The sequence below is a fragment of the Lytechinus variegatus genome, chromosome 3 (genome assembly GCF_018143015.1).
Source record: "Lytechinus variegatus isolate NC3 chromosome 3, Lvar_3.0, whole genome shotgun sequence".
Classification (NCBI taxonomy): domain Eukaryota; kingdom Metazoa; phylum Echinodermata; class Echinoidea; order Temnopleuroida; family Toxopneustidae; genus Lytechinus; species Lytechinus variegatus.
In genome coordinates this window covers 13084570-13141271 of record NC_054742.1, presented here as the reverse complement: position 1 = coordinate 13141271, position 56702 = coordinate 13084570, and the positions used below count along the sequence as shown (strand labels likewise).

The 56702-nt window shown below is 35.1% G+C and overlaps 1 long non-coding RNA gene across 1 annotated transcript; it reads left to right on the top strand.

Annotated features, from left to right (window-relative positions):
• Positions 1 to 29038: 29038 nt before the first annotated feature.
• On the top strand, positions 29039 to 56445 carry LOC121410253. The gene is made up of 4 exons (XR_005969301.1): positions 29039 to 29518; positions 42560 to 42640; positions 50756 to 50843; positions 52120 to 56445. It is a non-coding gene; the product is annotated as an uncharacterized LOC121410253 (long non-coding RNA).
• Positions 56446 to 56702: the final 257 nt, after the last annotated feature.

Here is a 56702-nt window from a genome sequence, read left to right as displayed (position 1 = left end):
ATATAGAGCCTTTATTAAAAAGATACTAAAAGCGTATTAAAGAACAAAAGATGTTACTTGCGTAAAAGAAACCAATATTAAAGGTGAACTTTAGCAGGCGCGTAGCCAAAAAGAAAAAAAAAGAAGGGAAAGAAAAGAGGAGAAAAGGAAAAGGGTTGGGAGGAAAGGAAAGAAAGGAGGGTAGCTTTGTTTGTTTTTTTTCTTTTTATTCTTTATTTTTTTCTCAAAAGAGAATCTCCTTCACTCTTCTTGCTCTAAATTTATACATGAATTTTGCTTCCGCGCTGCGCACGGATAAATGACTATATTGAAGTTCTCCATTGTTTCCCCCCACCTTTTCTCTAACCCTGTTTTTCCACCTCAGCTATGTGCTTCTTGCCAGTTAAAGTTAAAATTGTATACATTAGGGCATGAATTTGAATAAGATTAGGCCGAAGTAAATATATGAAGTTATCTTTTTTTCAATTGATCCCGCAATTTCAGGTCTGGTCGGCTCCGAGTGGGTAAAATCTTTATATCAGTTTCTGCCGTCACCTCCATAAAGTCAACTTCTCCCGCTTTTCAGCTCATTACTCAACAACCGTAATTTTGGGGCAAACAGGTTCCTAATTTAAAAAGAGGAAGGTATGAAATTCGTGTCGTATTAAATAAAAAAATAAAATATTTTTTTATCAAATTGTATTAAACTTCATGTCATTTCCCCGTATACATTCATCTCCTGTCCTGTTTTGCGCCCTCAGTTTGAAATGTTGAATGACACTTAGGTTTCTTTATATTCAAAATGAAGCGTTTCAGGATAAGTCAAAAAAATTAGGCATTCTTTTTTTTATATAGATAGATAGTTTTGATAAATCACAGAAGTTTTTTGCGCACTATTTCCTTGTAATGAAGTTCAATAATCTTAGAAAATCAATTTAATTAGAGCCGAAAGGGTATTAGAGATATCTACATTTGATGAAACATCCGCCCTTTGAAATTTCAAAGTTTCATTGCTCTGCGCGGGGATGAATATCTTCCTCTACCAATCTTCTCCTCTGTTTTGCGAGTTAAAAATATGCACTATTGCTAAATTGTTTGTAATCAAATCTGATCTTTCCAAAGAAGGTGTTCAATATATCTTTGAGAAAACCCTTTTTTTTGGGACCCTTTTATGGCAAGAAAAATTGATAAAACGCTTTAGCTTCCGCGCTTCGCGCGGAGTTATTATCATTTTAATTTCCTCCATTGTATACAATGGATCACAATCACTTTTGAAAACAAGGTTCAAAATCGCAATATAGTCAACCGAATTGGAGGTACTAGAGACAAGAGAAACGGCTCCTTTTCAATTTAATTTATGAAACACTAAAAGCCTCGCGCGGGAGGGGGAAACTCCCCCTCCCTGCTTCCCCCTAGGGAACGCGCTTCGCGCGCTAAGTGTTGGCACGTTTCGCGTGCATTTACCGCCCCCTCCAAAATGAAATCCTGGCTACGCGGTTGCACTTTAGTAAACCATAATCCTTTAGTTTTAAATGAAAGGAAACAAATATTATCTACTGCTTAACGTTTATACAGATGGCGCTATATCATTAGAATTTAAAAAGTGCAAAAAGTCGATAGATCTGGGAAGTGTTTCATCAACATTTTCATCCGATAACTAAGGCGACAAGTTGTCAGATCTGACATCTTTCCTTGATTTTGATTGACTGAGAGGCTTTGTTCCTATGGTAACTGTCGGATAAAATGAGACTTGTCGGATAAAACGTCCGACAAGTCTTTTCATGAAACGCTTCCCAGAGCGCGATTAGATATGGATTAGCTATATTCATTCAAGAGGTCTTTACTATGGAAGCTTAAAAGTGCCACCGAGATGTTGAGATAATTATCTCGGGAAGTCGACATCTTGATAGCAAAAGTTAAGATGACGAGATCCTGGATCTCATCATGTCAACATCTTTTAGAAGAGATGATGAGATGACAAGATCCCGGATCTCATCATGTCAACATCTTTTAGAAGAGATGTTGAGATGACAAGATCCCGGATCTCATCATGTTGACATCTTTTAGAAGAGATGATGAGATGACAAGATCCTGGATCTCATCATGTTGACATCTTTTGGAAGAGATGATGAGATGACAAGATCCCGGATCTCATCATGTTGACATCTTGTAGAAGAGATGTTGAGATGACAAGATCCCGGATCTCATCATGTTGACATCTTTTAGAAGAGATGATGAGATGACAAGATCCTGGATCTCATCATGTTGACATCTTTTGGAAGAGATGATGAGATGACAAGATCCCGGATCTCATCATGTTGACATCTTGTAGAAGAGATGATGAGATGACAAGATCCTGGATCTCATCATGTTGACATCTTGTAGAAGAGATGATGAGATGACAAGATCCTGGATCTCATCATGTTGACATCTTTTAGAAGAGATGATGAGATGACAAGATCCCGGATCTCATCATGTCAACATCTTTAGAAGATATGTTGAGATGACAAGATCCCGGATCTCATCATGTTGACATCTTGTAGAAGAGATGATGAGATGACAAGGGCCTGGATCTCATCATGTTGACATCTTTTGGAAAAGATGATGAGATGACAAGATCCCGGATCTCATCATGTTGACATCTTGTAGAAGAGATGATGAGATGACAAGATCCTGGATCTCATCATGTTGACATCTTTTAGAAGAGATGATGAGATGACAAGATCCCGGATCTCATCATGTCAACATCTTTAGAAGATATGTTGAGATGACAAGATCCCGGATCTCATCATGTTGACATCTTGTAGAAGAGATGATGAGATGACAAGGGCCTGGATCTCATCATGTTGACATCTTTTGGAAAAGATGATGAGATGACAAGATCCCGGATCTCATCATGTTGACATCTTGTAGAAGAGATGATGAGATGACAAGATCCTGGATCTCATCATGTTGACATCTTGTAGAAGAGATGATGAGATGACAAGATCCCAGATCTCATCATGTTGACATCTTTTCGAAGAGATGATGAGATGACAAGATCCCGGATCTCATCATGTCGACATCTTTAGAAGAGATGATGAGATGACAAGATCCCGGATCTCGTCATGACGACATCTTTTAGAAGAGATGATGAGATGACAAGATCCCGGATCTCGTCATGTCGACATCTTTTAGATGAGATAATCTGACAAGATGCTTGCACCTGCACGCATTAACACCGACAGGAATTTGGTTGATATTCGATTTTCGATATTCAAACTGTGAAGTTGGTTCGATATTCAAACGCGTGTGAATTTGGTTAATTTTCGATATTAAAAATTAGGGGCTTTCAAAGCTATATAGGGGGTTTAACAGGTGCAGCACATCTCGGGCAACCATAAATACACTGGCTTGCCCTATTACGAGGACATTTAGGGGACAAGGTCAGTGAATAAAAGGGCATGAAATTTTTAATTTTTGATTTTTTTTTCGAGGGACCCCTAGAGATATCCCGACGGCTTAGCCAGGGTAACCACGTATCTGAACTTGTAGAACTCGACTCGGGCAACCAGATAAACACTACCTTGACCCGGTGCATGCACATTTAGGGGGCTCAAATTAACAAAATTAAAGGGAATAAAGGGCTATTTAGAGCATTTTTTAACTAAAAAAAGTATTTTTTCAAGAGGCCGGCCCCAGGGATATCCCGACGGCCTAGCCATGGTAGCCACGTATCCTAACTTGTAGAATTCGACTCGGGCAACCAGATAAACACTAGCTTGACTAGCTTGACCCGGTGCATGCACATTAAGGGGGCAACTCGGTAAAGCATCTCATGAGCAGATCTTAATCTATTATACTCAGTCCTCATTCCTCCGCCAATAAAATATTCCGAAAGCTGAGTGACACATGTATTTTTCTTTTATTTGCACAAAATATGTTTAGTGGTTGCCCATTCTTTGTTTTTAGAATCAGTCTAATCATTACACATACTCTTCATTGTAATCAGTTTACAAAATTAAAAAAAAATGAGAATTGGTTGGGTCGAATGAATATATTTAACCTTTTGTTGTAGATCGTCATATCTTGGAGAAAAGATGTCGACGTATATCGATAGAAAACGTATTGTCAAAATATAAAATATGAGTATAAAGCTCCTCTAATCTTTGAATGATTGTCATGAGACATTTTCTTTTGCATGTATCTTTCAATTCAATTAACCAGCAAGGAGTAATACCCCTCCAATAAAACTTTCATGAACGAAAATGTCTCTTTTAGACAATATCGCGTCACTAATTTCAAAGCTCTTGATTGATTGATCGACTAAATTTCCAAAGCGACTATCACATAATTAGAATTTAATTTCAAAATCATTTTAAAAGGCCAAAATTTTCTAGCTCGCTTCGCTCGCTTGCGACTTTTTCAAATTATTCCACATTTGCTATGTTGTCGTGCCTTAGCATATTTCGTTTATTATCCGCAACTGCGTTGAACTTAATATAAGTGTGGTGTATGTACCCGCGATATGATAAAAAAATTGGCCATCTGCAATATTTAAAAATATCACGAGGTTCCGGGGGCTCCGCCCCAGACTAGTGGCGCCACCGAATGGGGAGGCCCCAGTGAGTTCCCCCCCCCCCCGAAATTTGAAGAAAAAAGTGTGTTGTAAACGTCATAATTCTCCAAAAATGTTTTTTGTTCTTTAAATTTTTTTTTTTTCCTCCATTCAAAATGTTGCTCGCGCTACACGCTCGCAGTTATTAATGATTGAGATAAGTAAATTATCTGTTCACATGGGGCTTAAAAATCATACGTTATTAGAGTTTTCATTATTCGTTTTAGCGAGATACATATCCTGCGTATTGATAATTTTCATAAATGAAATATTTTCAGCTAATTAGATAGCCATTCAGTTCATGATTAGTATTACAAAAAGTGCTTAGAACGTCCAGGTATCATCCCGGATATCAAAAATTTTCAGCTCGCGCTTCGCGCTTGCATTATTTATTTGGTGAGATATCATCTTTATGACCCGATCAATGCAAACAGCTAATCCTTAACAGGTCCCTTTTCAATTCAGTATAGGGACTACATTTTCGAGCTCCTCACTCGATTTTTAAAAAATTGTGTGTCACCACCCCCGGCCCCAAAATGTTTGTTTTTCCTCCTCCTAGGTTAAAAAACTTGGTGCCATCATTGCCCCGGACCCGATCCGCATAGCACTCCCCCCTCCAAAAAAAATATGATGTCATTTTCTGCATACCATGTCAAAATCAATCTCAAAGTTAAAGGTGATTTTTTTGTCTCGCTCACTTCGCTCGCCTGAGATTTATTATGAAGCAAATTTTTGCTGCGTGCGCCATGGTGTGTCCTCTCTTTTTTGTCCTTATCACGCATTGAGCTTCGCCCTTATGCTCGGGGCATGATTATAAAATATCCTGTTCATACAATGATACGATCAACCCATCAGTTCTCCCTTTCCTTTCTCTCCCTCCCCCCCCCCCCCTTCTTTCCTATTTCCCCCTTTCGCTTCTTTCTCTTTTTTTCTATCTTTCCTTGTTTTTTTACTGTACCCATTGGCGGTACCAAGGGATGGGGAAAAAGTCAGGACCGTGGTTCCCCATGCTTGAAATAGCCCTATATTCCTTTAATTTTGTTAATTTGAGCCCCCAAAATTTGCATGCGTCAGATGAAGCTAGTGCAAATCTGGTTGCCCGGGTCAAGATCTTCAAGTTAGGATACCTGGTTGTCCCGGCTATAGGCCGTTTGTATATCTTGGGGGGCCACTTAAAAAAAATCACTTTATTAATATAAAAAATGCTTGATATAGCCCAATATTCCTTTATTTTAGTTAATTTTAGCCCTCAAAATGCGCATGCACCTGATCAAGCTAGTGTTTATCTGGTTGCACGGGTCACGTTCAACAAGTTAGGATGCCTGTTTGCCCCGGCTAGGCCGTTGGATATCTTTGGGGGCCCCTTGAAAAAAATATACTTTTTTAAATTAAAAAAGATGCTCTAAATAGCCCTTTATTCCCTTTAATTTTGTTAATTTGAGCCCCCTAAATGTGCATGCGCCGGGTAAAGCTAGTGTTTATCTGGTTGCCCGAGTCGAGTTCTACAAGTCAAGATACGTGGTTACCCTGGCTAAGCCGTCGGGATATCCCTAGGGGTCCCTCGAAAAAAAATTTAAAAATCTCATGCACTTTTCTTCACTGACCTTGTCCCCTTAATGTCCTCGTACTAGGGCAAGCCAGTGTATTTATGGTTGCCCGAGATGTGCTGCACCTGTTAAACTCCCCTATTTAGCTTTGAAAGCCCCTAATTTTGAATTTCGAAAATCAACCAAATTCACACGCGTTTGAATATCGACCCAACTTCACAGTTTGAATATCGAAAATCGAATATCAACCAACTTCCTGTCGGTGTTAATGCGTGCAGGTGCAAGCATCTTGTCAGATCATCTCATCTAAAAGATGTCGACATGACGAGATCATGGATCTTGTCATCTCATCATCTCTTCTAAAAGATGTCGTCATGACGAGATCCGGGATCTTGTCATCTCATCATCTCTTCTACAAGATGTCAACATGATGAGATCCGGGATCTTGTCATCTCATCATCTCTTCTACAAGATGTCGACATGATGAGATCCAAGATCTCGTCATCTTATCTTTTGCTATCAAGATGTCGACTTCCCGAGATAATTATCTCAACATCTCGGTGGCACTTTTAAGCTTCCATACTTTACCTTATTTCAAACAAGTCATTATTTAGAAAGCGTAATGAGAATGGCCTCTTTCATTATAACGCTATCAAGGAGAGATGGCGCTATGCATTTTGAGTTCATGCAGTCATTTACTATATCATGGAGAGACGGTGGTGATAATTATGGTATGATATTGAAGAAGAGAAGAGGGAGTGGATAGCATAGTACACGTTGTAATTTCATTATCAATATCACTTTAATCATAGTAAACAATAATGATAACAATATCAATAACGTCACCATTTTCATGAAGATCACCAAGAGTACAATCGATGAAAAGTAGAAAGAAAACGAATTTCATCAACATGAATTTGACTGTAAATTATTCTTCTATGATGTAATTGTCATACTTTATAATTCTATCATTTATTTTTGTTTTTGTTTATATCCATTATGATTACTGTGATTCATTTATTGAAATAGCAATAAATGCAGAAACACCTGCCAAAAAAAATCAATCATAAACTTTTCTTTGTAAAAATAAAAATAAAAACAAAGCTAAACTTTCAACGCGTTTATCTTAAATCATCCACTTTGTTATTGTCTGTTGATTTCCTGTTGGGACGGTTCTTTGACATAGGAAAGATAATGATTATTATTTTATAGCACAAACAATAATAACATAATTAAATAGACACAACTGAAATATGGGGTGAACCCAAGACTCATTAATCAGAGGTATTTCTTCAATTCATCCTCGTAGACAACGTCGTCAGATCCTGCACCCAGCACCCATGTTTGATGTGGTATAGCGCCATCTCTAGTTAGAAACATTATATTATCCACGGTACTTATTCTGATCAGTTGGTACTTCTAGAATTCGATTTTAAGACAATGCTTGGATCCAATAGATGCTAATGAACTTAATATTTTGAAATGAAGTGTTCTCATTTTTTTTTATTGAATGGCTGATATATTCCAGAATCATCCAAATGATAAGATTTCATTTTATTTAACAAGAGTAAATCCAAAGTGGTATAGCGCCAGCTGTCGTCACAATCATTATAAGGTGGTATTAAAATAACATTTTTTTAATCTGAAGTTTAATTAAAATTAGTTTGCTCTTCTAATATGACAAATTTATGAAGACTTATTTATCTACAATAAACAAACTCTTAAAATACTTTTACTATTTTTTGTTTTGAAAATAATGTTTGAAACTTGGGAGATGGATTCTTGGATAAAATCAAAACAACTTTCTTCCACTCTAATAAAGGAGAGAACTTTTTATTATAACGATATATCGTTTTGTGATATCCGAATGTTGTAACTGTTCTATATTCTACATGATCAGGTAAGTCATACAACGATATCAAAATCTAAAGCAAAATGCTTTTCTATGCTTCTTTTCTTTTCCTTTTGTTTTTTTTTTGTATGTAATTTTTATTTTTTATGTAATAGCAAATAGTAACTTATCCATACTGTACACTGTTACTTTATATTGTTATCAAATTTGTTTTGTGATATGTGTATGAGATGGTTATACTTAATAAAAACGTTTTAAAAAAAGATATAAAAATCTACACTATACTATTGAGCAGTTCTAACCTCTTATGATAAGACCTCTTTTCACCTCGGAGATTAATTGTATATGCGCCTGCTGTGTGGAGGAAACTCATTAAAGGACAAGTCTACCCCAACAAAAGTTGATTTGAATAAAAAGAGAAAAATCCAACAAGCATAACACTGAAAATTTCATCAAAATCGGATCTAAAATAAGAAATATATATAGCATTTATGAGGCGCCGATCTATCTAGTTGCCTATTTAGTGGCGCATTATATATTACCCCGGCTGTAGCTCCAGCTGCTAAAGGCGATTGGTGCATTCAAGGAATTAATCCTGCCTCACCTGGGTCGAGTGCAGCACAGTCTGGATACATTTCTTGCTGAAGGAAAACACGCCATGGCTAGGATTCGAACCCACGACCCTCTGTTTGAAAGGCTAGTGTCAGAACCACTAGACCACGACGCGCCCACACAAGTTATGACATTTTAAGTTTCGCTCAATTTCACAAAACAGTTACATGCACATCCTGGCTGGTATGCAAATGAACAGACTATAGCATCATCCACTCACTATTTATTTTGTATTTTGAAATGTTCTAATTTTCTCCTCAATGTCAAGTGATGCAACGATCAATTCCTCCCTAAACATGTGGAACTAGCATTGTTTAATACTATATGGTTCAGTCAAGTTGGTCCTTACTGTCTAATCTATAAAAAAATGAAAATGAAATATTGTATAATTCAAACAATAAAAACAAAAGAAATAGTGAGTGATGGACATCATCGACTGACTCACTGAGTTGTGCATATCAATGTTTTGTGAAAAATAAGCGAAACTTTAAACATGTCATAACTTTTTTTATTTTACATCCGATTTTTAAGACATTTTAAGCACAATGTTAATTTTATTTTTCTCTGTTTATTCAAGTCAGCATTTTTCTTGGGTGGACTTGACCTTTAATTCTTATCATAAATTGGCCTATAACTTTGCTACAATAAAGAAAATATAACATTACATGAGATAGTGTTGATTTGGCCTTAATTAATTTCCTTTTTTCTAAATCATCTACATTATGATCCTATTATCTAATGTGAAGAAATTTGTACAACGTTTGCTTTCTATGAATTTAAGTTTCTAAGTTTCCTATACAACATGTCCATTTTAAATGTACATGTTGTATAGGGTTAATGGAAACGAGAAAGTAGTCTGGGTTTATGGATATAAATACCTCGATTATTTTTTTTTCATTCTTGGAGAGGGGGTATTCGTAGACATAATTATACACGTATTTCACCCATCCCCTTCCCCCTTAAAGAATAATCATATACCATATTAGATTTTGTTGCAAAATATTATGGGAGTTTCTCTTTTCACACATGCCAACAACTAATTTATTTATTTAATTCATGAATGTTCACAATTTACAATGTAAAAGAATACATAGATAATATATAAATATATACGAAACACAAGTAAATAATGAACATACAAAGGTGTTGCAACATAAGCTGAAGCTAAATTTCTCTACTAAATTGTATCGCCTGGCTAATATTGAATTACTCGTATTACTAAGGTATTTTGTCCACATCAAATTTCTCAGGAAATTCAACAAAGGTTTCGGTCAATATTACGCAATTGGTTACACTTCGTAATTCCGAAGCTTCGTAATTTCGAAGGTTCTTTATTCCGAAGGTTCGTAATTCTGAAACACGTAAATTGCCTATACCTCGATGTTCGTTAATCCGAAAACGAAAAAGGGTTCGTTAATCCGAACATTTGTGGCGTTATTCCGACGGTTCGTTGTTCCGAAGGTTCGATAATCCGAAAACGAAATAGGGTTCGTTAATCCGAAAACAAAATAAGGTTCGTTAATCCGAAAACGAAATAAGGTTCGTTAATCCGAAAACTAAATAAGGTTCGTTAATCCGAAAACAAAATAAGGTTCGTTAATCAGAAAAATGGGGGGGGGGTAAAGCCAAACAATGAAAATCATACGTCAAAATGGGCACTTTGGTGATATTTTCACCTTTAGATTATCAAAAAAAAATTTTTTTGAAATGACTTCTTATTATGGCAAAATGTATATTTAGCCTTTATTTTTCGGGAGAGAGTATAATGAGCGAGCGGCTTGGTAAAAATAAAAATCAAATGTGAAGTTGTAAAACTCGTTTTGGGGGTCAATTATTCTTTAAATGGCATTATTGCGAGGTGTTGCGAGCGTGAATCACAAGCTAAAACTTAAGGGTATTTCAATAAAAATGGAAATGAGTTTTTAAAAATCCCAGCAGATTTCTGCTGTCACTAAAAATATCTACATCTAACTAAAGAATTAACACGAGCGCAATACGCGAGCTTAAACATACTGACCAGAAAAGGAATCTTAAAGAAAGAATTTAGTGACCTCTTTAGGATACATATTTCACCAATCGAATAACTGAGAGTGCGAAGCGAAAGCTGAATATTTGCAATATTCCAGCCTGAAAACTTTACTTTAAAAAGAGTATTTTATTTCGAAAACATGAAAAACAGCAAATTTATTTTTGAAAAAGGATCTTTCCCATTTTTTGAAAAATATGCATTTCCCTGCTTTTTATTTCATTTTTGGGGTGCAAGTGCCCCCTGCCTCCCTCCCGGCGGATCCAACTTTTGTCAAATGGGGGGGGCAATTTTTTTTGGCCATATTTTCCTCGATCGGCAACTTAAAGTTGATTTTTGTTTGTTTTTTGAAAGGGTAGTCCTAACAGTCAATAATTAGCTTTGTACTTATAAAATAAAGTAAATATGTAATAACATGATAAACCCTTTTTAAATAATGCGAGCGCGAGCTATATTTTTTTTAATATGATGGGCAATATGTTTTTGATCTTCAAAACGAGATGCCTATGTAACTAGATAATAACTGCGAGCAAGAAGCGCGAACAGAAGTTTTAAATATAAGCTCTGACCTGATCTAAAGGGGACATTTTAAGAACTTTTTGCAGTTAGCCATGAAGACGATGTGTGTTTCAACCAGTGGCGGCGGAACGTATATATTTTCCTTTTTGGGGGGAGCCAAAAAAGGGGCCAATAGGGGCATTTTGGTGCAAACGGATATTTTCGCCATAAGATTATCATCTGTGTAAAGAGGTTGTGTGTTTTGTAGTAATTAAGTTAAGCAAAAAAATCAAGTGATCTCTGATTGGTAAGTTATATATTACGTTTCATTTCTGCGAGCGTAGCGAGCAAGCGGTTTTGGGGAAAATGTAAAATTCGCCTATTTGGTCAATTACTGTTAAAAGGGCATCCTTGTGAGATGTCGCCATCGAATCACGTGCTCAAACTTTTGGAAATTTCATGTAGGCCTAAAATGATAAAAATTATATTATTTACCCAGGGTAGCCACTTCAGTTCTGAAAACTGTTCTCCCAGCTATTATTATTATTATCCGTGTTTGTTACCAAAATGAACAATTTTCATTTTCGGAAATACGAACCTTATTCAATTTTCGGATTAACGAACCTTATTTCGTTTTCGGATGAACGAACCTTCGGAATTACGAACCTTATTTCGTTTTCGGATTAACGAACCTTCGGAATTACGAACCTTATTTCGTTTTCGGATTGACGAACCTTCGGAATCACGGAACCTTATTTCGTTTTCGGATTGACGAACCTTCGGAATTACGAACCTTATTTCGTTTTCGGATTGACGAACCTTCGGAATTACGAACCTTCGGAAATACGAACCTTCGGAATAACCGAACCTTCGGAATTACGAAGCTTCGGAATTACGAATGTATGCGTACGCGGTTAACCACCAAAGTTGCCTACATGAAAAACAAATGTTGGAATATTGAAAAAAAATATATAATGTAGCAATCGATACATTACTTATTTTAATTTTAATGTGTTGAAGGTGACTGATTTTCAAATTCCATTGATTTGTTGGAAACGAAGCATTCCGTTCCATATTCACAAAACTTTAGTAATCCTATCCTGATAGCACACTGTTGTCAGTTGCCATTGGTTGTCTCATATTGTGTTAGAAAGGTTGTGACTATGTTGCTTATAAGTTAATGTTATGGTAACTGCTTGCCATGGACCTGGGAAGCGAGGGCTACTGAAGGTGCTGCGTGTATTATTCTCCATAGCAAACACCTCCAGGTATTTTGGAAGATATATGTAAAAATATAACCAAAGTTACCTTTATTTTGTAGTGAAACCCCTTTTTCTTATTTTCTCGGGACAAATTTGTAGTGGAAACCTTTTATTTTTTTGTTTTACTTTTCAAATTTATATTTGTTCACCCCCAGTCAGTAAACCAAATAATAATCCCGTTGTTCCCAGGGCCCTGGTAACTGCTTAATAACGATGATCAACAGCCAAATAAAATCAAGAATTATGAGAGTTATCATTGGATGGCAAAGGTATATAATTAGGCCTACTGTAATATCCATTTTTATGCAACGGCGTCTAAAGAATAAAGATACACATGCATATGAATGTTCATTTTTAACACACATTCTATATCTAGCATTCTCCATGTATATGTCCCCTCCACCCCCCCCCCCCCCCCTCCTCGTGTCTAGCTATATACCCATCACTCCGTCTGATTATCTTTCTATTCTTCCTGTCATGGTCAACATCAAACTTCACAGATTATTGTTAGTCTCTCTCTCATTACGTCATTCATTAAAGGATTAGCGATGTCAACCAGAACAGTGCAACATCATGATCACTACCCCTTTCATTGCATTTATTCTGCCCACCAGACCAAGAAATTCACTAAGCCATATTTATTGTCGCATTATACTCATGTCAGCCATGCAACTTTCCAACTCAGATCATAAGAAAAGTTGGTTAGATCACCTTTGCGACTGCAGAAGAAAATGTTGAGTCATCTCTTGAAACCACATCAAAGCCTCTATCGGTCCATCATTTTGTTGTTGTTGTCGTTGATTTATTTACCAAGCTTGTGTCCTTTGCACCAATTATTACTGCAGAGATCCGAAAAAGAACGGATCTTGAAAATAGTTTGGCAAGATTCATTGGCCTCCACTTAAAAATGCATAATAAGCATAGACCAACGGTGTTAATCGGAAATTGTGTGAAAAATATATCATATTTTTACACGTGTACCAAATACAAATTTCCCAAGATTTTTTTTCAAATCCATAACGAAATATACATATTATAATGATAATTTAATATTCTCTTTTTTTATCTATGTCGTTTTCAGAGGGAAAACAAATACGAAGCGCGTTCTTTCAAAACTTGCCACTTCTTGCAGAGAAAGAGTCAGAGATTGTGCTCCCTTTCCCCTTGGTTGTTAAATAATGTAGCGTAGCATGTATTGTTGAATCGAGCTATCCATGATCAAGCAGAGAAGATGGTACGAAAAATCTACTAAAAAATAGGAACAAAATAATTTACAATATCATTAAGTGGTCGTGGGACATCGTATTCAACAAATTTTATTACTATGTATAGTACCTCCATACTATATGGTTCAGGGATACGCCTTCATAACTCGGGCATGTTACAACCGATAATGTCGCACCAACGCATAATATCGCAGCAACGCATAATGTCGCAATCTGCCGACATTATCGGTTGTAACAGGGCAACGCCTTTACAGCTATTTTGAATATTGCAAGTGATTAGCCATTTTACTTATAAAATAATGTATGCACAGAAAAAATTGTTAAAATTTAATGTTATACAAGTCAATTTCGTATTTTTCGAAATACACACAAACACCAATCGGGAATTTCGGTGTCTGAAATCGTCCGTTGTGTATGCACCTCCGAGAAATGGGAATAAAAAAATTTGATGCCTTTTCACAAAATCGAATTTGTTTCTATTTTATGATAATAAGAATTTTCTTTCTGTACCAGTAGAGAGCTAGTATTATACCTACTTAGCTGAGTATTTCTACAGTGTATATCAACTAATCAGGCATTGTGTACATTTCAAACAAAATGCTGACAATTTAAACAGCAATTTTCAATTTTTATTGAAGTTGAAATGTTGAACAATGATTTCTTCAAATTTTTGTTACACTCTTAAAAATTATCTTAAATTCATGAAGTAAACCAAGTTGTATAATATTCTTCTCTGATTTTAAAACTCGGATAGTGGAATCACCTCGGCCTGGTCACCCAGCCTTTCCTTTAAATATTAAATTATAACGGCAGTAGACAAGCAGAAAGAAGATTTCAATTTTCTATATTCAAAGGGCAACATTAATATTTGATGTTAATTATCCAACTCTAAATCAAGCTTGAGTTTAGACTTTAAAGGTCAAAGAACTCCGCAAACTTCAGTTCTAGACACCGTTTCACATTCCTTTTCTGCAGTCAACATTGTTTTTTGTAGTTCTTTGTAATGAAGCAAGATGATTATGAAAATTGAACTTGCTTTTTAAATTATTGTGGTGTTTGAAGCCAATGGATTCATGTTGCGATCAATATTAACCAACTAGATTGGATTTAATGACACTGCAATTAAAACTGGGCGCCAAAATCGGTTTAAACCGCAGCGTTGTACAGTGGTCGGGACTAGAGTAATTACGCACACATGTGAAATAGTTTCTATAACTTTGACCTCAACCCCATCAGAAATAATATGATACCCATTTCATGCACCTGTAAATTCTCATTCGAACGAAACTCGCACCTCCAAATTCATGCAACAGAAATGCATTGGTTGGAATAATGGTCATTGAGCATGTTGAGTAAATATTAATAGCACGGCCCGCTGGGAGAACGATTTTCGGATCTGAAGTTGTTACTCCGTGTAAATTATACTAATAATGATATTATTATTATTATTTTCATTATTATTATTATTATTATTATTATCATCATTAAAATTATCATGGTTGTTATTATCGTCATTGTTATCATAATTATTATAATTTTTATTATTCAAATTCAAATTTACTTCCACAGTTAAAAATATACATATACGAATCATTGACATTAAAGTTATTTCACATGACTGTGGAGGGGTCAAAGGGAGCACAACTGGTTGTAAAAATGATACCTGTAAAATGAACGATAACATTATAATCATAATCATATTTGTAACATAATTACGAATAAGTCCAGGAAATAGAGAGAGGGGGAGGGGGTGAAGACAAATCGTTACAATAAAAGGGAATCCATGTTCAGAAGTGTTTTGTCCCGGAGACATGCACGTTTAAACTGATTAAAATATTTACCGCCCTTTCACACGGTAATAAAAAATCGTAATTTGAATGATAATTCCAGTGAAAAATAAGGCTAATGACGAATATTTAGCACGTGTGAAACCAAACTAGAACATGATCAGAATCACGAATGCTAATCATAGTCACAATTACAATAGCAATCATCATTACAATGATGAGTCAAGATTCACGTGTGAAAAGGCCCTTTGATAATTGAACAGAATTAGGTAATGAGAGTGGTCCCCCCCCCAAGAAAAATCGTTTGGTTAAAACTGTACGTGGCAAAGGAGGGTGGTAACTGTTACAATGTCTAGTTTGAAATGAATGGTACAAATTATTCATTTCCAAATATTCTTGAAGAGACTTTGGTAATTATGACTGTGGCATTGGTACATAAATAAACAGGTCTGTAATGAGATGATATTCAATATCGATAACACATTGTTGTTATTTTTGTTATTTTTATTGATGTTGTTATTATTATCATTATTATTATTATACAGTAATCATTATTGCTATTATTGTTATTATGATCATCATCATATGATTGTCATCATCATTATTATTATTATTATCATTATTATCATTATTATTTTCATTAATATTAGTAGTAGTATTATTATGATGATGATGATGATGATTATTATTATTGTTATTATTATTATTATTATTATTATTATTATTATTATTATTGTTATTATTATTGTTATTATTATTATTATTATGATAATCATCATCATTATCATTTTCATCATCATCATTATCATCATCGTCATCATCGTCATCATTATTATCTTTATTATTTGCAGGATCCAAAAAATGTACAATCCCAATTTTCACGGTAAACCATAACATTTAAAGGGGAAAATCACGCAGTAAGTTTTATACCCCCTGCAAACAGTACAAGACTACAGACGGGGCCAATCTGTATATAAAGAATAAATAATGGATAGGCAGATAAATAAATAGATAACTGAATGAATTGATAAATAGAAAATATATATAAATGAATTAATAAATAAATAAAAATGAGTAAATAAATAGATGAATAAATAAGTAAATAAATAAATAAATATCATGGTATCGAAAATCTGAATTTGGAGCTTCAATGGAAACAAGGTATTGTTTGTTTCTTTGAAGGGGATAGTCATCTTAGCTTTATTTTTACAAAACCTAAACAAATATCATATAAGCCGTGATTGTGCGAGTGCGATGCGCTAGTTAAATATTTTGGAAATATCATGTAATTTGTCCTGAAAATGTACCATTCTGAGCAATGTTTGTGATCGTGAACTAGATGTGTATGTAACTAAACAATAATAGTGCGAGCGCGAATCACGAGCAAGAATTTTTGATATACGTTCTGGCTTGATCGAATAGGGACCTGTCAAGAACTGTTTGCAGTTACACATGATAACAAAACATATTTCAACAATAAATTAATGCGAGCGCGAAGCGCGAGCGGAAAAAAGGAGATTTAGACCTAAAAACGGGACAATCTATTCATGTTTTGTAAATCATGTAATTGGGTATCTTCCTATATCAATAACACGAGCGCGAAGCGCGAGAAGAAAATTTTTGATATTCTGATATATTAAGCACGTTTAGAATGCGAATGTCAATAATCATTGTGTGCGCATGGTTTTATAGATTTAGACCTAGGGTCTGGGCATTCTAAATACATTTATTTTGTTATGAAATCAATAATGCACGTGAGGCGAGCTAAAAAAAATGATATAACGATCTGAAAAGGTTCGATTTAAGTAGTAGGAGGCGCGATAGCTTAGTCGGTAGAGCGGGGGTTTCGGATTCCGGTGACCCGGGTTCGATTCCCAAGTGGTGCGCTAGTGCCCTTCACTGAGTGGAGAGATCAGTGGTGCCCTTTGGTAATGCATTTATCCTCATTACCAGGTCCCTCGGAGAGGACCTTAAGCCGTTGGTCCCCTGGTTGCTTGCTCACAGACATTCATGCTTTCTTAGCAGTCAGGTAAACAAAAAAACTCGGAATAACAAGTAATATTTCAAGCACTTTGTAGGAAAATTGTGAAGTGGATATGGATGACACTTAACAAAATGATGCGAGCGAGTGCGAAGCGCGAGCCGATTTTTTAAAACAATTATTTAGCACGGGGGAATTATTGTCATTATATGAAAATGATGACTATCTTCCTATTCCTCTTTCCAAGTGCCAAATGAAACTTGTCGATTTTCCATTCTGAAAAAAAGGGACGATTTCATTATAAGAAAGTCATAACACTGTTATCTTATTTACCAATCTTGGTCCCCCTTGGATCCGTGCCTGATCAAAATATGAATTTGGGGTGTAATGATTTTCATTTTCATACTTCCTTACATTCATCATCATTAACCATTATTAAGCAACAGTCAGTTATTACTAATTATGCACCATTGAAGGTACCAAGGGGGAACAAATTAAACAGTGACGACGCGATACGTGATTCTTCATGATGTGAGGAGGGGGTGGAAGGTAGCGAATAATTTGCGAAGTCGTAATGCCGTGAAATGAGGATATATCGGATGTGATGTGTTTCATTTTAAACAGTGTCTATACCGACCGCTAGACAATGAAGCGTGGTGAAGATCTCATCCCCCAATGTCGTTCACGCTGTCTTAGCATGAATACGATGTCGTGAGTTCATGGCCATCGTCATGAATATACATGTAATCTTCTTGGAAAGACCAGTCAGCTTTCAATCCCGCTTTCAAAATGAATGAATAGAACAAAATCAAATAGCCTTTACATTCAACACGCAATTGTCGTGTTTATTTTGTTTTCATTTCATCAAGACATCAGCACATGCATGATCATCATTCTATCAAATAGATGAAATAGGCTATTATGTTTTATTGCGTAGACCTATATGTGGTATAGGCTATTATATTGTATTTTGTTAACTTGGTTTCTTTTTCAAAATAGATAAGTGCGCTTTTATACAAATTCAACATGTATTTTAAAAAGCATATGAAATGCACACCGTGACACACACCCTCACACACACACACACACACCCACACACACACACATATATATATATATATATATATATATAATATATATAAAGTAATCACAAAAGGTTAAGTAAATGCCGTGGAAATAAAATCATAGATTTTAAAAGGAGCATAGCTCTCAAAAATGAAAGGTAAAGTCACACTCTTCGTCAGTGCCCACGATGTGACCAAAAAAAAGAGAATTCCAAATCCGTTTCTGAAACAGTCGTGAAAAACACATCTGTTCATGGGCTTTTAAGGTCTTTTAGAATATCCACATATCAGATGCATATCGCAGCCATTTAGACTGAATTGGGCATACGGACTGAAACTCAAAGAAATAAATGCGCTGAAGATGGAGGAAGCGAACTGTAAAAGACGCATCTAAAGACGCGTTGCCATGACTGCAAGATGACAATGGCGAATCTCCGGCTCCAAAACAGGAAAATCTGTAAAGGGCCTCACCGCCAACAGTCCAAGTTTAGCAGTAAAAAAGTACCCAAAGTACCTGAGTAAAATAGAAATAGCATATATCAGAGGCGTCGGTCCTGGGGGGGTGGGGGCAGGGGGAGCGATCGCCCCACCAGTGAAAATATTGGGGGGGGCAAACATATCGTTTTGCCCCCCCAATAATTCCGCATGTGCAAAAATAGAATAAGATTGTAATGTTACACAGAGATCAGCAAGCGAGATTGAGATACAAAACTCGTTCTTTATTTAAAATCGTGCTCAAAATGTCCGCTTTTTCATATTGGAATATAAAAAATTTCAGCTAGCGCTTCGCGCTCGCATAATTTCGGTGGCAAAAAACCCATACTTTTCATGATTAAATAGGTAAATAGAATGTCCTATTTTCAGTTCTAAACCTCTAAAGAACTCCCGCTTCGATTTGCATTAATCTATATATCTTGTTCTTTATTAAAAACGTCAATTTAAATCATTTTTTTTCAGATCGAAATATCAACATTTTCGGCTCGCGCTTCGCGCTCGCATTAATTTGTTGGTGAGATGTGTGTCTCTTTCACATGAGTCACACACACACACACACACACACATATATATATATATAGGCCTATGTATGTGTGTGTGGAGGGTTTGTTTGTTTTGTGTAATCGAGCGCCTATATGGAACGTTGATTCACTTTATGATTTTGCCTCCCCAATCTGAAAAATGGATCGATGCCCCTATATATATATATGTATAAACTTCTCAAAAAAAGTTTGGAAATCTGACTTTGATCGATAGTCCCTCCTCGGTTTTAGTGAATATTAATATGTGATTAATACCAATGAATAGAACATATATTTTTTAAAAATGGAAATGATACCCTATATGATTATTGTTGATATGGAGATGCATTGCCTTGAATTGTGGGGCAAGGTCAATATTCAAAAGTTGCAAAATGACACAATATTGAAAGTCACTGTTCTTTTTTTCCGTGGAGATGAGACTTGAGTGAGTTTCCCAGCGGTTTCCTTTGTTTTCATGCACATTAGAATCAACATTAACATGGAATCAAACACCCTTCTGCACAAGCAAGCACATAACAAACAAACAAACAAACATGCATTGGTATTTCAAACCATGTTATCTCACAGAACCATCACTATATTAACCTCAACAAAACACCAAAAATGAAGAAGCGGGGGCTTGATTTAAACTGATTTTCATCTTTATTGTCCCTTCATAACTATTTCTTGTCGTTTTGCAGCTTTTCAATTTGGACCTCATCCGACACTTGTTTATCCTGCTCTTTTCGCGATGGCATGATCATAACAAGCATGGTATCATTCTAAACAGAATAAAATGATCTTTTTAATGTTATCAAAATATGCATTGTGTAAAATTAGGAGTTGGGAGAAATTAATGACCAAACTCAGATTTCCAAACTTTTTTGTCGGGATTACATGAAATGAGCGGACTGTTAACGGGGGAAATGTTTGCTCTATACCCTATACCGGATAGAAATCCACTTTGACTTTCCACCAAGGATCAAGCTGACGTCATAAACACTGCATGGTCAACTCAGACGAGAAACTCTTCATTAAAAGTGTCTCATGTTTTTGTAATATTGTCAGACAAAAAATGAAGGAGGTTCGATTCAACAGGCTTAACATGACTGAATGTTCAAATAACCATTGCAGGGGTGGATCCAGCTTTTGGCAATGGAGGGGGGGGGGGGATTTTTTTTTCACTAAAATTTTCCCCGATCGACTGCTCAAAGTTGATTTTTGTTAGTTTCTTGAAAGGGTAGTCCTAACAGTTACTTCTTATATTTGTTCTTCTCAAACAACATAAATATATCATCTCATTTAAGCCCTATTTAAACTAGAGCAAGCGCGAGTTAAAATTTTCCTAAATTTTTATATATTTTTTCCTGAAAATTGAACATTCTGTGTAATGTTTGTGATCCTGAACAAGATGCGTATATCTAAATAATTACTGCGAGAGCGAAGCGCAAGCAAAAAATTACCATCGTAGGTTCAGCATGGCCTGGTTCTGGCCTGATCGAAAAACTGCAAACAGTCCTTAACAGGACTGTTTGCAGTTAGCCATGAAAACGATACATAACAAAACAAAACAAAAAAAAATTAATTTGTAACTCAAACAAAATAATAAAAGCTCGATGTCCGAGCTGAAATATGTTTTGTATATTGATCTCAAAACTTGACATTTTAAGCTCCATATCAGCCTATTGAGCAAGAGGTGTATCTCAGATATCGAACATGCAATGCGAGCGCGACGTGCGAGAAATATTTTATGTTGTGATATAAAAAAGATACCCTTTTTTTGTATTTTCCAAGTCTTCCCATCACCTGATTTTATTTACTCGTTTTGCTTCTTTCCCCTCTTTTTCTCATCTCTTTTCCCTTTTCCATATTTTCTTCTTTCCCCCTCTTTTTTTTTTTTTTTGGGGGGGGGGTGGGCGCTCCGCCAATAGTGTGTGTGTGTGGGGGGGGGGGGAGGGGATCCACCTATGCATTGCACAAATGCGTGTTTGTTTAAACCACAATGAGATAATTGTGTTTCAGCGCTAAAGAGCTGTATTCAAATTATTTTTTTCACTTTGAGTTCGGACCATGAAATCATAATTTGAGGATTTCCGAAAGGAGCTTACTATATCATCAACTCGCATGGGGGATGAATCTACATGAAATCACAATTTGGTGTTAATGTTCACGGTTTTGTACATGGTAAATGAAAAAAAGCTGCTGCTACTACTACTATTACTACTACTACTACTACTACTACTACTATGCTACTATACTACTACTACTACTACTACTACTACTACTACTACTACTACTACTACTACTACTACTACTACTACTACTACTACTACTACTACTGATACTACTACTACCACTACTACTATTACTACTACTACTATTACGACTACTACTACTACTACTACTACTTCTACTACTACTACTACCTACTATACTACTACTACTACTACTACTACTACTACTACTACTATTACTACTACTACCTCTACTATTACTACTACTACGAATAATAATAATAATAATAATGATAATAATGATAGTAATAATAATAATAATGATAATAATGATAATATCAATAATAATGATAAAAATATTCAAATGCCTTACTCACGGGCGAAAGTGCGGTGGCCGGGGATTGGATCCCGGACATACCTTTCGTTAGTAATGATGATGATGGTGATGATGATGATGAGGATGATAAATGGTGATGATGATGAGGATGATGATGATGTTGGTGATGATGTTGATGATAATGATGATGATAATAATAATATGGATGATTATTATTAAGATAATAGTAATAATACCAGGACTAATAACAATAATAATCATACTAATAACGAAGATGATGATTGTGATAATGATTTTAATCTTCATTATTAAAACAAAGGTAATAATCATAATAGTAGTAGTAATGAAAACACTTTAAAATCACAGTTCTACTAATAATGTTCATAAAATATTAACTATAAAAATCGCCGAAAGATGATGTTCATTGTTATTGTTTTTAGGGGGGGTATTGAGGATGAAGTATTTAGTACATCATGGCTTTATTATTACAAACGCGATAAGGTATCTCATAAGGCCTCAGTGAATATAGAGAGAATTTTTGTTTTCCGACATAAGAACTTGACATTCTACGCGCATTTTTATTACAGAAGAAAATTTGTATTTAAAGAAATGACAACAATAATGCGAGCGTGAGGCGCGAGCTGAAAATTCTTATATTCCGCCATGGAAACTTGACATTCCATGCAGTTTTTTTTTAGTAGAGACAAAGATTATGTTTTAATGAAATATATAATAATACTGAAATAATTTATATTCTGACATGAAGTATATTATAAGCTCGTTTTCAACAAACAATGAGATCTCAAAAAATAATAATGCGAGTGCAATACAGTGCGTCCACCCAAAAAATATACACTTATATATACAGAACATTTAGCAGCCCCTCTCTCAATCTCATCCCCCCCGCATCTCTCCTGAGAGACTAAGCTCGGCTAGGCTGGGCAGGAATTAGCCTTACAGTTTTTTTAGTGGTTAGTCCTTTGGAACTTGCTAAGCTAAGTATTAATGAGTGAGATATATAAGTTTTAGTTTTGTAGGCAAATTTATGAGTTATACTAAATTTAATGCATGAGTGAACAGGAATTGTAATTTTAGTGTAGCTGCTAAGCATATTCATCTTGTGGACTTCAGAAGTGTGTTCGTGAGAGTTAGAGTAATGTGATGGTACCTGTTACAAAGAGGACGAGATATGCTCAGACTTGGTTAAAAGGGCATTCCTCTTATTTTTGTCTTTCTACAAATTAAAAGCATAATTACACTCCCCTCTCCACCTCCATTTCCCTGCCCCCCCCCCACTCTCTCTCTGTCTCACTTCTTGGATCGTAGCCTATTCAAAACTTATAACTGCCAAGTGACCGGTAGCTGATTACAAAGAAATTTAATGATTATGATGATTGTTGAAATAATTTTAGTGAAAAAATGAATGTTTGATTGATTACATTGCATATTGAGTTGATTTACTGATAAATTGTTGATTAAATGATTGATAGGAAAAAGTTGATGCCCCAATTCAGAATTAATCATTAAATCAACATTCTGCTCCAGACTTCACGCGTACATGACAATATTTAGCCATCAGTCTCTCAACAGGAGGGGAGGGCGGGAAAGAGGGAGATGCGGGGGCTGAATGTTCTGTTGATCCTTATTCCATCAACCTACTTCTCCCACTGAAGTCCTATCTCATCCCCTATTCTCCCGACTCCATGAACACATTGCTGAAATCCACATGATAAAGTTGAAATGCTGCCCCAAAATAGATCCAAATAATAAAGTTGAAATGCTGCCCCAAAATGGTAATTTGTGTTCACTCATGCATTAAAGTTAAATTTAATAATTTATAAAATTTGCTTAATGCAACCAAAACTGGTCACGGTTGATCATTAATTCATCACAACGCCCTTTGCAAGTCCAAAAGGATTTGCCTCTCAAAAACTGACATAAATTGGAAGGCTAATTCTAGCCCACCCTAATTTTCATACCGTTTGTTTCAGTGGGCAGTGCTCGCTCAAGCATGAATATTTTTCCAACTTTTTGGTGTCATTTATTGGCCTTCCATATATGTAAGTCTTTTTCCCCAAAGTGCTACATTTTTTATTTGGTAGTCATTTCAAAAGTGTATAGTTTTGGGGGGAGACGCACTGTATGAGCGCGAGCTGAAAATTATTATATTTTGTCGTCATGAAAACCATCCCTGTATCTACATAAAGACGGAGCCGCGTGTCCAAATAATTCATGACCCCTGTTAGGCATAACTCCTTCATAAAGAGGGTAAAAATTAACCATTTCAGAATGCTGTCGCTTAGTTTACATCCAGTTTAGACAGACTTAGTGAGTAGTCATTTAGCGTTATACACCAATTTAATTTTTATCCAAATTCGCTTGTTGGTGATGGGGATAGACTTGACCTTTGAATAAAGAGTGGTTAAATTACAGTTATAAGGTACCCTGGGCAAATAAGACAAGCAAAGAATCTACATGTATAGGTGAAAAACTACTGTTTCTCGCAGAGCAGTTATGCCCGATAAAGGTCGCAAGCGTGAAAAAGAAAATCCCGAACTTTGATGTGTTATATTTGTCTGAAAAATCTTCATTCAATTTCTCCCATTGGCTTTTTTATTTATTTATTTCATTTTCAACAAAATATAAACTAATTAATACAACCATAATAAGATTCAGATTCAGATTTTATTTCCAACAGAAATAAGTCAATGTTATAAACGATATACTGTACTAAGTTCATTAAATCGACCTAAAACAGACAAGTTATAATAAAAATAAAAATTGTATCACATCATGTAGTAGGCCTCCGATAAAATACCATTCATGTCATTTGGATGGTGTTTCTAATAATTTTATTCCTTACACTTTGAAGCACTAAATAACGATTTTCGGGGCAATTTCTACATGCACAGCAAATTTTACAACATATCACATACACATGTGACAAATGGGTCCCTTCGGGTAGATTTTTAAAAGTCAAATTAATGTTAACCATTGCCTTTAATATTATCTAAATCCATCCAGCAGTCGTTTTAATGATTTTGTGTGACTAAATTTGCAGAAATCACTTATTAAGGATAAATTTGAGGTGAATATTTATTTATCTCAAAATAAACAAAACTCGTGATAATACTGTCGAAACGATTTGTATGGGGACTAACTGATTTATAGGTCATAATTTAGGTAATTTTGTAATCATGGTTATTGGAATCCTGATTAATTTCATTTCCTGCTCTCACTGGCTGAATGAAATTTGTTATTTTGCATGATCACAAAATTGATTACGGTGTAATAGATTAATGACGTCACATTTTCAAGCCGCCCCACTCCCTTGATCGTCACATTCTCCTGAATTATGATAAAATTCTATGTCATGTTTATCATAATTTGTAGAATTGCAGAAAAATAATATGCAAAAGATTTGAAAACATTAAAAGATTATGTCACTCGTTTTCCACTCGCTGATCATCTTCTTATTATAAAAATAATCATAGGAAAATACAGATGAAGGGAAACAAAAATAAATGTTCATGTGAATCTCCTCCAAACTCTCTGGTTAAACCAAGAGAGATACCAGCACTGGTAGCTCCTTGGTCAAACGATCTTTTGCGACACAATTCATAAAATTGAGACACCTTTAACTAGACCAGTTTTTATCTTATCGGTCCTATGGTAGGTTTCCACATTTTGGCCCTTGAAGGGATGGTCCGGGCTGAAAATATTTATATCTCATAGAGTAGAATTCACTGAGCAAAATGCCGAAAATTTCATCAAAATCGGATAACAAATAAAAAAAAGTTATTGAAGTTTAAAGTTTAGCAATATTTTGTGAAAACAGTCGTCATGAATATTCATTAGGTGGGCTGATGATGTCACATCTAGTCCACTTTCCGTTTTCTTATGTTATTACATAAAATCATATTTTTTCATTATATCATACTTGTGTGAATAATACATCTCCCTTCTGATGAAATAAGTTGCAGCAATAAATATCTAATGCACTAAATCGGTTGTCAATCTAATTTTTCTAGTTCTTGGAGGAAAAAAATGGAATAAACCATATTTGTTATAATAAAATACAAAAGAACAAGTGGAGGTGTGACATCATCAGCACACCTCATGAATATTCATGAAACTGTTTTCCCAAAATATTGCTAATCTTTAAAATTCAATAACTTTGTTATTTGTTATCCGATTTTGATGAAATTTTCGGCATTTTGCTCAGTGAATTCTACTCTATTTATTAAGCTATACATACATTCAGCCTGGACCATCCCTTTAATGGTGCGTGAGTGGGGGGGGGGGGTCGAAATGGACCCATCGCTATAAAGCGAGTAAGAGATATGAAGGAAAGGGAAATCAGGGGAGGGGGTGGTTGTTGGGTAAGAGTTGGTATCCGTTTGGCTAAAAAAATGATAACAAGAAATATAAACCAAATAAAAGATTACAATTCAAATTTCAAAATCCAAATTCAAAGAAAGAAAAATAAAGCTATAATAAAGCAAAATAATTAAGAAATACATCTCACAATTTTTTTTACAAATCCCGTATGAGGGGTGGGGTTGAAATGGAATCCCTGCTGCTAACGCAACAACACTTCTCTTTCGGCTTCTTCAATACTTATTTCATTCTTCGTCACTGTGCTTTCTTCATATCATAGAGAAGATAATTTCTGATTATGAAGAAGTATAATAGGACCGAATTGCAACTAAAGGCCTATACTCTTCTTGATTTCATCTCCCTTACCCCTGTCATCCACCAGTTTTATTCACTAGGAGTGGTCACTCCTCTTAGACCCCTCCCCCACCATGTGGCACCGTCCTTCATTATTTTCAACGCCAGTTTAAAGACAGAGACAAATCCAGGGGTAAGAGCAGTGCCCCCTATTTGCGGTGCACTTAATAAAGAAAGAAGGAAAAGAAAAAAAAGGAAGGAGACTAGAGAAGAATACAAAATAAAAAGAAATAGGGTAGAGTGAACGAAATATGGTGAGGCGATTAATTGGAGAATAGAACAATAATCAGGTCATTATATAACACTAACGAATTTCGATCGCGCTTCGCGCTTGTATTTCCTGGTATGTGAGATAATAATCTGCTCAACTTGTATTTTTACAAAAGGCTGGAAATATTCCGTTTTCGAGTCAATATTCACTTATTTTGCTCGCAATTTGATTGGTCATTATTTTGCTCTAGCGAGATATGTATCCTGTTCATGATTTGAAAAAAGAGCAGAATCTATTAATAAAAAATAAAAAAATACATAAAAACACACATAAAAAGCAGTCTAACCGGCATCACGCGATTTGATATGTAGCAGCAGTGCTGATTTTGAAAACTACTATAAAACATAATTATTCCACAAATGACATTTGACCTTGGTTATGTGACCTGAAACTTGCACAGGATGTCCATTGATAGCTTTTGACTACTTGCAGATCCATAAACTTTCAAAGTCATGATGGTCGGTAATTCAACAAATACCCTGAACATAGCCAAAGTTCATTGACCTTTGACCTTGGTCATGTGACCTGAAAATCGCACAGGATGTTCAGTGATACTTGATTACTGTTATGTCCAAGTTTTATGAACTAGACCAATACACTTATAGAGTTACGATGGTAATTCAATAAATACCCCGAACACGGCCAAAGTTCGTTGACCTTATGTGACCTTTGACCTTTGCTATGTGACCTGAAACTCGCACGGAATGTTCAGTGATACTTGACTACATTTATGTCCAAGTTTTATGAATCAGATCCATAACCTTTCAAAGTTATGATGGCAATTCAACTGATACCAACATTATGGCCAAACGTCACTGACCTTGGTCATGTGACCTGAAACTCCTACTACTACTCCTACTACTACTACTACTACTACTACTACTACTACTACTACTACCACCACCACCACCACTATACTACTACTACTGCTACTACTACTCCTCCTCCTACTACTACTACCGTACTACTACTACTACTACTACTACCACCACCACCACCACCACCACTACTACTACTACTACTACTACTACCACCACCACCACCACTACTACTACTACTATTATTACTACTACTACTACTACTGACTACTACTACTACTACTACTACTACTACTACTACTACTACTACTACTACTACTACTACTACTACTACTACTACTACTGCTACTACTGCTACTACTACTACTACTACTCCTACTCCTACTACTACTACCACTACCACCACCACCACTACTACTCCTCCTCCTCCTACTACTACTACTACTGCTACTACTCCTCCTCCTCCTACTACTACTACTACTACTACCACCACTACTACTACTACTACTACTACTACTACTACTACTACTAATACTACTGCTACTACTACTACTACTATTCCTCCTCCTCCTACTACTACTACCACCACCACCACCACCACTACTACTCCTCCTCCTACTACTACTACCACTACTACTACTACTAATACTAATACTACTACAATAATATACTGTTTTTAACCACCATTGTCCATGCATGTTCCGTGTAAATTTTTCTTAGGTCGAAATCATAGCAAATACACTGAAAATGATCACACTTTGTGAATTGATTTTTTTTCCTTCATTATTTCATTGTTCATTTGCAATGAAATGAGAAAGAAAATTTGAATCAATAATTTGATTGAGCGTAGCAGGGTAACAGGTCTTCGTTAATATCTATTCAATTCGGCACACGCTCCGCTATGTTACAAACGAGGATGAGATACCAAAGCCGTTGTCTATTTCATTTCTTTTATTTGCCACTGCTTTTCTATTCATCAGAACAGAAAAGCGCGAGCGCTGAAGCCTACATTTTATTCAGATAAAGTGAGCTTTTGTTGTTTCGGTAATATATCAAATAATTGCCTGTCATTCCTCAAGCGTGCCTCCAAGAACCCTTGCACGCTTTCCGATGAATGGTAACTTTCGCACGCACTGCCGAGCCATAGATTTGACCGTACAACATACATAAACCGCATCACATACTTTATTTTGAGCGGATTAACAATTTAGTCTTTAATGGTACACTTTGTGTTAAATGATTATGAAATATTCCATATCTAACTTTATTGGGGGTGATAAAATGTGCATCCGATCGTGTCACCTCAAGTTGATATTAATTTTCTCAGAAAATGTGTAAAAAATGATAAATAATAGATCAACATACAGGTTGAAATAGTTCCGATACCGAACGTGTCAAAGCTACGTGAAAATGAACGTGTAAATTACACTGCGGAGGAATACCAAACTCAGACAACAACAAAGCTGATATAGCGAGAGACAAGAAAAAGATGTCTGCCTGCTTGTCCGTGTTATCTTCGAAGTAGCAATGATAACATGTGTAGTTGCCTTCTGATGTCTAGCAGCACCTGCCTTTGAGAGCCAGTGGAATTTTTCCACAGGATATATTTTATGTGAATTATGTTGTATATCTGCTGGTGGACATCGATTTCGGAGCGGTGACTAGACAGAAAATAAGGTATGTTTGACTCGAAAATTGTGTAGGCTGCTTCACCCGTATCTATGATGACTTTCGACCGGGCCATTCACGCGGAGAATGGAGCGATGGGCTGTACCTCCCCATAAACACCGCATCAAACATGCACACTGCACAGCGCTGAGCCGGGTCATCGGGCGCTGAATCTCCAGTGGAGACGTTGTCGAGTGGAGGTTCGAGCCCGGCCCGGGACGGACGGGCTGTGCTGCTAACCAGCTATTAAAACTGAGTTAAGTCGTAGGCCAAACTTTTAGGTTTAAAATAGACTTAGGTCCCTTTTTCTGAGTGTTGCAACTACCCACCCACTGACCCAGGCCAGGGCTGGGTGCACTGAAAATTATTGGCAATGCTTCTCTTTCTCGGTCTTACTTGTTCAAGTTCAATGTATCACGAACACGTATACAACACACGTATACAACACACACAACAAGGCCAAGGTTTCATTACATGCCCTCGTGCATAGAAATATCAAGCCATAGAATACAGAGATGCCAAGTTCAAAGACAAGCTATGCGTGAGATTTTCTGTGAATCTGAGAGATCATAGAGACTAGAGTCAATGTATATGGCAATAGGCTGTGATAGTTGCGTGAGACAGAGATTTTAGGGGATGAACAAGAGTCCAAAATGGTTGAGTCTCACGCATAATGCGTGAGACTTGGTAGCTCTGAGAATAGAAGTCGTTTGTTGTGGACACCAGAACTGGCGTCGCAGCTCACGCGACCTAGCACTAGTTAGAAATCCACTGCCAAATGCGATTCTTGGTGCGAGGTTAGTAATAGTAGATCAATACTACACCTCGCACTAGTATGAGTGTGAGTGCACCTAGCCTAGTGACTAGAGTTACAGGACTCTGTGATGATATTTTTATGATATATTTTCCTTTCTTTCATCACAGAGCCTAACATAACAATGTTAGACATGGTGCCTAAACTTTAAGACCTACTTGTCCAAAAAAGATAAACAATGTTAATGATCAAATGATGGATTTCCCTCGAATTCGAAAATCCAGATCTACGTGTACCACATTAATTGAAAAAAAAAAGGAAATTATTGGTCCATCCAGTTTTTATGTGATGGGGGGGGGGGGGGGCTACATGTAAAGGTATGCACTTAACAAATGATAAAACTTTGCCATTTTTAATATTTGAACAAATCTTTCTCTACATTGTAATTTCTGGTAAATTGTAAAGATTTACATGTATAACCTAGAGTCTAGATAGAAGAAAATATCACAAAACGCAAAAATACGAAAATCCCGCTGTGTTTTCCGAACATGTCTTGATTTTGCCGCTCCATTTTGAAGGGGTCCTAAACTATGCACTCAATTTATCATGTGAAGAAGTAGTATTTCCTGTGCCTCAATTTCTAAAATATGTTGTTATTCTGTATCAAAATATGAATTTTAATGAAATATAAATTTCAAACAGTTGCTGGTTTTCTTTGCATTTAGTGATTAATTTAACCTTGTAGATAATTATTGAATAGGAATCGTTCGTCACTCTGCAGTCACAGATCCGTAGCCTATAGGCTCCTGGAGAGTGAGAATCATTCTACTGACGTAGGCTTAATATACTTTTAGCCCATTTACATACATGAAAGTTTGGGCTCAAAACCCTAAAGAAAACAAGTATTTTTGAGCAACATTATTGTTGCCAAAAAGCCCAAAATACTCTGTATGTGTAGAGGTGTAGAGCAAAGGCATCCCGTCCCATGCTCTGTGCAGAGTAAGCCTACATCAGTAGAATGATTTTAACTCTCCAGGAGCCTCCAGGCTACAGATCCATACAGAGAGTGCGCATTTTGCCATTGATATCACATGCGCGATGAGTGGTGTGAGGTTGTAGGACCTGCATAGCTTGAGGACCCCCTCATTCTATGAACAAGGTTATGAACTTATGATAGATATAAGCTTGTTCTCTGTTGCTCCTCCCTGTGTGGTGAAATAAGGTTGGCAATGTTTGGCTTATTTTCTCTTTTTCTTTGGGACAAATGCTTGATTTTTTGACACTGTCAGGTTCCATTACAGCTATTCATCATATAACTTGGCTCTTAAGTAAATTTGTTTCTTTAAATTATTTTTTCTGAATTGAAAATAAATATTGAAAAACTACAATTGTCTTGCCATATTATTTTCCACCAATAGAGGGCGTACACAAAAATATGCCCAAAATTCAAGTTTTCGAGCGCTTTGGTGAATACAAAAATTACTCCCAAGTTACTAATGAAAAAGAAATTGCAACTGTATGGAAACTAGTATTTTTGGTTACAAAAGTGATATTTTAATGATTTTTAAAAGTGTGTGCTGTGTACAGCATTTAGCATTCCATAGTCCTACCTGTAGATTCCCACAGGCAGAATAGAAAATAAACCCTTGAGTGGGACCCCCTACCGTACCTTTAGCTTTATACACCAATTGCGTATGAATTTATAAAAACTAGGTCTACATATGTATAAAATCATAGATATGAAAAATTAGATATTTCAAAATAGTAGTGATAATAATATGCAACATTTACATGTAGCACGTAATACAAATGTTTCTAAGCACTGCATACTATTACCCCAGCTTTAGAAAGGATATCCTGATTGGATGCTCAAGCATTTAAGGAATTCCTTCATACCGTTTACCCATTTACTACACCTGAGTGGAGAGTGGTAAATGAAGATAAATGCTTCGCCAATGGACGCAAGTGCTGTGGTTGGATTTGACCCCCCCCCCCCGACCTTGCAGTTCAAAGTTCAGAGAGTTATCTACTGAACCACAGCATCTTACCAGACAGATGACTGCAAAATCTTCCCAAGATGTGTATAGGCTTGACCTTTGACTCGCTTCATGATAACGTACTGAGATGAGCCACCTCATGAAGCTCCATTAAACAATTTTTAGGAAAATTATTATTTAACAAATGATAATTTTTTCATCTGAAATTTACATTTTAGTTCTAAATAGTTACTATTACAAGGCTAGACATAAATTTTTTTGGTGTTGGCCTTCAAAACCTATATATATATATATATTTTTGTGGCCCGATACTAAAGTTTGATGGCCCCCAAAATATAAGAAAAACATTAAAATTGATAAAACAAACTTTTGAAATATTAATTCTGCAGCCACTACCACTAAGTTACTTTCACTTTGTACATCTTATATGTAAATATTGTTTGCTGTTATTATACTCTGCAAAATGATTTGTGGTAAAAAAAATCGTTTTATCATTGTAAATATGAAATGATTGAGAGAGAATAAATGAATTGTGTTGTTCCCAGGTTGTGTGGACTTTTTTCTTTGATCAACATATAGACACACACTAATAATGATTTTTCCTTTCTTCCTCTTTGAATCCTAAAACTACATAGTATGCAGGCCAAAAATACAGCTATTCTTTTTTTGTTTTGCAGCATATAGCAGGGGAAATTCACAGAAAAATATGTAAAATCAGAACAATGCATGAAAGGGTGAAACAAACAGAAATAGATTAAAAAAATATATTACAAAAAAAAAACAAATTAATAAAAGAAAGAAGTGAAGTAAAGTCAAAGAAAAAATCAAGATAGAAAAACAAAGAACAGGAGAAAGAAATAAGAAGAGAAAAAAAATTAGAGAAAAGAAAATAACATAAAAGAAAAATGAATAAAACAAAATTAAAATAAAAATGGGGTAAAGGGGAAAAGAAAGGGGACAAAATTAAGAAGCCATAACAAATGTTTTATTACAGCTGTGGCAAAAGTCCATTCTGACTGGAATATAATTAAAAGCCAAGCAAATAATTTTCACTTGCCTTTTGGGAATGGGGCATTTATATTTTTATATCTTTTAGTTAATATAATTTTTTTCAGTAGCAACATATTCCATAATGATTATCAGTCAAATTAAATGGGAAGGGGTATACATGTACATAGTTTAACCTCTGTAAATAAAAATGAAAGAATAAAAAGCAAAAAACAATAGCGGCGAAAGTTATATCTGGAAAAAACGTGTGAGAAAGGTCCTATATTTGCCAAAATGTCTGAAAAATTCACATTTCATATATAAATAAAATGCGTTCCCAAAGTATTAAGAGCGGTTTAAGAAGTCATTTATGAACAATAAAGAAAGAAATTGTCTGTTTAATTTTGGCTAGGAAAGACAGCTTTGAAAAAAACCAAGTATCAACACACGTACAAATGCACATGTGGGACTGTGATGTACTTGCCTATGTGTTGATATGTGTATTAATTAATTTGGAACTTGGTCTTTTTGAGTCAAAAGAGAGGTCATAATTCCTCTTTTTAATGCTTGCAATTTATCAGGGACTAATCACTATACAGCCACTCATGCAAGCCGACTGTGTGGTAGAATTCTGTGTACTTGTGCGTGCGTTTGATTTTACAAGCAATTAATTGCATCAGCAATTTCATGTACTTCTGCATCAAAGTTTACATGACAAAAGTTAATTGTTTATATTTGTAATTAATTATGCAAATAAGCATATGAAATTTGCCCTAAAATTTTATATTTTTAAAAGTGTTTTTGCCTTTAACTCAATTTATTTAGCTAGTAGAATACTAATTTTTGGTGAGAGTATAAATTTTACATTTATACATGTAACAAATATCTAAGAAAAAATTGCAAAAAAATATCATTTTTTTTCATTTGTATTTCTTTGTTTTTTCGAACCTTTGTTTTTTATTGTTTTTTCTGATGAACTTTGTGGGGGACCCTTTTGTGATCATATATAGCATAAAATATATCCATTTGAACCAACAAAAGTAAGAATAATCATACATTTATGATTTTTGGTTGAAACACAATTTGCATTGATCTTGTACATGGAATCATGTTTTTGAGCAATTTTGGGTCTGACATGCACATACAAAATGTTGCGTAATTACGAAATCGGGCACCCGGGCATCGCAAATTTGGTCACAAATGATGCGCAAGACTTGAAAGTAAAAGTCAGTGAATGGTGGGTTCAAAAATTTGGCTCAACAGCATAGTGACAAAATTTGGTGAGGGGGGACCTCATATTAACCCCCCCCCCCAATTTGATAAGGGTTAATATTGCATTGAATGCACACTCAGACTTAACTGAGAAACAAAACAAGCATGGTTTTGCCTACATGTTCAGAAGAGTGTGAAATACTGTATGCATTTTTTTTATTTCCAATGCTTTTATTCATAACTATGATTGGGGTAAGTTGGAACAAATTCCAAATAGCCCCTTCAATTTTGTTCCAACTAACCCCAGAGGCACATTTGACATTTATAAGCTTATACATGTAGCACAAAAAAGGGACTTCACCATAGCATATTAATAACTTTATTTTGTAGCTTGGTACAAGTGTCTATTATACCCCCAAACTAGCTAACTTGATCTATAAACTTCTCTGAGATAATAAAAAATTTCTGAAAGAGAAAAAAATTACTCCGAAGGTGAAAAAACAAAAATTCCTTTCTAACTTCACCGGGCTTGTTTCACATGTTTTGTCTGTAATATGGTGGATGGCTTTTGATAATGGCAATAAATTGATGGCAGTATTGCATAAAGTTATTTAAAGGCTTTAAAGAAAATGACAATGTTTCAACTTACCCTGCGTTCCAACTAACCTCAGTCTTCCCTAATCAAGTATCACTGAACATCTTGTGCGAGTTTCAGGTCACATGACCAAAGTCAAATGTCATTTAAGGTCAATGAACTTTGGCCACGTTGGAGGTAATTATTTAATTGCTGTCATACCTTTCAAAGTTTATGGATATAGTTTGTGAAATGTTGACATAGAGGTAATCAAGTATCATTGACAAGTCTTAGGTCACATGATCAAGGTCAAATATCATTTAGGGTCAATGAAAATAGTATTGTATCATATGAATGGTGTTTTTTGTGAATAATGATTTTATAGTAGTTTTCAAAGTCAGCACTGCTACTATGTTGAATGGCGTAGTGTAGGTGAGACTGACAGATGTGCTCCACTTGTTTTTTTTATGCCTTCCTGTACAGTAAATCAGCTGATATTTGAAATTGTGATAACGAAAATATAAGCAATCCACAAATTATTAGCCACAAACTTATGAAATCATTTTAAACCTATAAGAAATTTATGGGTCAGCTGACAGAAAAGCACCTAAGATTCTTTGATTACTTGGTTCCTCATCATTTTTTTAACCCTTTGAACCCTATATTATTAGGGGCATTGGTGACCTATACATGTATTTACAAACTCCCATGATTCAAGCCCAACGTATATTTATGGCACCTTTCCCCCGCTAGTACCCGGACCGGGCTGTCTGGAGTTTTTAAGCTTCTCTTTAAACCTATAAGAAATTTATGGGTCAGCTGACAGAAGAAGCACCTACAAGTAAGATTCTTCAATTACTTGGTTCCTCATCATTTTTTTTAACCCTCTGAACCCTATATTATTAGGGGCAGTGGTGACCCATATTTACAAACTCCCATGATTCAAGCCCAACACATGGCATCTTTTCCCCGCTAGTACCTGGACCGGGCCGTCTGAAGTTTTTGTCTCACCTGCATAGCAGAGCGAGACTATAGGCGCCGCTTTCCCGACGGCGGCGGCATCAAATCTAAACCTAATATTAAGTTTTTGAAATGACATCATAACTTAGAAAGTATATGGACCTAGTTCATGAAACTTGGACATAAGGTTAATCAAGTATTACTTAATATCCTGCCTGAGTTTCAGGTCACATAACCAAGGTCAAAGGTCAATGAACTTAGACCATGTTGGGAGAATTATTTTCAAAATCTTAACCGAATGTTAATTTTTTTAAATGACATCAAGTATATGGACTTAGTTCTTGAAACTTGGACATCAGGTTAATCAAGTATTAGTGAACATCCTGCTCAAGTTTCAGGTCACGTGACCTAGGTCAAAGGTCATTTAGGGTCAACGAACTTTCGTCAAGTTGAGGGTATTTGTTGAATTACTATCATTACTTTGAAAATTTATGGATCTTCATTGTAGTCATGAAACTTACATAAGGACAGGTTAATCAAATATTAGCGAACATCCTGCATGAGTTTCAGGTCACATGACCAAGGTCAAAGTTCATTTAGGGTCAATGAACTTTGGCCAAGTTGGGGGTATTTGTTGAATTACCATCATATCTTTGAAAATTTATGGATCTAGTTCATGAAACTTGGACATTAGGTTAATCAAGTACCACTGAACACCCTGTACGAGTTTCAGGTCACATGACCATGGTCAGTGGTCATTTAAGGTCAATGAACTTTGGCCGTGTTCGGGGTATTTGTTGAATTACCATCCTAACTCTGAAAGTTTATGGATCTAGTTCATAAAAGTTTGGATATAAGATTAATCAAGTATCACTGAACATCCCCTGTGAGTTTCAGGTCACATAACCAAGGTCAATGAACTTAGACCATGTTGGGAGAATTATTTTCAAAATCTTAACCAAAGGTTAAGTTTTTAAATGACATCAAGTATATGGACTTAGTTCTTGAAACTTGGACATAAGGTTAATCAAGTATTAGTGAACATCCTGCTTAAGTTTCAGGTCACGTGACCTAGGTCAAAGGTCATTTAGGGTCAACAAACTTTCGTCAAGTTGGGGGTATTTGTTGAATTACTATCATAACTTTGAAAATTTATGGATCTACATTGTAGGACTTGAAACTTACATAAGGTTCAATCAAATATTAGTGAACATCCTGCCTGAGTTTCAGGTCACATGACCAAGGTCAAAGTTCATTTAGGGTCAATGATCTTTGGCAAAGTTAGGAGTATTTGTTGAATTACCATCATAATTTTGAAAATTTATGGATCTAGTTCATGAAACTTGGACATTAGGTTAATCAAGTACCACTGAACATCCTGTACGAGTTTCAGGTCACATGACCATGGTCAGTGGTCATATGAGGTCAATGAACTTTGGCCGTGTTCGGGGTATTTGTTGAATTACCATCCTAACTCTGAAGGTTTATGGATCTAGTTCATAAAAGTTGGGATATAAGATTAATCAAGTATCACTGAACATCTCCTGTGAGTTTCAGGTCACAAAACCAAGGTCAAATGTCAGTAGGTATATAAACTTAGGCCATGTTGGGGTAATTGTTGAATTGCCATCATAACTTTGAAAGTTTATGGATAGAGTGAATGAAATGTGGACATGGGGGTAGTTGACAAGTCTTCATAGTCACCGTTGACGTTCAAATGTCATTTATGGTCAGTGAATGTGGTATTATGTCATATGAATGGGGTTTTTGTGAATGATTGTTTTATAGTAGCTCTCAAAGTTAGCACTGCTGCTATATTTAATTGCGTAATCCAGGCGAGACTGCCAGAGGCTTTCCACTTGGCTTCTCGTAGACCTAGTCTACAATAAATGTCAACTTTAGTGTCTCTTTTGGGCTCAAAATCACTGTTTTGACTAAAGTCAGATTTATCAATTGCTTCCACATAGCACGTGACTTGCTGCGTATTACCCTGTGTATTACGGTTACTGCTTCACATGCCACACAAGCAATCGCAGTAGAGTGGCATATTTTGGCCTTTTTTATGGCTAAAACCTTCCGAAATCAATACCAATCTTGACTGAAATTATCGACTAAATATCCCTACACGTACTAAAAAGATGACTTACATGTAATTTTAAAAAGATCACCTGACATTTTAGAACCCGTGTTTTTGAAGTCACATGGATGGGGTATATGCACGTTCACTGGTACATGTAGGCCGGTATTCTGGCCTATTGTGTTCAAAGGATTAATGTGCATTCGTAGTACACTGACTGACTATGCTGGGAATTTGGGTAGTCTACATGTATGTAAGGCACTAGTGCCAGACCAAGTGACTTAATAGTCATTAGTGTCGTGTTTTTCTTGTTGAAATTCAGTATTTTCAGGTCCAAAGTTAGATCTAATTTCAGTAGAACAAACACTATTTTTTTACAAAAAAAAGGAAAGTAATAATATCCATCAAGGACAGGTTTCAAACCTGTGCCATTCTGTGACTGTGTAGCATAGTCATAAAGATTTAACCTGACACTCTTCCACAAGCTATTGATGGCAATATTGAGACTAAATAAATGCTTAAAGTTAATACCTCCTCTCTATAGGGGGGGGGGAGGAGTGATGTCACTTAACGACACCACTCACCTTAGTGCTGTGAAAACAGATTGTAAGAAACACAATGAAATAATTTCAGAAATACCGGTAGCCCTGAACATTTCAGAAAGTTTCATAAACTCCGAAGTAACAAAATAAGCAAACTTGATTATCGCAACGTTCAGCACAAAGTATGAATGTGATGTTTGTTTATAATGCATTGTAGGCATGCCAAAATGCTGTGCTGTTGTAAGGGTTGCTGGTGCATTGTTTTCATCGGCCAATGAAATGCTAGGGCTCAAGATTTAAAATGCCTGGATGTTCACCCCGGCCTATACTTTTTATACCCCTGCCAAATGAAGTTTGAAGGTGGTGTATAGGAATCAGCTTACGGTTAGTCTGGCAGACAACCAGTCCTTTGCAAATCTTGTGGTTCAAACTACTTCCTCAGCTTATTACCAATCATGAAATTCGGAACACACATTGCTCTTGGCCTTGGGATAAAAATTATGCAAGACACCATTTTTTCATGTGTCTTAAATTGCATTTATGATTCACCTGCAAATGTTCCATACATAAGCACTGTTTGATTCATTGAATAAAATATATTAGAAGACAAATTAGATTTTAATACCTACATGTAGCTTTGTTTTTCAAAAGTCAACATTAATGAGAACTTCTAGAAATATTATAGGTTAATGTTTGATATATTCAAAGAAAAACACAAAAAATGTACTGTACTAAAATCCTTATGCATATGACACTTGGTTCAAGTATTAATCACTTATTGCATTTAATGCACCAATTTTACGATCAGCGTATTGAAACGTCGTTTAAATGAAAGTAAGGATGGACGCAACCATGTTTGGACTAATCACGTATGGAAATGCTGATTCTGGCCTGAAAAGTGGAATTATAAACACGGCCTTAGATTGTTAAAATTAAGTTTTTGATATTGGAATGTTAGATTATACTCAAGTATAACTCGCATCCCTTGACCAAAGCTAAAGAGGGCTTTAAGTTAACCCTTGACAAGATATTTGTATGATTTTTAGTGTACACTCCCCACCCAGGTTTTGGGAACCTTATGACTTTTATGGGCCCATAGCAGTGTTGGCAGCCGCAGTTTAGGCAAAAAATTCTTCTTCTGAAGTGGATACTATAGAACAGCAATTAAAGTCATATTTTTAAACAAAATGTAGAATGTTAAAAAAAAAAATCATTGATACATGGTTTTATTTCTGATCTTATTAACATTTTTCTTGACTTGTGAAAAGGAATTGAATTGGATCTTCTTGTAGGTCAGATGCATTGTGAAAAGGTGCCTGCTATAAACCTTAGAGCACAAGTCAGCTCTGCTCAAAATCAGGGGCCGAGGTGCACAGTACCATTACTTAAAAATAATTATATTTTTGTTCATTTTGTACTAGTAAAAAGATACTGTTTTACTACAAATATATGAATATGCACTATTTGCCTTTGTCTATAATTGTTTCATCAATTCCATTTTTGAGAAAAAAATTGCCTAAGGTGCACATCTACATTGTATTTCTTACTTGGTTCTATCCTACATGTAGTTCCCCCAAACGATTCATTGCAGATCAACATACTCTTGCATTTGCTATGATGTGCAATATACTGCATACAAATAAACTTCTTAAACAACAAAGATAAACATTATATAACAACAATGTCTCAAGACTGCCCGCACGTAGATACAATAAATAAAGTACAGTTACAAACTCAAGTACAGTTTAGGCTGTATTCTCATTTATTTCTACTTTAAAGATTTTGTATTGTTTACTATGTTCTCTTTAACTTGATGTACATGTACATATCAAACTCAAGAACAAATTACTTGAATGCATGTATATGTTTGATGTCCATTGTCCAGTGTAATATTTCATTTGACATCTCAAATGGAATAAGAAATATTACCTGAAATTTATTGTTGTGTCTTTCATTTCTGGTACTGAAGAAATGTAATAAAAAGCGGCCAAGCCAAACAAAGTGAGTAGAGATTATGATTTCAATCTGATCTGACAAATAGCATTTGGGCAATGTTCTCTCATCTAAGTTCAAAGGTATGTTGGTCCTTTTATTGGATGACATCAACATCATTTACATCAATGTGAAGTCTGATTTTTCTTGTCAATACCGTACGGTACAATACATTTTCATACACTGCATGCAATAATCACATAAAAATGAATAAGATATGGTCCTTACACCATCAATAACCATCATTTTCTCTGAATCCTGGGGTGGTATTCTGGAACACTGTCATAAATTTTGTCATTTCTCTCCGAGATGTGACAACACTATGATTGTCACAAATCGGTATTATGAACATTGCCTTTTGGTATTCAAACTCGGTATTAATATTGCAGTCCCATGTAGTCCCATATGTAGATTTTCATGGCAACACCATGGGAGTCTACATGTGGGACTACAATATTTACCGAGGTAAGTTCAAATCAGAGTCGGGAAAGAGGTGAATATTCTTCATTTTTCTGATAGTTTTCAACTAAATCAAAGTAATTTCAAGGAATTATGGAAAAAAGAAGGACAATTCATGGATTTAAAGATGTAAAATGTGAAATTTTAGCAATTTTTTTTTCAATTTTTTTTTTCATTTTTATTTTTTTTTTAGCAGGAGCGGGTACGACATCTTGTAAACGTATTGATGTGACCCAGGCCTAGTTTCACCACAGATTAATTAATAGCTCCACAGCTATTGCATATACAATGTTAAGAAAAATCTACAATTTATCATACTATTGTAATGAATTGATTAGAGCTCCTTATGGAGAGCAATTCTGAGGAGCTCCTCAAAAAAATAAGGAGAGCGATTTATTGAGCTCCACGAAATTATAAACGTGAAGGTCTGGTCAAAGGTCATTTAGGGATCATTAAACTAATATTGACTTTAAAAAAACAAATGTTAAGATTTTGAATTTTAATAAAAGGTGTTCAAATTAGTGGTTTGATATATCATCATAACTTTGAAAATATATGGCTGTAGTTTATGAAACTTGACATAAAAGTAATGAAGTATTTTCAAGTCATATGATTAAGGCAGGTCATAGGTCATTTAGGGTCAGTAAACATTGACCATGTGAGGATTATTTTTTTATATGTTATGACTTTAAAGGAGAATGAAACCATTGGAACAAGATAGCTTGTGTGAAAACAGAAAAATCAAAGAAACAGATCAACAAAAGTTTGAGAAAAATCGGACAAATAATGAGAAAGTTATGAGCATTTGAATATTGCGATCACTAATGCTATGGAGATAGCAAATTGGCAATGCGACAAAGATGTGTGATGTCACTTGTGAACAACTCTTTCATTTGAATTGCCTCTTTTATCACATCTATCCATAGATCATGTGTTCTTTCTACATGAGGGCATGTATTACATATTTTTTAAGAATACATCATGGATAAAGAGTTTGTATCATCATTAGAAAAAGCAAAAAGAGACATTTTGAGGGTATTGTATAGTTCACCAAAGGAAAAGTTGTTCATCAGTGACATCACACATCCTTGTCGCATTGCCAATAGGAGGATCTCCATAGCATTAGTGATTGCAATATTCAAATGCTCATAACTTTCTCATTATTTGTCCGATTTTTCTCAAACTTTCTTTATTCTTATTCTTTGATTTTTTCTGTTTCTACACAAGTCTATTTGTTCCAGAGGTTTCATTCCCCTTTAAGTTCATGGATCTTGTTAATGAAAAGTGGACATGAGGTAATGCTGTTAAATTGAATCGTGTAATGCAGGCAAGGCTGACAGAGGTGGTCCTCTTGTATCATCATTTATCACTGATGGTTCATCTTATTGGCATGTAAGAGCTTTATTTTTTTAAATTATAATAAGGAAATTTACCTATTTTAGTAATACACTTTATAAATATTACTGTGTTCAATGAATTTATTTCTTTCATTCCAGGAATACATCAAAATGCAGAATAGCATGCCGGGAAAAATTACATCCGACAAGGAGCTGAGTGACCTACTTGACTTCAGTGCGGTAAGTTGAATATTGTTTTGGAAATTGATACATTTATGCTATGCTTTATGCTTCTTTCATGCAGTTCTTGCTGCATCAAATATAAAATGGCCAAGATGCAGTGGAACTGCTATGTACAGCATAGTGAAAGTGTAACAAGAAATTTTGACATGGCATAGCAGCCTGCATAATCTTTATAGCCCCATTTTGGGATTGCCGTCTGAACAGTGCGTAGTAATGACATAGTTAGGACCTTCTCAAGACCGACAGCTTCATGACAACGTGGACGCAGTGGACATGGATACAGTGCAACAATAGTGCTGTCCATGTCTATTTCACAGCAATTATCTGTTTTATACCGTACTGTAGACATTGGAAGATCAACATTTTAGCCCATAACAAGACAACACCTCTCTGAGACATCTCCACCAACTGCATCCATCCCCTACAATATTCCTTTCTCTACCTGGACACTGAGGCAATAAGCTTCAGGAATCATGTTAAAATGTTAAAACCTTTAAAAATAATCATGAATCTGAGTGATTTTTATATTTTTGGAAAGAAGAATGATTGCTTTGACTGTTTAAAGTTATTTTTGTCATTTGTAGATTAAAAATTTGTTGAAAACTCCATGAAAATAAGTCGTTGAAAAAATCGCTTAAATTTCACATTTTTAGGTCTTCGGCATGAACGAGACTGAGGTATGTCAGAAGGTAACCATGAAGGTAAAACTTTGTGTGAAAAATTAGTTCTTGAAAACATGAGATACAGATATGTCTGGAAATAATACAATTCCTTACGATTTTTAACCAATGAATTTGTTTTCACGCTGAGTCAGCCCACTGAAAACATAGACATCATCACCCAACTTCAGTCCTGTATACTCGTTAGTTTATTGGACGGTGAAGTAGTAAATGCTGTAGCGTGCCACCAAAGGGTTCATTACATGCCGCTGCGCAAAGAAAAATCAAGCCATATACATGTAGAAGTTGTGTGTTGTGGACACAAGAAGTGGATACTTGCAACCTGTTTCTGTTCAAAGCACCACTACTCAAGCCATATTCATCTCATCTCATCTGGTTTACAGTCTTTTTCAGGATTTCACTCACTTTCAAGAAAAGAATACTTCTAATTTTCTCTGTTCATTACATCTCCTCTTTCCATTTCAATCTTTCTGCCTGTATTTCCTTCCCTTATTCATATTACACATGGTGAACCGTAAACCTTCTCAATGTTACAAACTCCACCATGCAAACCTACAAAGATCATCTGAGGTATCTGCAAGTTGACCATTGAAATGTAGCTTTTGGTAAGCTTTATTTCATCACTGATCACGGTAATCGTATGTCAGTTCAGTAAAATACAGACGATAAAGAGAAAAGGGCAAATTTCTTTGCCTACTGCCCTACATGTACCTTGTACTTTCATTCAGCTCGGTAAGTACAGTTCGAATGCATGTAAATACTTGGACTGGGTGTCCTGAGGTGGTGCGCTTGGGAATTGGGTTCGCTGATATCATGACTCCTTGTTACTTTGTGTCAGAACCCCATTTTGATACAGTGGTTTCTTAAAAATAAGTCTTTGGCACAGCAAAAACTTGGCATGCAATTCTGTACATATCTCATGAATATGCATAGCGAATCTCATGAATATTCAATGTTGGGTAGAGATATGTCCGGAAAAATTTGAGGGCATATTTTGGAGACAACGTAAATGAAAGTAAGCGAGAAATTATAAATATTTGATTGTTTGACATAATTTTTTCAGGATAGAATGATATCATTTTGGAGAAGTCCTAAAAATTTTAGGGTAAGTTGTTAACTTACCTCAAAAATATAACTTTATAAGCAAGCAAATTTTCCATGAAAAATGAACTTTGTCTCCACGTGCGCGGATGATGGTTGAAAATTCAAAACAAATTGGGCATTATCACCGAGATAATTGCAGCCGTCCGCTGGGCTTGGAAAAACTTCATTTGAAGCATTTTATTATCATGCATCTTGAGAAGCCCATTTTCCTCTTTTGAAAGGTGTGCGGATATTGATAAAGGTAATACATACTATTCCAGGATTGTGTGTGTAAAACTAAAAGTCATATGATATCATGACAATTTTGTAATTTTTATTTTTGGTAAGTTTGTATTAAAATTATTTCAATCTCCTTCATCCTCACAAGTATTTATTTCTTTTATCAGAATTATTTCCCTTTACTGATTTGGATTTCCCAAATCCCTAACCCATTACCAATCCTCTCAACGCACTTTGAAGAATGGCAGTGGGTTAGGGAATTTGGGAGACAGTCCCTCTATGTTAGCTTTGGGAAAGGTACCTTGCCTCTATCAACATCCATTCTGGACTAATATGGAAGTGATAATGATGTCATTAGTGTGACATAGATGAAGGTGGGGCAAAGGTTATAGATGTCACTAATTGAAGTAATGTTGATTTTCTTGTCAGAAGTGTACATTTCTGATACATGTATATGGCAGTGGCAGAGGAATAAATTTTAAGTTTTAACTATATGTATGTGCAGTTGGAAATTCATCTTGTTTTTCTCCACTTTATAAGTTTCATTTCAATAGGGGACATTTGGTATTTGGAAGATGCATGATTATACATTTGATTAAGATGCATAATTGTACATGTTTTGCCTGAGTCATGTTTATTTTATAATGTTTTACTGGACTGGTCTTTGTAAATGGGCAGGGAGGGAAAGAAAAACCTTCCCAAAAGTTGCTGAAAAGTTATTAATTTTGGGAGCGCTTACATTTAGCTATATGGAAATCCAACAATGGCATATTTATATTTTTATTATTCATTTTTATTTTCTACTTTCTTTCTTAGCGTTTGAAAGGTCTATATAAAGTGCTTCATAAATTTGGTATACTATTATTATTAAGATTAAATACATATTTATTTTCGTGAAATTATTGGACTAAAAATGTGAGATATTAGTATGTCCAGAAACGAGGTATAAAATAAATAGAAATATGAAAGAAAATGGTGTCCTGAGAAACCTAAAGGGTTTGTGCAGAGGGATTACTAGAATAGAATAGAAAGAAGAAGAAAAGACGAATGAATCATTCTTACAATATGTGGGTGTTTCATAAAGCTGTGTCAAAAAGGCTTGAACTTTTTTTAGATGCTATGTAAAGGCCTGGTCACACCGCCCGAGCGTTGTTGGAGCGGTCGTGGAGAGGAAAAATCATCACCGCTCGCTACTGTTCACCATTTTCGATATCGATTTTTTTTTTTTTTTTTTCCATTTTCCCCCCCAATTTTGTGAGCGAAATTCGGCCCTCTCTCCCTACCGCTCCACGACCGCTCCAACAACGCTCGGGCGGTGTGACCAAACCTTTAGTCATCTATTTGCATAGAGACACAGTATATAGCGCAAGAAAGGGTCAAACCATTCATGTGTAAAGCCATTTGTAACTTATGAAATCTTAGCTTTATAACATCCACCCAGAGTGTGATGCTACACAGAGTATATTGGAAAATGCTGATCTATGAAATGCAAATCCATTCATATTTCCTTCAGAATGTTTTGATTTAGTTGGAAAATACCACAAAAGTTAGGAATATTTTTGTATTACTCTGAAGATAAATTTCTGGAAATTAGAGTTGATATTGAACATCAATGTACACATACATAAAACATCACTTTCTTGCAAAGTCAAAAGCCATCAACAAATAAAACATGTAGGCATAAAAATACATTTTACGTGAACAAATAATACAGGATTAGTTAGAGAATCACTGAATTTGAATTCATTTCATTGTGGCTTTTTTCTGACTTTGATGAGATTGATTTTTTTAGCATTGACATGTCATACCCTACATGTACACTGTAGGCTATGACTCAAACTTGGATCTGATTTGATCTCTTTTTTTTCTTTAAAATCTTCTGTAGTAAAGACCATAAGCGTAAATCAAGGATTCATGAATGATCTGTTGTCATTAAATTTATTTTCATGATTATCAGAAAATGACAATTTTCTTTTGGCTTTGTCTGTATTTTTTTGCATTCAGTCCCACACTACATGTAGTCCCACAATGTACACACCAATTTTCATTATAAGTGTATTGGTAATTTCAAGGAAACGTGGGTAATGGATGAGCATTTCGTACATGTAGATGTACATTCATTGTAAAGGTGAATTTACAGAAAATTTTGGGGAACATTTTTTGTAGTCTCTGTGAACAGTTGACAAAATGGTAAATGCTTTAATTTTAGTGGTCATTTGAAAAGTGGTTAAATGTTTTCACTTGGTGCTGATATTTGTTCACTTGAGTTGATTCATGCCATGTCCAAAATGTCATTATAATGCCATTTTATATTTCATAGTGAGCTCTTTGTACATATTTTTTACATGTACCTGGTGAAGTTTACTGCTTAACTTTATGAGCGTGCATTCCTCACTTTTCTTGCAAAGTAAAGTTGTATCCTTTCATACTGCTTCTCTTCGCCAGTTAATACAAGGCATGCGATGGGGCTCTGCCAGAAACATAGAAGGCTACATTGCACGGTAAAGTGTGCATGTTCTTTAATAATCATCAGATTGCAGGGCAGTGTTGGTGAATTTGACCTCTGATTTAATGATGTGGCAAACCAGCAAAAGTCATTGTGTCCCATTCATTTCATGCTGCCATGTGTAAATTGGTGAAAAACCTCTTCCCTGCTTAATTACACCACCTCTTTACTGAGCAATGTGGAGAAGATACCTGCTTAAGATCAGCAGGGAAGTTATCATCCATGCCTTTTTTACTGGTCACGTCCTTTCCCTGCTCAAGTTGACTTCGGATTGGGAAAGAGCTCTCATGGAAACAGGTATTACTTGACGGGTATTGCACAGCAACATACACTATAAATACATGTACACATACTGGCACAAGCTGACTTAGCAAATTGAGTTTCACATACATGCAGGCCTATTAAATAGATTGATGTACAGTATATTTTTTCCTTCATGTTTTGTATTTATAGTTTTTTTTTTACTTGCTGCAGTAAAAATTTGTATATGGTTTTTCCCTGATCAGTGTTAGATTTAATATTGCAATGAATTATAAATACAGAGTACCTGTATGAGTAATGACCTATCCTGTGAACAAGTCCATATGTTGTACTTCTATTGTTCAGTGAGGCAAGTAGAAGCGATTTCAGCTACTGAAAAGATTACACCCCATGTATTTTTCTTGTTTCATTTGATGGAGCAAAAATTACATTGATTATTTTCCCCTAAATTTGATTGTGAATTGTTGAATTAGAATCCATTATTTTGTTTGCAAACAAAACACCATGAAGATGTTTACATACTAGATTATTTTACCGTAACACAAGTTGAAATGCTATGTAAATTGTAAAGTTAATGCAGTTTCTGGATTATGACGTTCTACTACATGTATTTGTACCAGGCAAAACAAATAATTTCTTTAATTAATTAATCAATTAATTCAGTCATCTTTTATTTATCATTATTTATTTATTTATTTATCTATTTATTTATTTACGTATTTATTTATTTATTTTATTGTATTTTATTTTATTTATTTATTGAATGATTGATTGATTTATTTTATTTTATTTATTTATTTATTTTATTTTATTTATTTATTTATTTATTTATTTATTTATTTATCTATTTATTTATTTACTTATTTATTTATTTATTTATTTTATTGTATTTTTTATTTATTTATTTATTTTATTTTATTTATTTGTTTATTTATTTATTTATTCATGTATTCATTTATTCATTCATTCATTCATTCATTTATTTATTTGTTTGTTTATTTGCTTATATTCATAATTTTATTTGTTCATTTATCATTATTATTATTTATTTATTTTCTTTTTTTTTGGGGGGGGGGGCTACTTTTCACAATGGATTGCCTAAATCTGCAACATTTTTAAAAGATTTAACATTGCAATGAATGGTGAATTGTAGGGGCTCTTTTGAGCGTTTTGAGGGCTACATGTAAATCACCATGAGCCCCTGTTACTGTGTTTGCATGTGATTGGCTTTTGGTTCAGAACTGCAAGCCGATGCAGAATCGGCTTTTGGGGCAAAAACCTGAAATGATCCCCTCACCAACAATATACATCATAAAAAGACAACGCTGGATCCGTGTGCTTTGAAGTACGTCACAATGGTAAAGTAAATGAAATGCGCGCCAATTGCCGATGCAGAATCGGCTTTCTGTTTACACGTAGTAAAAAAGCTGATTCTGCATCGGCTTGCAGTTCCGAACCTACTACTTTGGTGGTGCAAAATTGCCGATTCTAAACCGAGAGCTGATGCAAGTTAATCGCATTTAAACGCGACAAAAAAGCCGAATTTTGCACCGACTCGCGGTTCACAACTGCGAGCCGATGCAAAAGCCGATCACGTACACGGTATGTGTTATTTTTTTCCTGACATGTAATAAATTACTACATGTACATTATGCAGTAAAGAACTTTAAATATTGATATAATTGAGCATAAAGGTTTATGTAGATAGGGGTAATCTGAATTATAGCCTCAGTAAATCAAAGGAACTTCAATTTTTTTATGAAGTAATGTAATCTTTTCTTTGAATACAGTCATGTAGGATCATATTTTGAGTATCTTGTTCATCATGTGTGTGAGTGTGTGTGGCATAACTTTTTTCTTAAGATTTCAGAATCAAAATTCTTCAGACTGGGATACATGTAGGTCTCTGTTTTTGGATGTGTCATCAAATAAGAGTATACAATAGACTTAAGAAACATTGAAGGGGAATTCCATTCATGAGTTGTCTTTCTTTTTTAAACTAAAGGCAGAAAAAAATAGAGAAACATCATGTTATCATAAGTTTGATTAAAGTCCTTCAAAGAGCAACATACATATGTGTACATGTGCAGTATTTTTTGGAGTTTTTCAAGATGTGATGAATTGTGAAGTCACATGCGGGTACCTCCCCCAAATGTCAAGCAATATAATTTATGTGAATCACAATTTGTATAGTTCAAATTCAGATGATTGAAAGTTCTTTCTTTCAGTGAAAAGAAATACATGTTGTATGTCTATGAATGCACTACAGGTAGGTAAAAGCAGTCAATTTCCTGAGAAAACTGCAGTTTATCCTATTAGGCCTATATTATGTGACAAATGAGTGAGCTACTCACATCACATGTTACACCATAACAGTTATTTTTTAAAATTTATTGTGACCAAATCTTTATTAACTTTCCTTTTGTCATTTTCCTCTCTTGACTATTAACCAACTTCATGTCAGTGTGATTTTACTCTTTAAACATTTCAATGTTCATAGGAAAGCTAAAGAGTAGGCCTACATGGGTTGACGAATATATTTTCCCCCGCTTTCAACAGCGACTTGAGTATCTAGCCAGATTCAGTTGACACGCTCAAGGGCCCACTCTGGCAGAGATAATCTCTCCCCATTATCCACCGAAGAGCGAGAAGTGGATCGTCTTCACTCTGCTCTCATATGGCTGATTTTTATCACCACGCATAATATTACATTCCTCTTTTCATCAGGTTATCCTGTGTGTATATTAAGATATGAGCAATCAAGTGCACCATTTTAGCATATAGTGGAATGATTATTACAAATCATTAGATTTTGCTGGAAGATATTGTGATGAAATGAAATAGAAGTGCATTGTACTACAACTTTATAAATTGAATGCAAAATCCGCACTCACGTTTCAGTGCAGTGTATTGTTAACTCTTGTGTAATGATGAATGCATTTTGATACACGTATGTTCATGGGCTTTTGTGCATATGTATCAGTATGCAATTACAATTATTTGCTCTCCCTAATTTTCAATGCTTAAATTACATACTGCCTTTAGGGTACAGGTTTTATCATTGATACCTGCAAATTTGTCATATTGTTTATGACTTTATATCTCAGATATTTCATCAGATACTCATTGTACATGAAATGCTAAATTTTGTTCAACCTTGTTTCAGGGCTGGAAAACACATTGAAAGATTTGCTTGTAGAGGAATAAGTAATTAAATATACATGTTGATACCTGTACTGTTGCCATGTACAAAATGTAGTTGGGCATGTGCTGTGGCAGAGAAATAAATTGCTATTAAAAATGAACATTTTATTTGATTTCTTCATTTTATCTCCAATCCAGATGTTTTCCCCACCAACTGGTGGTGCAGGCCCCAAAAATGGTAATGTAGCTGGTTCTGATCATCATTCAGCATCCAACTACAAGCAAGGTAATACCAAATTACATATTAAACTTTCTTAATCATCAGCCTTTATGTACTTTTCAAATATTGCAATAATTAGTGTGTGTACCCAACAACTAAATAAATGTGGCAATTTTCACTATTCATGAATTGCTATTCATATACATGTAAGACCTATGTTTACACTCACAAAAATTGATATTTGTCAACATGGATAATCCATGTGACATTGTATATTCCAAGATTATGGTAAATACATGTACATGTATGTTGTCAAAGACAACAATATATATGTGCATGGATATCACATACAGAAATGTATTTTATATGCATTTACACACAGTATAGTTCTTTGGCTGAGTTTGGCAATTGAAATTAATTCTTCTAGAATATCTTATTCTAGTTTGTTTGAAATAAATATACACATTCACGCTTGTACATTAAATTTGCTGAGATTAGAACATGCATTTTAAGAACTTCAGTTACATTGACAAATACATGTACCCTTGATTCCATGAATTGCATAATGAGCATGCTGTTCATCATTACTGAAGCAAGTCTGAGTTATACATGTAGGCCTATAAGTACGTGTGTAGGCCCTACATGAACATTATGATGGTTGAGTTCATTGATAGCAGAGTGTCTGATACCCTTTTCATAAACCTATCCTCCAATTAGCCGCCTAAGAGTAATGCGGATAATTCAATAAAAATTGCGTTCATAAACTCCGAAAATAAGCCGCATTATTTTTACGAGCGCCCGTCCTGAGAAAGGGGGATAATCGCCATGACAACTGGACACGCCCCCTCCAATGCGGTTGTGTTGGAAAAGGGTGACCTTGTGACCGCACCATGGCAATTATCCGCATAATTTGGAAATGCGTTCATAAACTCAAAATCTTGTCCCGATGCTGCTATTATGCGGATAATAGCAGCATCAGAGTAATGCGGATAACTCTTGTCCTCCTCCAATTTTACGACCAAATTATGCTGCTATTAGCCGCCTAATTCATTTTAATGGGGTTTATGAAAGGGGTATGAGAGTGTACTTGAAGGAAATAGATTTTCAATTGGCCCATAGCATTTGCTGTTTACTTTTTTAAAGATAAATTATTCTTCATTCTATATTTCTAGCAAATAGTAATTGACTTGGAGCTGCTGATAAGTTTAGTAATTAATATAATGAAGCAATCTCTAATGTAAATTGGAAATTTGAATGTTTTAATCAAGTTATTTATCTTCAGTCCCATATCTATTGAGCATTCCCTTGTATGTTTCCTTGAAACCCATTAACCCTGCTTTAGGGAGCAAGGAAATTACAGGAGCATGTTTCAAGTGCAAGCTTTACCTATTCCATCAAGTCTGGATTCCCAATAAAGCCAGTGCTTTATGTTGGAGAGTAGCTCCAAAGCTTGGAATTCACTGCCCAAGATTTTAAGGTCAATGGGGGCTACGAGAAGAATAAGAGCCAAAGTGCAATTTCCCTCATCCCCATCAGAATTAAGCCAGCTCTGATCTCCCCAGAGAGGCGGCCGAGGTTCGCACGTTTAACAGGCATTTTACGGCTCCAGTAGTCACTCGCAGTGGGGCAATCGTCTTCATCGCATTTCTTGTTCAGCCATGTTCCTTCCTTTGCTGAGCCCCCTTTTTTATCAAAGTATATAGGGCTGTGCCAATCAGGTAGATCTGTGCTCTAAAACACAACTACATGTACATGTATGGCAATTACCAAAATAACTACATATAGTACTTAAGAAAAAAAAATACATGTATCATAGAATGAGATGTACATGTACTTCAATCTATTTCTTTACTAACTGGATGAATTAAACTTAAAAGTCTGAAAGCAGTTTCAGAGTACAAACATGTTTTATATAGGGGCCTACATTGAAATGTTGCATGATTATGACAGGTATGAGAACTATTGCAGTGTGTCACAAATGATATAAAACTTACGTGTAGGAATCTTCTCTCTATTTGTCTTTTCACACTTTTTTGTTTTCATATTTAACTTTTTCATTCAGTTTATTTACATGTATTTGAAATTTGTCTATCATTATTTTTGTCATATTTTTTTATTACATAACATGAACATACATGTACAGGTACAGTAAACTCAAAAGACAGCCAAGATTTTTGTTAGAAAGCGATTGGGCCTTTGAGGTTCAGAAAATGATTCTGTCAACTTTATTCCCCAATTCATTTCCATGCAGCTAATAACATCAAAGGTCAGGGGTAGCCTAACACTGTCAGTGAGAAAAAGAGGCAAAGTTCATTAAAAATCACTAATGTTTGTGTGAAATGCTTGATTTATGTGTATTTTTATTTGTAATTGATCATTGCTAAACTTAATATGATCATGTGATTAAGAAAGGGAGATGGAGATTTTTTTATTTTTTTTGAAATAAATCTTGCACTAAAATGAGACATATTTGAATGCAGAATCTATCATAGTATCTTCAACAAGTAATGAAAAAATGACCAGGATACACAAGATGAATTGTAGTGGAGTGTTGCCCGACTTGCCTTCCATTGTATTTGTAAATCTAGGATAATAATACCATACTTGCAGTAGTAATTACAATGTGCAGTGTGTCTTCACTATATTCAGCCTTGTTGTATTTGGCATTGAATCTTGTGATAACTCAATCATAAATGAATACGTCAGGAAGATGAATATGGCCTACATGTACATGTAGTCATTACAATCTCCAACTCATTTTATACTCGGCAAGAACAAAGTAGAGCAGAAGTGGGATATAGCAAGAAGGATGGGGGGGGGGTGGCATTTACATTAAAGTACCCTTTCTCCAGAGTACCCTTCATTTGATAGAAAGAGGAAATTCTATTAGTGCATCTGTAATTAACTGTTACCCGGTGATTGTAAAATCAATGCTGAAGAGTAGGGGTTCATATTAGAGTAGGGATGGTGTGCTAATTGCATGCCCCGTAATTTAGAGAGCAACCTTGTGATTGTCTGAGAAGGGAATGTAAGTGCTAATTAATTTACTTGATAAAAGACAACTACTACCACTTTGGGCCGAGATCACTCCTGATTGAATATTGCTATTCTTTAATAGGGAAACACAATCACAGGTTTCGCATTTTACATGTACATGTACATTGTTGGTGCATCTGATGATGAGAAATGGAAACACTAGGCATTCAGGTTAACACTGCATTCACGTATGAAACTTGTGCATATTGTTTATTCTCATTGTAGTTAATACATGTAGAATGTACCCTGCAATGTTTTCTTGTTCTCTCAAATGAAAGAAAATCAGATTTCTAAAATTTAGTGCTGATATCCATTTAGTGTTATTCTTAATAATTATCTTTATTACTTCAAACTTATCTCCATGGTACATGTAACAGTGACCTTCTAGTGATTGTATAGATTTGTAAACATTTATCTTTATTTATTTTTGTTTAGAATAAACCTTCTCAAGATCTCACAAAAGATGAAGCCTAATGTACATGTAATAGTTAATTTTCAAATGTGAACGGTGTATTACAAGGTCTGTTCGTTTCAGGATATGATGGTCATTATTAGTCATTAAATGGATCTTGTTGAAACCATAATTCAATTAAAATGTGGGCTGTAACATGTCTCCCACATCAACACTACTTGAAAAAAAATATATATTGATGGGCATCAGGTGGAAAACAATCTTGAAAATTGTATTTAACTCTATCTCTATTACTAGGCTGAGTCATATTTTTTAAAATGTTTAATTGATTTTAAAATGGTTTCTTGAAAGTGTATATAAGTCGTTACAGCCCTCTCTTGAGTCTCTTCACCGTTGGGGTCTGAATATTGTAAGAATGCATCATCAGAACACTAATTTAACCATTTTAAGGGTTAACCTGAAGCTTTTGAAGAAAAAAAAAACTTATTTGTTTAAATTGCATTTCCTTATTACTTTTTTAGGAGGGAGGGGGGGGGGGCATAGAATTTCACTCCATCTTATCAAGTCGAATGCACTGTAAAAAATCAGATAAATTCCCCTTTTTTGTTCAGAACTGCGAACTTGGAAATGATTTTAAGAGCATTTAACTCTGACTGGCTGTTACATGTATTACGTTGTTTAATTTACATGTATGCATGATATTAATAGTTACAGTTACATGTAAGGCCAGGGTGTCTTACACAGAAAGATGGAAATATACTGGTCAATACAAATGGATAAAACCTTGAACATAATTTTCTCTGATTTTTTGTGACTGGTTTGTACTTTGTAAGACTGACAATGAATCAACTACATACATGTACATCTAGGGGACGACTCTGGCGGTAAAGTTTTGCCTTAACATTTTATTTTAGAATTGATGGTGAACATTTGAGATATGGATTTGTGAAACTTGAAATGAATTAATGTATTTGTACATGTGCATTTTGATATTATAATGAAATGTGTCAATGGATTAAATTGATATACTATCAATGCCATCGGAATGGTACATTGATACATTATTGAAATAGAGATTTCAAAATACATTGTTACAAAAGTTGAAAGGGGTCAAGATGCTGTCTCATTCAATTTCTGCATCTGATGGAGAAAACTGGAATTTTGATTTGAAGAAAATTAAATTTCCAAATTGGTAAATGTCACATGCCATTATGCTTCTTTTTCCAAGTAAACCCAGTTTTCTTTTCTTGATGTGACCCTGATAAAGTCTTGAAGTTATGATTTGAATCAATAGTATATGATGATTACAATGAACAAATGATCTAAAAAACCATTTGAGATTTTGATCAGTAGCAATTAATTATTGCCAATGACGGGAAACACATTTATCAAAAGCGGCAGGAAAAGGCTGAAGAAAGTTATGCCTTCAGAGCGCACCCTGCCAGACAAGGAGGATCTTATCTTCTTCATATCTTTTCTTTTTTACTGACGACATTCATCTTCATTACTGCTTCAAAAAACTCATTTTCCTCCTTCCAAATTGTCATGACACATTTAATTTCCTAATTGCGTCAATATCAATTGTGATGCATGGAAGTACAGGGCAGAAACAAAAGAAGTACTTTTTGTTACAAAAATAGGAATATGTCCCTAGATACCTTGCTCAACATACAAGTAGACTGTGATAGAAATCTCTTAACATAACACGGAATGGATTAGTTTTCTACAATTGTAAAGAATTTTTTGATTGCTTCCGCCCAATTTATTTCTATTTGGGTGGGTTCCGCAAACAGTCGTTTTTTTTTTATCTGATAAGATGTTATCTTTAAACTTCTCAATTATATTGGCTGCTGCACATACACAGTGATTTAAGATATAACTCCGTCTATCATTACCATACCTGTGAAATTTATTTTGTCAATATTGTTATTTGGTTGATCACCATCTCAGAATCAAAGTTTGCAAAGTGATGACATATTTAACACATACAGTACCTATCTATTTTCTTCTCCCAGAATTAGAGAAATCCCAATAAATTTTGACTTTCCAGGAAAGGTTCAGGAAAAAAATACATTCCAGGATATATTTGAATCAAGTTTAACACAAGTTTCAGTATTCATGTTAAAGATGAATACCAGTTGTGCTTACGATCTCAAAATGAGTTCAAACAGGATCTATTAAAGGACAAGTCCACCCCAATAAAATATTGATTTTAATTAATAGAGGAAAATCAAACTAGAGTAACACTGAAAATTTCATCAAAATTGGATGTAAAATAAGAAAGTTATGACATCTTAAAGTTTCGCTTAATTTCACAAAACAGTTATCTGCACATCCTGGTTGGTATGCAAATGAGGATACTGATGACGTCATCCACTCACTATTTCTTTTGTATTTTATTATATGAAATATCCGAATTTTCTCATTGTCAAGTGAAACAGTGATTAATTTCTCCCGGAACATGTGGAATTAGCATT